Consider the following 50,983-nt stretch of genomic DNA (forward strand, 5'->3'; position numbering starts at 1 on the left):
ATGAGTAAAACAAAAAACATGCCAAATACATATGTGGGATTACTGGGAACCCAGCCCAGTAAAAATGATAACAAACAAATAGAGTTGTGAACCAGTAAGCGCACTGGTCAGCCATGACAACAGCTTTTAAATTGCAGTCAGCGTGGTGCTTTTTCGTGTTTTTCCAGTACAATCACTTTAACTTGCTGGCTGTGGGAGCCTTAGAGAAACCGAACATGTAAAGGTAGACTTCACAAGAGTAAAACGATACAATCTTTCACCCAGAAGCCTGAAAAGGTGTAACTTTGAGACAGTTTTGTAAGCTCACAGTGTCTCTCCAAACAGCTCAGATGGGTCAGGATGAGAAGGTTTAAAGGATGTTCATCTTAGCAGAAATGCTCTGGTCTTGGGTGGTGATGACGCTACACTGCTGGGCTCTTCATTGACTCCTGTCTTGTCTCCTGTTTCGCAGATAAGTCACATGGCTTTGGGGCCGAATAAAGAGACAAACAATCCCGGCGGTTGATGGAGATGTTTCGCAGACATTCGAAATTCTAGTATCCCGTATGACAGAGCATTTATAGATCAGTCAGTGAAGTAGTTGCTCTAATAACCTTTCTACAGATTAATGAAAATGAGTTTGCGTTTAAGTGAGATAGCAGGGGGCTAGAGATAAGCAGAGAAAGGACGCAGAAGAAACTGCATGTATGAGTGTCTAAGTGTTAACCTATCTGGGCTGCCTATAACGGTACAACATGTAAGAGTGCGTATTAAAAAATAAAATTAAAAAAAAAAAAAAAAAAAAAAAAAAAAGGAAGAAAAAAGACGAGTGCTTCAATCTGTCTACCAGCCCAATTAATGTCCACTGAGCAAGAGTGCTGTGGGTTTGAAGCCTCCCATAGCCCTGGTCTGCGCGGGCCTTTTCTGTGTATGCGTGTTAAGTGTACGCACGAGACGCCGTGGGATGAACTCAGGGAAGTGAACAGTCGTCAGGCCCGTCGCTGTTTGAGGCGGTGTCTGAACCCGCCGCGTCGGAGAGGACGCGACCTGAAGTGACGATGACTGCCCTTCGCTGCTCTTCCTCGCCGACACAACCCTTCCCCTGGGTGCCCTCAATGTGCTGGATTGCCTAAAGGAAGGAGGAGGGACATACGTGATGTGAGTGACGACAGCCCCCTCTAGTGTTCACATCTACCAACCTTTTCAACAAGAAATGGTTCATGACTCTGCTTTTGACATCCTTGTATTTGCGTCTTACTTGAACAATGGTGTCCAGGTTCTGTCGAGATGTGGACACTGTATTGATAACTGATGTCGGGCCCATGGTTACCACAGTGACGTGATGGGATTGAGCGGGCTGGACAGGTGCAGGGACGATGACCGTAGCATGGTGTGTAGGTGCAGGAGGGGTTGCCGGGGCCAACACCTAAGAGAAATAAATACTGATTATACATTCTGTTCATGTCACCATGTCACTCTGATAACAAGTGAAGTAAATGGACATATTATAAATCTGCACACAATTCAAAAATATATAATCTATACAAATAGAAACAAGTTAAGACAGTGCATATACATATACACTGTGCACTAATACACAAATAACTGGGAACACAGCTGGACAGCATACGTAATATTAACCAGGCCAGATGTTGGGAATCTCTCATCAAACTGAATTTCATCACCCTTCTGTTTGGGGAAAGGCTCTCACTGTGTGTTATGAGTTGCCTCTAAAAAAAAAACAAGGTTATTGGGCAAGTGGTTGTTTTTACCTGAAATGGCACAAGTAAGGGTCGTTCAGATTTCTCATGAACGTGCCACCAGACAACAACAGGTGGAGCTTCAGATCGGAATGAGCACGACCAAGATGGAGCACTCCACCCCATTGTGGTACACCCACGCAAAAAACAGGAACTCTAACCTTTTAATACCCTTAGCCCAAATCAAAAGGCCGCCCAATGATGCCCAGCTGGCTATATAAATCTAAATTAGTTCATTATTGTTTTGTGGCTAATATGATGCTTGTGTCCTTTATGTTCAGCAAAAGTTAAACCGTGATATTAAAGCAGATCATGTAAAACAGTCTGTTAGCTGTCATGGAGCCATAATGATAGTACAAAAGATGTATTTGAATGAGAGTTCATTTTATTTCCAGTAATTTGTTGTTTGTGGGGTGAATTCATCAGATTACACTGATATCGATTTGAGGTCGTATCACTCAGCTCTGCTTGGGGAGTGTCACATGCCTAAACCAGCGTGTATCAATCAGTGTTCACCACCAACGCCCAGCTGCCACCAGCTTGGGATGGACGGACAGCACACACCGATTGATTTGGCATCGTGTTCAGTTCGGGTTAGCCTGCAGAAACAGGATACTGTGGCTGTCAGGGTAGGAGACGGGCACAGGCAGAAAGATGTGCGAGCTGCTCATTTAACACACTGTAAATGTGCCTTAGCTGTCGACAGCTCTAATTCAGGACACGAAGGGGACTGTCATGTACAACTATGTCAGCGTGAAATCTATAGTACATTGTGAGATTGGATGGATGTGCATGCGTTTTAAAGACATGAGTTTAGGATAATAGAGCCTACAATAAACACTGGTTTTCCAAATATACTGGGCAAAAAATGCATGTGTGTTAAAAAAAAAAAAACACTCAAGCGGACACAAACCTTTAAACATACTTACTGTAGTCCAAAGCATATAGTCAATGAGGAATTAAATAAATTTGACAACTGCCCTTTAATGTAGCTCTAAAAAGATCCATTTTTCTTTAGGCATGAAATGTGTGAAGTTAACCAATTACACAAAAGTGAAATTCATCACCACAAGCATGATTCTCAAAAGGATTCTTCTGTTTATGCGTGAGTCAGACTCGTATGCAAATGTTTCAAACCTGTGGGCTATGAGCTGGAGTGAGGTCCCTCTCCAGCTGCTTGTGCTGCTGCAGACGAACAAGGCTCTGTGGCTGGGCCTGCTGCTCCTGGACCTGCTGTGCGATCGCTTTCAGTTTCTCTGGGTACAACTGCGCATCCAGGGAACGCATCTGACAAACAGAGCGAGAGATAAAAGTGTTAGTTGCATGTTAAAAAATTACTTGTAAATCGGGTTTGCCTGGACATAATTTCAGCCTAAAAAAAAAATTGTGCCACATGTTGTTCCTTACCTGATCTTCCAGCATCATCCTGACTGACCGCTCTTTCTCCAGCTGCTGCCTCAGCTCAATCATCTCCCTCCGCAAATCTTCGGTCTTCTCCTCCTCCAGGATGTCTGGCGAACCAATCCCTTCATCCTTCTCCTCTGCACGCCTCCTCTTTGGGGAGGAACCACTTAACTCCTAGGGAGAGCAAACAGAAATTGGAAATCTGGTTTAGATCAATACTAAAACGGATGACACAGAAAAACAAGAAAAACCTAATAACAGCTTTGTAAACAGTTTACGGTTTGGCACGGTGATGCCTTACTTGTATGATTCGTTTGAGCTGACTGTTCTGCTGCAATAGCCGCGTCTTCTCCTGCTCCAAAGTAAAAATGTACTCTGCGGTCTGTTGCAGGATGGCAGCCTGGGGAAAACAGAATAAGAATAATGTTAGAGGCCTGTTATGATGGTGAGTTAAAGCCACATCTAACTCATCAACCAGTTCAAATCTCTTTTGGTGACCCACCTTGCTGAGCTTTTCTCCATCACTGTGTGGGATGAGTGTTTTAAGTGACTGGAATCCAGCATTGATGCTCTGCATACGCCGACGCTCGTTGCTGTTGGCAATCTCTCTGCGGATTCGCCTCTCTTGGTCCCGGGCTGTTTCTGGGGTCAGAGGAATGTTGGCCAGACTGGCGGAGAAGGGAGAATAAGAAGGGGCCAAGGAGTTAGTCTGACATAAAGAGAAAATAATGATGGTGAATTTTGTTCTAATTAAAATTTATAAAGGAGTAATATTTTCCTACAGATGAACAATTCAATAAAATGGTATGTTGAAATGCATCCTCAAGTACTATTAAACCAAATCCATTTGTTGGGGAGGTTTTGGTTGATTGCATGTCTTCCTTTGCTTCTTTGGGTCGAGCCAAATTCCCTCAGTCTGCTTCTTCTTACTGCTACTTCAGTTAGCAGTTTCCTTCATTTCTCAGAATGACAACAGACAACCCCCAGTGGATGGGTGGAAAAGCGTTGCTTTCCACCAAAGCTGAGTATATAGAAATAAATATTAGAGGCTAAGTTAGCAAACAAATTCTAAGCACTGGCCTGCCTGTCAACATAATCCTCGCATTCTGAAAATGCACCGTCTGCAAGGCTACCGTCATTGGAGTTCTTAGCATTTCTGCCTTCCAGTTGGAAGTACTTTGTATCCAAGAAATAGTCCCAATAAAAACTATTGACGTCACACTGAGGTAACCAAGACAGAGAGACAGTTTCTAGTTGGGTTTCTATTCATTTCAGTTAGAGCTACATATCTCAAAACCTGAACACAAAAAAATGAAATTATCTGCATGGATAGACAAGTGAGATTTGGATGATCTATTTAATGTTACATCATCAACAAACAACAGAATACACCATGAAATAAGAAAAAAACACAATCAACAACAAGAATTCTGAGTGAATTTGTTCTTTAAATCCACCAATAACGTCTCCTCTGTATGTGTGCATCCTGCAGAGGTAAACACAGTGAGATATTGCAGGAATTAGAGAAAATATTCTTTAACACCAACACAAGAGTTTAAGCCCATGTTGGTCTGCTTGCACTCTGCTGAAGGGTCCTTTAGCAGATGCAGGATGTGGCTTTAGGACTGGACTGATTATGTCACACGACCTTTTAAAAGGGAACAACCTGAGAGAAATCCTTTACATGTGTTCAAGTGTAATATTACTGTGTATGCTCTTCAATCCCAGCTCTGATTTTGAAAAGGTTATGGGGAGTGAGCAAGTTTCCTCCTGTTAAAAGCAGTACATGCGCATTTTACAAGATGCCTTTTATGCACTGCCCATGTTAAAAAGATTTCTGGTGGTAGCTTTGCTATTAACTCCAGCTGACTGTTAAGCGCAGCTCAACATCTGTTCATATTTCCACCCTAAAACTGTGAGGAAAAGCCATTATATACCATTCACTGTAATTCAGCTGAAGGGAAATTCTAGGCAAACTTCCTCTAACATCCCCTGTATCAAGCTCAGTATCTGTGGGACCCTCTCTAGCCAAGCTCTTATCTGTACTGACTCAGCTGCCTCAGTGCAAACACTGGGAACAATTGTGCAGACACAGATGAGAAAAGGAGTGTGTGTGTGGACACACACAGTCACACAAACACACACAAGTACTAACACTGCGGCGGCACAGCCAGCAAACACATCCACTGCCAAAACATGACCAACTGGGCCTGGACTTCACCATATCACACAAACACAAACCACTATAGAGAAAGAGCCTGGGTCCCACTGAGAGTTGGATAAAGCTTAAAACAAGAGTTTAAGAACCAGGCAACTCAACAGAGCTGAACTTATTGGTTGATTAATTGATTAATGAATCAAATCAGATAATTATTTCCAGTATATTGATAATGATGGTCATTTTCAAGCCAAAATGTCAAACAATTAATGGGCCCAGATTCTCAAATATGAGAGGCTGCTTCCTCTTGCCTTAAATTCAACATATTACAAAAGAAGACACTTGGAGATGTAAAGTTGGAGATAATCATGTAGTAATTTTCACTATTTTCTGACATTTTACAGACCAAACTAAATCAGTGTATTAATAAATAATGGAAATATCCATTAGTTATGGGGCTACAAGAAAAATGTAAGCAGTTTTACTATATTCTTATTAATTCATTAGTCAATACAATATTAACACACCTGAAAATAAAGTTGATTTAAGTTTCTTAATTCTAAAATAGTATTAGATGAATTATACATTAGATTATAGATAAAACTGCAACACTTTCATGCACTTTCTGTCCCAGTTCCATTGCTTTTAAGTTTAGTAGCCATTTGAAGTCAGTGTGGGTGTAATAAGGGTTGATTTTAGATTTTCCTCTTGTAGCAATTCTCCGCAGGCTTACTCAGAGGATTTATTAAAAAAAAATTAAAATAAAGGGACTACATTTCCCAGATTGCCCGCGTCACTACGGGCAGCAGCAACAGCAGTAGATCCCTCCGCCTCCCTCTTCTAACAGGGCTGCGGGCAGCGGACGTACAGACGGGCCTTCCGCGACATACACACCCCCTTATTAATAACACCACTTTTAATCTCCCTGCCTCCCTCCCCGCGAACGCCAATTGTCCCTTTGCCGGACACACTGAAGGGAATGTAATTATAATAGCCCGAGAGAGCGCCCTCCGTCAGTCACCACAGTGCCAGACACCACCGCCGTGCTCCGAGCAGTCAGACTTTTCGTGTCCTCCGCCATTACAACAATGCGGCAGGCAGCATGGCAGAGGTGCGGGATAAAAAGACGCAGTGGAGGCGGCTCGATAGCGCGAACTAGACGCTCAGAAACACCAGTAAAACTATCCCCATGTCGAGTGGGGGCGATTTTGACAACAGCTGTACATTTTCACGTTGGTAACAAACCAAAACAAGGCGCCATACACAGGAAACAAACGCCAGACCCCCTCATCACTTTTAGCACAAGCCCTAAGCATGGCCGCACTACCCACAATAACTTCAGGTCGCTCTGAGCGAAATCGGCATCCCTTTTGATGTGTGCGGCAAAAATAGACCCTTTCACACTGTAAGATACCCGCTCGCATAACCTTTGTCTTTCTTATGCAAATCTCAGCATCTGTAGGTGACACTGGGAGATAATTTGAGGATAAATAGAGCGGGGATGCGCTCTGGAGCGGAGTAGCAGCGTGGTGTGCACGGAACCACGTGGTTTATGTTTGTTAGCCACAAAATACATCGATTTCGCAGCCAAATGTGCGAAATAACATTAGGGGGAGGGTGCTGTGGTCTGAGCCGGAGCCCCGACTTGGTCAGCCGCAAGACAATTTCAGGGTTTGATGATAATAAATGCCCGCAGCTCCCCGTGAGTGGGTCGTGTACACAATAACAGATCAGATCAAGCATGTTGCCTCGGCGCCGTCGCTAAGTGCGTGTACTCCAAACAGATGAGTTATAATAAAAATACACAGCATGCTGGGTGAAGTGTATGTATACACACCTACAAAGACCTCCAATCACTTCTTTCTCCGTTTTCCTGAAATGTTGCAAGGAGGGCACCTTCTGAGCTGGTACCATGAAATACTCCATGCTCGCCTCTCGCCAGTTTGGTCCCCCCCCCCTCTCAAAAAAGCAGCAAACAGTCTTGGTAGAATAAAAGAAGAATGATGACGTTAGAGAGCAAAAAATGAGTGATCCGGGTTAAATCCTCAGAGAAGATATGAATCCCTCGGCTGTGTAATGTAGTAGTTTCAGGCTGCTGAGAGTTGTAATGTTACTCGACTTCCAGCTGATGGGGTTCCCTCGTTGTGTGTGGTGCTCTACCTCTCTCTCTCTTTCTCTCTCCCTCCCCTTTGCTTTCTCCCTCTGCATGACCGTGTGCGTGTGTGTGTGTGTATGCAGCTGATCGGATGGCTTTCAAGGCGGGAAACAGCTGGTAGGAGTCACACACTGCACTACCAAAAGCCTCCTTCCGCAGAGACAGGGGACTGCATGTAAACAAAGGACTATTTACACCGACCAGAAAGCGCACATGTGGACTTTAATATGATTAACAGCAAAACATTGAAACCCAGTTTATGATTAAACCTGCATTATACTGTTGAATTAGAGAAATCCTCGGGTCTTCAAGTTAGTAATTATCATTTGAATATCAGTCAGGAATATTTTTCTCTTGCCTCATTAAAATTGATACTACTTCTTATAAGGAGCGCCTATAATTTTAACCCATAAACATTTAAAGTATTCATTTAAAAAATAAGGTTAACGCGTTAATTATATAACCATATAACGCCTGGAATCGATTTTAAACATTTTTATAGCAGTAACCCGAATGTGTATTGCACCTTGACATCACAAATAAAGAGCGGGACTACTACAGGGGCGGATACTCCAACATCTGCGATAAGCGAACAAGAGAGATCAGCTGACGAGTTGGCAGAGCTGCACAGCAACAGCGCACCAGGGAGGGCTTTCAGGGACAGACTGCTGGCTGACACACAACGCGGCTCGACGGGAATGCTGCTGCTCACCATTTTGGGTGTAACAGTGGTACAACAGGACAGGAGGATAAACTGTAGTAACGTCGTTTCATTGGTTCAACTGAAGCTGCCTCGCGTACATGCAGCGAAGCCATAAAACGGGAGCAGAGTTTGATCTTAAACCCGGAAATGGGGTTGGGGGGCGGGGGCGCTTTGTCACCGCGGATGTGCATGTTAGCTTTTATTAGTTAGTCTGCCTTACTGATGCAGCTCTTAAGTTGTCAGGCGTTTACATAATGACGTCTTTTACTGGTTCTCACACAGCTGTTTACATGACTACTTTGCAAGAAAACTTAGAGGACACTTTGTATTCTTAAAATGTAATAAATATTAGCCTATTCAATTTACAAATATAATGTTTAATCCTAATAGACACAAACACTGATACTGCCCATACTATTAAATAGGAAAATAAAATATATGATAGGACATAAAATAAAAAGAATCTCTATGTCGTTGACTACTTGTGGATATGATCTCACATTGGTATTAAATTATCTGTTGAAATGGCCAGATATGTGTACAGTTTACAATACATAGGAATACATTTCAGCCAATTAAAACTATGGATTATACTTTGATTTCATGATAGATAAAGTCTTATTATTATGCAGCCCAGACACTGATTCAAACTTCGGCCTGTAGCCAATAAAAAAGCACCTGAATCAAATCTAGAACACAGCATGAATAGCTTACCAAATGAGACACCAAAATGCATAGGCTGCATACATTAGTTTGCAAAAGTATAAAAGCAGAAAGCATGAGTGTTATAGTGTTACAGTGAGCCACTTGGCCCTGTCACCACTACTCATGTCATTTTCCATGTTCCACGTTTTCATGTATTTCATCATTAACTTGCAAAGCTTCCAAGTCAAATTAACTAAATATAATGCAAACCTGCAGGCAATTTATTTGAAATTAACGTGGGACTGAAATGCTACATATTGCATTACAGTGCATTAGGAAATCTTTATCTTTATAGAATGTAAATGTGAGCTGGTTCATCTTCCTTTTAGAAATACAGAATCGTTATATCTCTGTGGTTTCCCACAAAATGGAAATATAAGGCTTTGCAAATCAATTCTTACTGTTGAATAAAATCTCTGAGGATTCTGAGGTAATTAAATCCTCTCCCAGGCTGCTTCACGCCCTCTAGTGGTAGCATGGTGAAAAGGTGAGGAGGGGTGGGGGAGGGCACTGCTAAGTGCGACAGTACTCTGATGCACAGTTTGCACCCCAGCATCACAGACACACAAAACAGGAATATCTTACAACAAATATAATAGGTATGAGACTGATGCAACATCACATTATGAAAAGTGGTCACTGCACCTCAGGTTGTGTTATGTTGCCTTGAAAAATCATGTATGTAAGTGGTGGTGGTTTGTTTTAGAGGTTGGCACCTACTGCTTACATTGGTATATCACTCAGAACTGACTCACATGTGTGGATGCTTTTGAGTTCCACATTTACAGCAGTCGCTGCCTGAACTGATGGTGCATCAGTGTTAAACACTGAAAAAGTAACAATCATGACGTCATACACCAAACACAGGCATACCGTGTTAGAAAAGAACAACCTTTACACACTGAAAGAAGCGTTTAGGAATGTAGTGCAGATCTCACCACACACCAGACCTTTAGATGTTGTTCATGACACCTTGCAACAAAAAAAACAAATTGTGTGTGTAGCCAAGTTGATATTGTGTTATGATCTGTGATTTGGACTCAACACTTAATTGCTATTATTTAAAAAAAAAACAAGCTACATAATCACGTTTTCTGTTTGAATTTTAAAATCGAACAAATTGCCAGTGTACATACAACATTTTTTCCTGTTCCTACTTATCAGCTGATCATCTTATCGATCAATTGGCTAATTGCTTCAGCACTAATTGCATATTGTATTTGTATAGCACTTCATATCCTTTACATTTCAGAAATGATTTGGAAATGATTGTACTTTTGACTCAGTCGACGGCTGTTTACTTTTTAGATAGGCCTATTGTTGTATATCAAATTACCTCATAGCATGTAAAATTATCTACAACATTAAAGCATATGTAATAATAACCCACCAATAGCCTTGTAATCGAGTAGGCCTATTTTACAGTGCAGTATTGCTTGTATTTTAGTCAAAGCTCTGATAACCTCTTTGACAACTCACCCCTGACATTTCTAAAGAGTGCCGTCCCCAAAGATCAGGGAAGTGCAGTTTTTTCCAGCACATGAAAATATACACGTTCACCAGTGTGAGAGGAGCTACTGTAAGTGTTGTGAGTGAAGACAGATGTGTAGGCCTCATTTTATTTAAATAATTTTACTATTGTTGCATTTGTTTTTTTTTTGTTTTGTCTTTACTATCGCTGTCCTTGTAGGCCCTGTGTGTTTCTGGTAGCACATGGCTGCAAGTGTTGAGTTGACTGTAATGATTTATAGGGGGGAAGATACACATTGTTATTATAGTTAAATCATTGGCTGTCTGAACTTTGAATTATGTAACACTTGGATTTGTATGACAGCCTGCTGAGGCCGAGCTGGTGGCCAGCATGAGAACAGAGATGTCTACAAAGTCTGGAGGAGAAAAACACTGAGCAGGGCAACAAACAGAGGGGTGTTATCCTTCAGGACGGCCTGTTGATGGAAGGGAGTTGAGGCGGAGAGATGGCCATGAGGACAGACAGAGAGGGAGAGGGGGAGAGTTTGGAGAGGAGCCGGGGACTGCCCATGGTGGATGGGCGGAGCAGTAAGCATGCGCTGAGCTGGCAGACTCTGGGCTGGTCCTGACGGGCTGGCTGGGCTCCGGACGGTTGTCTGTGTGCTTCAGACGGTCGTGGGGGAGACTACCATCAACGCTCAGCGTCTCCTCGAGTGCTCAGAGGGAGAAAAAAAAAAAAAAAAAAGCTGAAGAGACACGGGGATAACTGCGAGAAAAGAACGCAAACAGCCCCACCTCGGCATCTGGAAAAGCACCGAAGGAGAAGGAGACGATCCTCCCCCTCTACCCCACACCCCGTCGCCAACCCGCCCTATCTACTCTACCCACCACTTCGTGCCATCCCTGTGGTCTGAACTGCCCTCCCACCCCCCCAGGAGAACCACGAGCACCCATAGGAAACCCCCCACTTGACCAGCGTTGCCATTGAGCGATGCGCTTTGCATTTAGGAAGAAATCACTTATGCGTTTTTGATGCAGAACCCAACCAGTGGTCTTCATTTCATTTCCTCAGCGGGAACAGTTAAGGCTACGGATCTGGGTGTTTACACTTTTTTGACGGGTTTCCAGTGGCATGATAACATGCAGCATATATCATCCCACGGCAACAGACAAGGCTGTCATTCCATAGATTAGTCTTTATTTACACGCGCAGCTGTCACATACGCTGCGTTTGAGCTTATGTTTGATTTTTCCATGCTTAGAAATAATCCCGACAATGGTCTGGGAACGGACCGCCTCTCCAGACACCTAATAATATATTTTTAAGACGTGTCAGATCCTATATTTCGAAGAAAAAGCGAAACATTGACGAGGAGTCACTTGACACCGACGCCGTTCGAGCCACGGGACTTTGCGTGCGAAGTTTGCACCGGGAAGAGAGGGACCAAGTCGGAGATATCTCGGCTGTATCCACGGCGTTTTTCCCTGTAAGGTAAGCCGGGAGCACCCCTGTCTTGCATGTCAGACCTGTACATTGTGTCTATTGTCATGTGTGTCCACGTTGGTCTGAGAGCGCTGCAACAATGTGAAAAATTGCTCGAGTTCAAACAGGGCAGTGACCTATTTTCAGAGACTCTCCAGCGGTTCGCCGACATCCTGCAGCCTGGACTGCCCACACTGTCATTCTAAAGCCCGGGTTTGGCGGACGTGCCGTTTGTGCCATTTACGCAGACACCGTGTCAGTACCTAATTCAACATGGGAGCGACCTTTTCCGCGTGTCTGCATCCTTTGTGAACGGGCATCCCCCCCTTCAACCCCGAGAGTGATTTTTAGAGCAGTACTGTCACAAATCCTGCCCTATATAGAGGCGTACATCACGGCTCAGCCAGCTGTTGTGCAAGATGCAGGCTTGCATTGGGCTCTCTGATGTTCTGTCACAACATCTGATAAAGAGTTCAACGTCTACAGACTACTGACGGTCACTTAAACCAGTGATGTAAATAGAAAGGTGGGTAAATTGAGACCTCCACATGACGTAAACATCCACTAAAAATCGTGTCAATTTTCGGATTTATGATATATTTTTCCACATGACAGACTAAGTGTTATTTCATGCCACTGAGTTGTATGTCAGAAAGTGTTGTTTTTGAGTTCAGGCTCAGTGAGTTTTTTTGAGTTCAGGCCCAACTATGTTTCTGGTCACAACAGCAGATACAAGAACGCAGCATACCATGAGTTATTTATGCTTAAAAACCTTTCAGTGTGTTTCACAAACTGGGTGATGGTTGAAACTGGTGACATCTCTGCCATTTTATCATTTTTGTTCAGACCAATTCTAACTTAGCTGAGGCCAAGCATGTAATGCAGGGGGCAAGGATGAACACGGGCAGAGAGGCCTAGATAAAGAGCTATTTTCCTCCAATTAAGCAATTCCACTGTCCCTAAGCCTAATTGTGTGCACACTGGGACTGGGATTGGGATGGACCTTCTCCCCATTGGCTGCCTCCCATGGGCCCATTGTTCCAGAAGATGCCAGGGGAAAGAGCCGAGCCCTGCCAAGGCAGACCTAACAAGCCCTGTGCTGGAGTGGAATAAGGCCTGATCATTAAAAAGCATTAGGCCACAATGCAGATCGAGGCACACTCAGGGGGTTTCAGTTTTATTTTGGATCAGAGTAGAATGGCTGTATATTTCCAAGGTGACTGTGAGGTAGTCTTTGAACAATATAATGTGTGGATGCATGAGAGAAGCTGTCACACAGATAGCACATGAGGACTGGAGGAGGTCTGGCTATGGGCCCGCTCGACCTCTCTCAAAGTATGCGGGGAAGAGGAGCAGTGAAAGAAGCTGCACAGGCTGCCGAGGAGGACTTTGACTCCCTCTTCTCCCTCCCTATTCCAGGCCCCTGCTATTTAATCCATAACCCCACTCTGAACTGTGAGCACAGGTGCTCCTCACATCCCTGGCCTGCTCGCTGCATTGTTTATCCAATCAGCTGATGATCGGTTCAGCCACAGGTCAAGCATAACATCCATCTGACAGAAAGACGGGGGCATCTATCACCATCGGCACACTGGTTATTTAGGCGACGCCTCTCTCACTTAGTCACTGCAGAGAAAAAGCTCGGCTCCACCATAAAGCCAGATGTCCACTGGGGTCCAGCTGTGTATCCCTGTGGTGGCATTCCACACTCACAGGATGTGTGTGTGTATGTGTGTGTTTGTGTTGGCAGGCTTTTTTTTTTTTTTTTTGCTGTACATTTTCTCATCCTGACTGCATGCTTGGCCAAATGTAGATACTTGGACAGCTGCTGGAGAGCAACAGCTTGCACAGAGCTTTGCTCAGAGTTACAAGTTTGACACCAACTGGCTTCATCTGCTGTAATTAGTGCAGCAGTGGATATACCAGAAAATCTTTCCACCATGCCAGTCCCTGAAATCAAATCATAGGTGTGGTTGTCATCCCCCTCCCCAGTTTTCCCGTTTTGAGATTTCACCCCCACACCGCAACAGTGTGACATCATACCCCTGAGGTCCCAAACTGTGAGGGAAAGGCAGCTGCTTTATGGTGGAAAAGGTGGACCCTAATGGCATATTCCTGCGTCAGAGAGCAACCACGAGGCATGTGGTAGAGGGATGGTGGGAACCCACACTGCACTTGTACTTAATGCTTTAAACCAGACCAATAAAAGTGTGCCTCATCTGATATAAGGAGAAGCGTGCTCAGTTTGGTTCTTGCATCGCGCAGTATGCTACCACAGAGAAACTCTCATCTGATATCGGCCTGTTGTGGTCCACTAAAATATGTAGCCACTGGGAAAATAAAACTCAGAGGACTAGCTCTGCTCCCAGTAAGTGGGTGGAATTTAAGTGGTACAAACTACACTGGGAGAGTGTTTGAATTAATATCACAGTAGGGTTCCATAGCTGCTGGGGATTACGGTCAAACTGAAAGGCAACTCAGCAGCAGGGGAGGGAGGATTACAGTGGTCAGTGAATGAGGCAACACGCAGCGAAAACAAGGCACCTGATACACACTTGCATTCATCTTCACAGGGATAAGAGCCACTTCATTTTAGATTCCCATGACAGATATATCCTTTTACACTTGGAGGTAATTAATGCTAATCAGATGAACAGATATGTGATTCATTGTTGAGGTGCTCAACAGCTGAAATACAGCCACTAGTAGGGTATGTCATTTCTCTGACATGTTTAATGGAGTTGCACATCCAAGCTCTTGACCTTTGTTCGGGCTGAAAATGCCACAGGAGATGCATGATGTACGCAGATGAAGCCATGTGGCCCTTCAGTGAAGCGAGGTGGAGAGAGGATGTTGTTTACAATGCGATGTCCATGATCAGTTTGAGAAAAAAAAAAAAAAAAGGTTGTCTTGGTGATGAGTTACAGTGTTCATGTTATTAAGTTATTATGAATGATATGAAATGAATGACCTGTTGTTGCTAACTTCACGGCTTAACTTTGTAATTAATTTTGGAGTTGCTGGCAAGCTCTTGGTTATTTTGCAGCCGATGTTGGCTGCACAGCGTAAATCATATGAGCCACAATGCTGAAGACATCAATGTGACTTAGTAAACTCTCAGTAGAAACGGAGCCGATTCAATAGCTGAACTTAAGTTAAACTTGAAAATGATAGTAAATGACTTTCTCAACTCTCGTATCATTACAGTCCGGCGCCGTACATTTTTTTTTCCCCACAAAATCGCTTTATCACTAATCATTGCCATGTGTGCAGCAGTGGAGGTGACACGGCCGTAGTGTGGAGCACTACAGTGTGACACCTCTGTGCGGGATGATGGCCAGGTTCCTGGACACTCACATCAAGAATAGACAAAGCGGATACAGAGCTTGACTCACACTAACTTGCAAACTGAAAGAGACTAGTGCATACCGCTTTGCTCCCTGGCTGGCTGGGCTCACGGACCGTGCATTTTTCTCCAGTTAAACTGTAACCACTAATCACCTCACGGCCTCACTGTTTCCTCCTGGAGCAGACCATTCCTGGATCCCCAGGGTGGTTTAAAATGGCCCCTCGGGGATATATGGTCTACTCTTTTTAAAGTCACCTGTGTGGGACATCCCAAATGAGCGCAAGACTCTTGCTCTTTCTGTGAGGATCTGCCATTGTGAAGTTTAGGGGTCAGTTCCTCTGCTGCAAGTCTGCAGGCCTGCATTTCCAAAGTAAACACAGACAATTCAGTGCCTCACTCCAGCCAGTACCCCACCCTACCTCTTCTCATTCTCTTTAATGTTCCTTCTGCGCTCCCTGCTCAGTATTTCTATCGTGAGAGAATTTCAGCTCGCAGAGCCCTTCAGACAATACGCAGACCATGTCTGGGGCAGGGCACACTTGATGAGGAAAAGTCAGAGAGAGAATATAGGAGTAAAGCCAAGACATGAAAGAATAACAGCAACGTAAAGGAGCTGGCAGAGAAGGGAGAGGGTGTGGGGGGGTGGAAGGGTGTGAGGGTTTGTTAGAGGAAAGCCTTTTCTTTTTTCTTTTTTTTTCCAAAGTCCATTTTGGATTAGTTTCCACCAACATACTTAATATTTTACTTATAGACGATAGTAAAAGTGGATCTAGCTGGAGCCCTTTCGATATGTGGGAGCTCAGTTCAGGGAGCTGTGAGTTGTACAGTAATATGCTCACAGCAATGCAGTTTAAGTGGAGACACAGCTGGTTTGTATTATTATTTACTTGCTTGGCCAACACCCTGGATTGTCTAGTATAACCTCAATCGCACTACAGCAGTTCAGTATGACTGAGGTATGTATGTGTGTGTTTGTTTGAAGAGAAAAGAAAGGGAGGAGTCAGGAGAAGAGGGGCTCTGCCTGTATGAACGGGTGAGGCATAACGTGCTGGGAAGGGAGAGACAGGGGAGAGGGATTGATGGTGGGTTTTTTTTCTTTAGAGAAGGGGATGAGGGAGAGACGGGTGAGGCATTTCTAAGACTCAAATAAGACTCTCAAGTCTGGGCCTGGGCCTGGCTCTCTGTCTGGGCATATCCAGTCCTGTCAGCTAGCTTCCAGACTTTGCCCCCTTCACCACCCCCCTCCCTCCATCCCCAACTCCCTGGGACTCCATCTCCTCCTTGCTTTAAACTCTGTTTCTGTTCCCTCTCTCCCTTCGTCCCTCCCTCGCATTTTTCGTCTCCCACTTTCCATGAGCCCCCAGCTTCATAAGCGACACATAAATTATATAAGAGATTCTCCATCTTATACATGCAGTAAAAGAGAGAGGGAGAGAGAAAAAATTTGGCCTCTAAGTGTTTACCTTCTCTGTGGTGTTGTGGAGATGTTGCCAGCACTAATTTAATTCATATGTACCGTGGCTGTTTTTTTTCTTATGATGGAGCCTTATGTAATTTGGAAATGTTTTAAGTTTGAGGTTGCTTTTTGAGAAATAAAGACTTATACAGACCTCAGCTGCTTCCATGAAGTACCCTCTCTGTTTTTATTTGGTCGCCAAAAGTTGTAATAATTGACTTTCAGTGGCCATCTTGAATAATATCCAGTCACTTTCCTAACACAGCCTGTCTCTCTCTTTTACTGCGTGCGATTGCTTCTAAGTGTTGTTGCCCCCTGTTTGCTCAGGTTTCAATAAATGGTGTTGTCAGTCATTGTGAGCTTGGCTATTCCTTAATTGATTCTAAATGTCAGTATCGATTCAGGACAGCAGAGTGTGTAAGAGCATGAATATCGCCCTGACCTTCAACACTAATTGAGATCCTCTCTTAGGCCCATTCTTTCCGAGGCTGCCGATACACTGTGTGATTGCATTTGTCCACAGCACGTTTATTAGCCCTCGCTCTTCGGTGTGTTTCGCCAAATGAAAAGAGGGATCAGCTCCAGATCTTTTCTGATGCTTGTTTCCAACAGATTGCGCAAATTGGATGTGCCAACAAATTCAAATCAAGAGTTTAGTGCTACTCCATTTTGCAGCATTATGCTCAACTCTGTCTGTTGCCATCTCAGTCGCCCTCCATCTGTCCCTTTGCATCTGTCTCTCTGCTCTCTTTTTCTCTTTCTCTCTTGGATAGAGCCGCAAAAGATGAAAGCTGTAGGGTGGAGCCTGTCACTTAGTTGAGCTAGAACACAGAAATACAGAGAGAAAATGAGAGGGAGGGAGATAAAGGCAAAGAGGAGAGAAATGACTGTCATATTGACCTTGTCTTATTGCCAGCCGTGGTGGGAGGGGACGCGGGGCGGAGGGTTACTCAGAGAGAACCGGCGCTCCATGTGAGGAAGGAGAACACAGGGCTGCCGTTAAGTTGGCACAGCCTCATAAGGAAAAGACAACACAAGCTTTGTGTGTACATGTATATGTGAGATCACTGCAGAGGGAGGCAGAAGGGGTTGAAATGGAGGTATAGCAGACATTAAAGAGGGGAGGTGGGGGTGGGGGGTACGCCCAAATTTAAAGAAGCAGGAGCTCCTTGATGGTCCTGCTTCTGTGTTTACCCCCCCCCCCCCCCCACCACACACACACACACACCCACACACACACACACACCCACACACACACACATCACGTCACTTCATCTGCTAATTGCTCTCTGCTGTTTTGTATTTCTCCCTCTTCCTGTTTTCTTCTCCTTTCAATATGCTTTGGTTTTGGAAGCTGAGCCCCTGCCCTGTTCCTCCTCTCTCTACATAAACACACTTGCACACACATATAGACTCACATGCTAACAAGCAGACACTAATGGAGGCACTTTCTGTCACAGAGCACATCTGGTTCTGGTGTGCCTTGTATGTCCTATGTAGCATGGCGGGTGCATAGGTGTCACCCGGCCTTCTCCAGGGACAGGGAGTGGCCTTCCAGCAATTCTGGCATTAAGAGCTAGAAAAGTTACGACATGGCAGACGTGTCCGACAGGCCTCAGCAACAACGCCACACAGCAATAAAGAGAGCACCCACCAGCCCACCCCACGCCTTACCCCCAGCCTGCCAGTGGCTGTGTTGCATAAAGCTGTTGTTGGGATCGTATTACCCTGGCTATTGAATAAGAAGACTTGCTTCCCAGGGAGTTCACTATGCGCTGTTGGCTTATTGAGTTGCAAGCAAATGCAAGTGGCTGGGGTCAGTGTGTAAAGGGGAAAGGGGTTTGTTTCTCATGCGTGTGGTGCCATAATATCCCCATCCAGGAAATGACTGTGAGACAGGCGCACCCCTCCCATAGCTGGAGCGGTACCACAACGCTCTGAACTGGTCTGAACTCCACAACACACAGCCAGCATGCTGTACACTAGTGTGTGTGTATGTGTGTGTGTGTGTGTGTGTGTTTGTACACGTATCCATGTCTGTATGGTTGTACACAAAGGCTGTACAGTCAGTGTGTTTATGTGTGCTTGTACTGTGTGGCCCCATACTTCTTACCCTGATCCTTGAGGCTGTCATTGGAAGGACAGACCACATTGGCCCAGCAAACCGGTGCTGAAATATAGCCTGGGTTTGCTGCTTATCGTACCACAGTTTCCATACGCATGTCACCCCTATTAATCTGCCCTCAGCCTGCTGTTAACTGTGTGGGAGAGAAGAAGAGAGAAAGAGAGATTTCTGGACCTCCTCCCATTCCCTCCTACCCAGTGGCTTAGAACTGGTGCTGGGTTTTCACCAGTGAGGGAATACAGAATACAGACACAGCTGCTTTATGCACTCAAAATGAGCTTGAAGCTGTGCTGCTTATTTAGTAATATACTTTGATGCGGACGCAAGTATTAGTGTACACACCTCTCTCTTTTGTTTTGAAATGAAGTCATTTCTCTTAAGTCTTAAACTCTGACCTGGACTTTGAGGAGTGGCCAGCAGTGGCCGTTAGTGTGTGTGCGTGTGTGTGTGTGTGTGTGTGTGTGTGTGTGTGTGTGTGTGTGTGTGTGTGTGTGTGTGAGAACCTGGTATTTTAAAGATTTAGGCAGGTGCCAGTGTTTTGCATTCCTAACCTGACCTTGTTCTCATTTCTGCTGCCTTTAGGGGAGGTCTGCCTCTGCAGAGAGGTGAAAGTGTGTGTGTGTGTGTGTGTGTGTGTGTGTGTGTGTGTGTGTGTGTGTGTGTGATTAGCATACCACCGCATATCCATTATACACATGCAGTGCTAACACATGTCATCTGCACTGCCCCAGCAAGGACACACGGAAAAAAAGGACGTTTTTGTTTGGAAGCGTACCTCCAGAGCGAGCGTTAACCTCCCAGTTCTGACAAAGTTACACCTCTTCAAATATCAGTAGAATTTCATACCTCAAGTCTAGCTGTGTGAGTCAGCTGGAATGACAGCATTTAGTGTGGGAGTAGCAAAGAGCCGTCACTTCCGAAACACAGACCCTATCCAGCAACCCCAGCAAAACAGACACAGCTGGTCAGTGGGCTGATGAGAGGACAGGGAGCCGGGCTGTTGTGCCGTTTGATCATCCACAATCAAATTCATTCAAAAGATCCTTAAAGACAAAATCACACCATACCACATGAACACAAAACAAAAAACATGTTTACTCCAAGTTTAATTGTGAATATGAACAAACTGTAAAACAGGGCTGTTAACTTTTATCGCAGTACTTTTTCCTCGCCCACCACCAACTCTGACAGCCTCAGACTGTTTTTCCTCCCTCTCTCTTTGGCTTAATTTCTTCTTTTCTCTCTCTCTCTCTCTCTCTCGCTCTCTCTCTTTCTCTTCCCCCCCACCTCCCTTCTTTCCTCTCCTGTTGCTTTCCTACTGAGCGTGGTGTGGTGACGCCCCTGCTTGGCTGGCAAGCCGACTCCAGACCCTGTGATTGCGCGCAGGAGTCGGAGGATTGCATCACTGCCTGTGGGGAGAGGCCACAGGAATGGACTGAAAAGCGGGTGGGGGGGGGGAGAGAACAGCAAAGAGAGAGAGACATGAGAGGGGTCGATGAAGGAGAGGAAGAGGAGAGAGTGATGACAGACGATGGGGATATAGCCTGAGGAAGTGAGGAGGAAGTCGAGAGGGAATAGAGCTGAGGGAGATCAGGCAAGCTCTTGTTTGTATGGAAGTATGGTAGAGAAAAGATGAGAGAGGAGGACTCAGTGGACTGCAGGAGGTAAAGAGGCCCAGCAGAGTTAGTGGGAGGCCAAAGTGAGCCAGGGTGGGGATGTCGATCAAATCTCCTGAGTGCATAGACAAACACATACTTCTCTTCTCTTCTCTTCTCTTCTCTTCTCTTCTCCTCTCTTCTCCTCTCTTCTCCTCTCCTCTCTTCTCTTCTCATCTCTTCTCCTCTCTTCTCTTCTCGGATGGTGGCAGGCCTCCTGCTGCGTTCATTGGTTCCTGCCGCCCCTTTGCTGCGCTATGAAACTGCTATGTTGTGAAATGCCCCACGTTATTGTAAGATTACTCACCACTCTTCAAAGCCCACAGTACTGTTGTGTGAAGAGCCTTACGCGTTAGTGTAGGGGAGGTTTACTGCTTAAACACTACTGAGTCATCGCCCCCAGGAGGATTATGTGTTTACTGCTGATTGCTGTCCTGATACTACAGTATAGATTAAAACTATTTTAGTTGATTGAAAGCGTATGTAGCGTGATTTTGAATGGGAGTAGGTGGGAGAAAAACTAACCAGTATCTCAAAACACATGTCGCTACACGTGGGCCTTCAATCATGTACTGTGTGTGTCATGTAGCAGCTACTAGGGATTGACATTGGGTTGGGGGGAAGTTTCCTAGCCTCATGCCAATGTGCAGCTTCTCACTCCCCCTGTACCTGCCTCTTCTCTTTTCATTTATTTTATTAGCCTTCATTGCAGAACTGATTTTCCAATGATATTCCCACCCTGAGGCACACTCAGTCCTCTTCTAATGTATTACAAGATGAAAAACAAATTTTGTTAGTTTTGCATACATTTGTTGTCTGTGTTCGATGTTGATACAAGTGTACACAAAAGGAAAGCATTTCATACTGATTGATAATGCATACCCCCCCCCCCCCCCGAAACCTGCCCTTTCATCCGTTCATCCACAACCATCCATCCATCATGAGTCAAGTCAGGTCACTGTGTCGTGCGATAATCCCGGGTTTAGCAGGACATAAGGCTTACTGACACAATGTGAAATCTCAGTCAGATGGCTTTTTATAGATCATTCGTGGCCTAATCTCACTATATGGCAGAATAAGTGGAATTGCTGTTCTGCTTGCAACATCCACACTAATAAGTTTTAGTTTTTGAACACATCGCTTTTGTTCCGTTTACACAGAGCGTCCATACTACTCTACACTATATGCTATACTATAAATGCTGCTGGCCCCATTTGAAAACTCCCTGATTGGGTTTTTATCAGTCACGATTTATCCTTCCCTGATTTGTCGCCCTCCCATCACATGACCTTTTTCCGGTTGAAAACGCCTTATAGCTCCACCTCGTCATCGGTGCAAGCAAAGAAAACTCCGGTCTTACTTTTCGGTGTTATTCTCTGCAACTAAGCAACCAATTGCAAAGTAGACAATCTGCTTCCTGTTTACAGTGGCACGCACATAAGCAGTGGACGTAAACGGTCATGCGATATGCGTTTTCAGGCGTGTTAGTGGAGCTAAAATGCTCGTCTACATGGAGATTCCTGTTTTCGTTTTAAAACACCGGTTGAAAATGAAAATGTTTAAGTGTGGACGTAGCCATAGAGTCTGGCATTTTGTTTCAAATTAAATATATGTAACACTGACAATGACCCCCTAATGTTCGATTCATTATAACATCACAATAAATTACTGATATGTTGCAGTAACTAATGTTTTTCATTAGGCTATTGATAAAACTGAAACATATTGTCTCACTTAATCCTTTTGTTTATAAAGTGTCAATATAAAGCTTCATATGCCTTATTTTAGCCAACAAACAGTCCAAAAGCTGAATAGATTGAACTTATAATGATGCAAAACACAGAAAATCAGCAAATCTTCACATTTGAGACACTTGAGTCATGTAATGTTTGGCATTTTTTGTTTGAAACCAGATCTAAATAATTACTTGATTATCAAAATAGTTGCCAGCTGACTTTCTGTAGACTGACTCATCAGTTAAACAGAGTAGTGTAGTGGCTGCTGGAAATCGGACTGTTCATCCCAAAGTTTTTCATCCTAACAAAAATGTTACGTTCGACCACAAAGAAGTATCGCTTTAAGCGTGTGCCCGTCCTTTCTCATGTAGCTGTCCCCTCTGACAACAAACCACAAGTGCGACCCGCCCTCCTGGTTCTGTGCCTCCCTCCCTGCCCTCTGCATGGAATTCCTCAGTGTCTGAACACTTTGGCTGGAGGCCATCAGTAGCTCGCTGAGAAGCTTCCTGTTGCACTCCTTCCCTCCATCTATTCCTCCCTTTTTTTCTTTGCTTCCTTCCTTCACTCACTCCTTTCTGCCCTGCTCCATGTGTCGTCTCAGATTTCTCCCTTTCCCTCCTCCATCTCTATCTCTTAATTTTGCACACTCACAGTCTCTTGAGTTTATTAGCGATACATTCCTGTTCTCTTTTTAATCTCCTGAATCTCCTTTTGCTTATTTTGCCCTGTTTTAGCATGTGAACGCACATGTCTTCGTATTGCAGCCGCTGACTCCATTCCAACAACTGTCTTTTTCCTCAATAGCCCTTCCCCAGTGGCACCATGCATGCTGCTATTACATAATCCTGTGAACGATCCTATGTGCCTTTTTTGCAACAGGGGGAGAAGGAAGGAGGGAGGTTTAGATTGACAATGAGAGAAAACTGAGTTATTCAAACTTTTCTTTAGCCTTATTATGTTAATGAATGTAAAAAAAAATGGTGTGAATACATGAAATAATTTGGCAAGTAATATACCATTGAAACAAGGAAGGGCTGCAGTAGTTGGTGGGAGAAGAATGAGATGGGAGAAGAAATGAGAGAAACGAGAATAATAAATTGAAAAAGGAAGCAGAGCAGTGACGGTGAGTGAAAACAAAAGCAAAGAACAGAGGGATAAAGAGAAAGAGGGAATGAGAGGCCCATAGGAGGAGGAGGAGTGGAAACTGAGGTTTCCTGTCTGAGGAGGCGGCTGGCTGAGGAGGACAGAGGCAGGAAAAAAAAAAAATCTCTCAGCTGTGTGTGTTGTTTGTGTGTTGAGTGATCCATCAGGGGGTGAGGGGTGGAGGGTGTACGTGGGGGCTGTGGCTCGGGTGTGGATGTGTCAGCGGAGGTGGGGTCACTTGCGGCTATTCCCTCAAGAAACGTCAGCAACAACAGAAGTGGGAGTAAAGGAGAGACCATTTTTAGGCCTGTTTTCTTGTGTCTCCTCCAATATCACCTAACAACATAGAAATAACTGGATACTAACCTGTCTAACCTTCGTCTAACTGTCTGTATAGTTTGGTGTGAAACTCTCTGCATCGCCTCCTTCTCTGACTAATCTCGTCTGACTTTGATATGAATCCATGTAAATCTGGCTGTTAAGGAAAAACTGCAAATGGGAATTGCTTTACTTTGAAGAGTGGAAATGCTTTGATCACCTAAATCCGATTATTCACAGAGTATTGTGTGCATAAACCTGCTCGAAACGTGCCAACTTTGTTTATACCTCCTTGGCCTCAATTGCAGATGTAGAACCCAAATGTCAGGGATCAGAGGTTGCACCACACCCTCACCTCATTCAGTCACCTTTGACCCTCTCCTTCCCACCTGGAGGATGGAAACACCAGCAGGTCTAGACATGACCTATGCTGCAGCTGTGGGTCTTTACACATCACTGCTAAACCGCAGAGTTACCAAACCTAGGAGAAACATATTTAACAAACAGAGTTGTTTATCTTTAGTTCATTAAATGTGGTCCCTGCAATGTTGCACTTGAGATTTAAAATGGCGTAAGGTGTACTTTAGGGGGTTTCTTGTGTTGCTTTAGTCACCTTTTGAAAAGCTGATTCAGTAACACTTGAATGAATCAACATCCATCTCTGAAATTGAGATGAGCTACAAGTACACGCCAATATCTCCAATAAGGTTTAACAACCCTATAATAACTCTATAGTAACAGTATATCAATTCTGGAACGGCACAGAAACCCTTTAATACTGCCCCTTTAAGAGTGTCACTGGCCTTTGGAGGATTTTTCTTTTGTTATGCATGTCGATATTTGATTGAATCATATGAAATTAAATTGCCTGATATACATTTTTAAACATAAACATACTGTATTACATAAATATTTTTGACAATGACCCTTTAAATTTGGTTATTAAAGAATAACCATGTACTGAGCAATACATTTTACAGTTGTTCTCTGGTGGATAAACTATGTAATAGAGACACCGTTCCTTTACTTCTTTACATTACTTATCACCCTATACATAAGATTTGTCATAAACTAGTATTGTCCAATAGGATTGAGCTGGCTGATTTAGTGGTTGGTTTATATTTCATACTTGTGCTCAACCCCTGACTGTCTGAACGGCCCTGAGGCCAGGTCAAGTAACACATGATGGCCTATTGAGACCACAAAATACAGATTTATAACTTGTCCAGTGTGTTGGTCTGAAAGCCATTAGTTAGTACCTACTTCCTCCCCTATACACCTGTGACTGATTATTTATTCTCTATAAAAGGTGGAGGATACCAGATGTGTCAGCATGAGGATATAAAATGGAAACAGGACACTGGCCACAGTTATATCAATGCGGGGATGACTTGGCATCCTCACTCACTAATTTCCAGTATCAAATCCATGCAATCCAAAGGACATCAAGTAGTATCACAGCAAGGTCTTCGGGAACCACTACCTCCTGCATGTATATTTTATTGCAGCAGTGTTTTAAAACAACACATTAAAGCCCTTCAGAATCCCGCCGATCAATGCCGCTAGTTGTTTGAAGCTGTCGTTCCCACCATGTTGTTTCTCTTTCTCCCTCTCTGTGAGTTGTGTGTGTGTGTGTTTGTGTGTGAGAAAGAAAAAAAAGAGAGAGCAAAGAGCCCCGGGGAGAGATGGCTTACCTCCTACAGACCACCTCCCAGGGTCACAGCAGGAGGGAGATTAAGTTACAGCCAATCTCAGAGGGGAGGGTCACACAAAATGTGTACACACACACACACGCACACACGCACGTACGCACACATGCACGCACGCACGCGCACACACACACACATGCACGCACACACTAACTCTCTGAAACCCTCACAGAAACCAAAATATTACAAAATACCATTTTATACCCTGGAATATAATCATCTTAAACCTCACAGTTTTGATATTCTCTGATGCTTTTTGTTGGCTCTCGTTCCTCCACCATCAGACCAAGCTGACTGAGCTGGAACATGAGCCTCCTCAGTGCAGATTTCCTCAGATCAGACTAAAGATCAGTTGGTTGAAGCATGGTTAAGGGTCAGTGCTGATCCTTGTGAGCCTAGCCTCGGAGCACATAGGTGCTGAAACACTGAAAACACGCCTTCCTTTGACCTCATGCCCCCCTGTGCTATCTCACTCATCGAATAACTCCCACCTCTCCCGCACCCTCCAGCATCTACCCATGATTCACCCTGGAACACATACACACCCATACCTCATCAAAGGGACTTGGAGCGATAATTTAGGACTTAGGTGGGGAAAGGTTATGCAGGGGAATAGGTGACGGGAGATGCTAAAGAGGACACACACACAAACCTCTCTTTCAGGACTCCTCTTCCTCCTCCACTTCCTCCTCACCCTCGTACATCCTCACTGTGGCCCCCTTGGTCATCCCTCCTCTCCGCTCTCTCTCTCTCTCTCTCCCGTTCAGCTGCTGTAGCCTGTGTTTACTCTGCTAGAGAGAGAGAGGAGAGGGCCCAGAGAAGGGACAATGCAGCCTTTCAGAAAGACTGTCGACCCCACGGCTGAGCAAGGAAGTCTGCATGGGGGCCAGCCAACACCCCTTCCCCAAACTTCACAGCCACCCGCCACTGAGCTTTACACACACACACACACTTGCATATCTTGCTGACGTGCACACACACAGACGACACCACGCTTTCTCCATCTCTGTATCACTCTTTCACTCGGTCGCCCTTTCTCTTTGTTCCACATTTCCCACAAACCCCCCCTCTCAGTGGCCGTGGCTGTTTGGAGGATGTAGTCGAGATCACGTAACTCCAGTCCAAGATCCACACACTGTGACTCACTTCCCAGCCAAGTCTCTACTATTTCTGCACTAAGAAATAATCATGAGGGTGGTCTGAGGTGAAATCCAGCAATGGGAACTGATTCACCAGGAGCTGCACTGGGATCACATCGGTCTGGTACAGACTGCGCTGGGTCTGTTGTATTTATTTTATGACCTGCTGATTTTCTCAGAAGTTCAACAGAATTTCAAGTGAATTTTGTTTGTCATGTCTGTTTTCTGTGCAAAAAGTGCACGTCCATCAAAACTAAAGCACACCACTCTTCTCCAGTACTGCTTGGTCTATATTTGACCTTATCACATCAATCCACAAACTGAATTTCCAGTTGTTTGTAAGATTTGTTATTTGGGAACAAATACAATCTGTAGAAGCTACAAGTCCTTATTTAACCATTTTACAGTAAGTGCCTAATTGATAAACTTTGCTATATTAACGGATATGTATTTAGTGATAAACAAAATCTTTTCTTTTAATTCTTAATTCCCTTATATTATTTCTTTGTAAAATGTTATTGGTACAAGTGTTAATATGTTGTAGGGCTGAAACTAATGATTATTTTCTTTATCAATTAATGTGTTTTTTGGCATTTTGTGCTTGATGAGTGGGTTGAATGATTAATTCATTATTAAAATTGGAGATTGATTTTCTGTCAGTTGACTAATGGATTCATCACTAATCCTTCAGATCAGCAGAAAGTGAATGTAACCTTATCAAGGAAAATGGACTAAAATAGAACATTTACACTTTATTTAACTTTATTTACTTGAAATTAAAAGGAAAAAAGATTTAATGCTAAAATAAATGACTTCCTAAGATGGATAGTTTACAGCAGCATGCTGCAAATTTAAAGTAGCTCCAACAAAATGCCACAAGCTGAGTGATTCCTACAATGCTCTTTACTATACAGAGGAAAGGACACATTTTTATGAGACTGGCTGTTGTTTGCATGGGATGGGATAGGTATGGAAGCCTGCATAATAAATTGGAAAGATGAGCTATAGCGTCTATTATGGAGGTATAGTAATGGTTTGCACGTGGAGCAGCCGTCTGAGAAGAGCTTTTGTGTGTGGAGACCCCTGTAGTGTCTCTCTGCCTATCTCACAGTGAGAGATGTAGGATCATATGATCTGAGCTGCCAAACTCATTTATATTCATATGGATCCAGCAGTCCCATATCTGTTTCTCATTGTGTTTTTATAGCATGCTTTATAACACTGATTGGAGGCCAGATTGCTGTTTGTCCCAGCAGTGGATGAGAGTAGGATTTGTAGAAAGGTTAAGCTGATCCCTGGTCTCCTGGTCTGCGTCTCAGGGTAAGGGCTTTTACTCGTTTAAAGTGGATGACAGGCGATTTTCTGCTACTTTAGCCAAACAATAGAGCCAAAACTCTTGGCAGCCTGTGTGGTAGGAGTTACAACAAGTTAGTCATATCCACCCAGTTCAGAGGAGACAGAGAGAGAGAGAGCTGCGGTATTAACCGCAGCTCATTCTAAATGAGGACCATATCCGCTCTGACAGATCTAAACATGTTTATTTTCACAGCTAATGACAGTGTTTGCCCACATAACAAACTCTCTACAGTCAAAATGATCATCAGAGCAACTACCAGCAATACGCCTACGTTATCATTACACACTTGACCTGGGTTTAACTGATAGTTAAATCTCTGTTTAACAGCCTGCGCAGGTGTAGCTGGATACATTTGGCAAAATCTGGGACAATGGGGACTATGACAGTATTAGTCAGTAAAACAATAGACAGATGTAAAATTATTGAAAGGATACATTCACATTTTGTCAAGTCTGTCTTAACTCATGCCCGTCTGTATATTTAAGAATTGTTAAGAGTTGTCTTTAGACGTGACCAAGTGATGTATTTGATTTTGTTACCGATTGAATGCAGCTTGTTGGAAATACCTTAATTCTGTAAACGGCCCTTCTCCTGGCACCTCACATGCCTCTGTGGTGTTTTCCTGCTTGTTGTGCTTTAAATGATCACTGACATTTCAGTGTCACTCTCAAGTTGCCATCATGGGAGACCTGTGGGTCATGTGCTTGTCAGTGATCTGTAATCAGATAAAAACCAAAGGTTATTTGTCCTAAGATGTTTCTCTACACACACACACACACACACACACACGTACATATATATATATATATATATATATATACTGTATGTATATACGTATGCATCAGCACAGCGAGATCTCTTTGATAAAGTCATAATGCTGCTCTGTGTGCATCTTCATACAGTATGTTCCTCTGTTTGTATCAGTACATGTGTTTATCATCATCCTCTTATCTATGCTTAATTGAGTCTGTACACTTCCCCCCTCCCACCCCCCCGGTTGTGTGTATACGAATGTGTGTGTGTGAGCTGGTGGCTGTCCCTCATTGGGCTGGTGAACCTGGTGACCTCTCTGCTCCGTGCCTCCCAGACACAAGGGCTTCTCATGTGGCCCCTGGCCAGTCGCTCTCAAAGCCCACCATTCACTACCAACCGTGGCTTCTATGTGTGTGTGTCGGCATGTATGTGAGGGAGAGGGAGGAAGGGTGAATTTGTTGAAATTACAGTTTGATTCATTACTTGTGTGTGTGTGTGTGTGTGTGTGTGTGTGTGTGTGTGTGTGTGTGTGTGTGTGCGTTTCTGTAAGTATGACTGTGTGTGCATCGGTGTATGGTGTACCCGTTACATGCACACTGGGAGCTGTTCTGCATGAACTCAGAAATATAGGACATACCGCAACTGTGCGTGTCTTTGGATGGAAAACGCTTTGAGGAGATTTGTGTGTGAGCCTGGTGAGAAGGAGCAATGAACCCTATCACATTGTGTTGAATGGAGAGCTTGGCTATAAACTAGCAGCACTGTACTAGCACCACCTGTACATGTGAAGCAGTTAATTTTAGATAAAATAGGCTCAGCATTTATTTACATTTGAGTTGAAAAGATCTGGCTCGTGTGAAAGCTTTTGCCGAATTATGGTTTCTGATATGATTTAAAAATTCCTCTGACCAACATGGTTCATCTAGGTGTGCGGCTGTGTATTTATATGCTAAATTCTTTGCATAGTACAACATGGTGATGTTGGGTCAGTCCGGTGACTGAGGAACTCAAAATGACAGCTAGATGAACCGTCCTGCCCACAACCCTCAGGCTGAGTCCAGAGGTCAGTGTGTTTAGTGAGGGGAGGAGGTGGACAGAGTGGGTGCAGCTGGAGTTGAAGGCCTGGGGGTGTTGCTGGTGGGTCTTAAAGGTCCATGGTGTCTGAAGGTGCACACTGTGGGGGTTGGGGGTGGGCTGGGGTAGCGGGTGATGTGACAGGGTGCAAGGGCCAGCGACTGGCCGAGGGGTAGGGTGAAGCAGGGCTCACTGAGGGTGACCATCTGGATTGGATTGTAGACATTCCTCAGGAAGAGTGTGTGAGTAAAGGTCAGTGTGGAAAAAGAGGAGGGGGTCACCCAGATCTCTACGTGTGTGTGTGTTTATTTTTCTTTGGCTTACTCAGTGTTTCAGTTTACAATTGTGGTCAGTTTACCATTGTGTGAGAGTATTTCTTGCCCAGTGGGGCCGTGGAATGTGAGAAACTTTCAGCAGCATTTCACGTGGGAAATATTGCAGGTGAGGGAATCTGTCTGCTGCAGTTTGCAGAAAGCAGAGTTTTATTGTTTCTGTTTTTATATGAAAAACAAGTTATCCTACATTTGCCCCACTTGATCTTACCTCTGACTCTCTGTTATTGGCTGTTTGTGCAGGTGGGAGGTCGGCGGGTTACGGTCATGCTGTCCCTGGACGAGCCCCTGGACCTTAAGCTCCCTCGGCGAGCCAATGGGCGGGACAGAGGGGCGCGCTCGCCCCCCCTCTCCCCGCTGCACCCCAAGCGAGCTCGCCAGCTCCGCATGGCAGACGATGGCACTGCAGTCATAGAGCCAGCTTCGCCAGCTTCTCCGCACACAGGTAGGTGACCTTGTAATGAAAACAAAAACACAAGTGTGTGCTTGAGAAAAAGGGAAAGAACAAGCGCAGTGCCCTTGTATCAGATCCCCCAGGTGAAAGGTCATCTTACCAGGTGTGTGTGTGTTTTGGGTTATACCAGGTGTGCAGGTGGTCCCACACGATCGAACAGACACCCCCACCCCTCCTGCTGTGGACCTGAGCATGTCTCCCTCCTCGCGCCACACCCCCAGCTCTCCAGAAATGACCAATGGCAACTACGTCCCCTCAGGGGTGAGTATGATGGAGGTCAAACACACATACCTACACACAGGAGTGGACAGTAACAAAGTACATTTACTTGAATACTGTAATTCAGCATATTTTTCGAGTATCTGTACTTTACTCGAGCATTATTTCTTTTTAGAAACGTACGACTTTTACTCCACTACATGCAAAAGATACATTTTGTAGGTGTCGTTGACTCCACTACCTTTATCTGAAGTACTCGTAGCTTTGAAGCAGAGTTTTAGTTAGTGGAATGAATTTTGAATTTTGAAAATGTGTCTGAACACACACTATGTTCCTCACAGGAGAAAAACCAATCACAGCCAACTCCTACACTGTCAGTCATGTTGTGTTTGCTGCATTTCTGAACAGCTCAGTTTGAACTTGGCAGTGTCCTAACGATGGCTACATTACATAAAGATGAGGCAGAAGATTCTTCACCACAGCGCTTTAGGCCTTCGCCCATGTTTGAAGTTTTAGCAATAAAGAAACATTCATTTTGTTTTAAATGTTTGCCATGTTTACCACGACCAAACTTCATCACTGCTGGAAATCTGACAGTGACAATGGCTCCTTTTGAATACTAATGCATTTTAAAAGCAAGTACTCTGGTACTTTAACTCAAGTAAAAATTTGACTGAACAAATTTCACTTGTATTGAAGTAATATTTGACCAGGAGTATCTATACTTTCACTCAAGTAATGAAGTTGTGTACTTTGTCCACCTCTGCCAACACACCAGAACAGGTGTTCCAGCTTAGTGTCTACCAGCTTTTATTTTGCCGCCCAATACCTCTATCATTTCCCGTTTTTTCCTCATACGTTCTCTTCGTTCACCTCCGAGTTGGAGAAAAAATAAACACTGTGTTTCGGTGCAGTACTGAGTGGCCAACACTTTTCTGTCTTCAGCGGAGAGTGACTCAGCCTGGTGGGGTGAACAAATCAAGGACAACATCGGGTTGTGTCATAGTCTCCATCAGGCTGTGCAAGGGGCGGGAGACCTGTGTGTGTGTGTGTGTGTGCGTGAGAGAGAGAGAGAGAGAGGGTGTTAGCTCTTATCAAACACCTCTTGTGTCCCCAACAAGTGCCTCTGTCTGTGCAACTTGCACTCAGTGGCCCCACTGGCATGACGTGTGTGTGCCTGTGTGTATGCATGCGTGTGTGAGTGTGTGTGTGTACATGTATAATCGGATTTAAGACAAGGTACGGCCATGCAGACCTCACGCTGCCTAATTCAATTCCCTCCCAATTGAATTGAGACACATTGGCTGGGACCATTGAGCCCACGTCCTACTGAGTCCTAGATGGCCCCCCGACCCCACCGCTACACACTCCACACTCCACTTTATCCCCCGTGGACACAGATAGGACACTTTCTCTCTCTCATATACACAATTAAGTGCTTCTTATAGAAAAAACAGCTGCACACACTCACACTCACATGTTCTCTCCCCTACAGCATCTCACAAAGCAGCTCACATAGTTCTGCATGCAGAGACAGAGCTCAGTGCAGGGAATTGGCCTAATTTTACGAAATTTGTCACATACACATTTCTGACATAGCTGAAGACGATGAGACAGCCGCAGGATTGTGATCCATTTGCACCCTTTCTCTCTCTCTCTCTCTGCTTCCCTACTCTCACACGACAGCTTGGACTTATGTGTCCCTTATTCTAAATTCTACATTTCATCCAGACACCTCTCTGTTTTCTGCTCAAGCTGGGTTACACTCTGTACGTCGTGCGTACGTCAGTGTGTGTGTGTGTGTGTGTGAGTGTGTGTGAGTGTGTCTGAGCCAGTGCATTAGCTCTTTGAGCCCTAGCTGAGATTCAGCGAATCTTACAGCTCCCATGCTGAGCTCAGGGATGTAGAGAGGTTTTGTAGTACGCAGTGGGTGACTACAAGAGAGAAAGTAGAGTGGATTTTTGAAGGAAAAAATGAAGATCAGCAGTTCTGTACTCCATTGACAAAAAGAGAGGTTTTGTCTTTAAACCAATGAGTATTTTCTCAAGCGACGTCATCAGGACCTACCCTTGTCTTCCTCTCTGCTGCTTTGCTCATCGTGGACTATTCACAATTATGCCACCTGTAAAGGGATTTCACAGCATCAGAGCTCATACTGGCAGCTACAAAGACAGTATTGTCTCGGTTGTGTTGTTTTGATGTTTTTGTTGTCTTTGTGAGGTCTTATAAAGCACCCATACATTTAGTTTTCAGGCGTTTCAGGTACACGTTACAGGGAACGTGATTTAAATCCATCGTTCTCAATGGTGCAGCAGACTGATGAATCCTATTTGCTCCTTTTTCTTTTTTTCTTTTTGTTTATCAGAATTCTCACATCTCACAGGCCTTTCAGTTTTTTGTGCCAATTGGAGCTGGGGCAGGACTTCACCTGCCATCCTCCATGTTCATTGGCCAAACGAGCGACACGAGGGCCTCTCCTGACCTCTCAGCAGATGAACAACTGGCCTGCCGCTGGAGGAAGGTAAGGCCCAGATAGTAAAGGAAAGCTGTTGAAGCCAAACTAGGATTGAATAAAAATAGCTTCATCATCACCATGAACTTGAAATGCTGAATGTCTTCCCTCCTCCAGTGCCATCTGCTCTTTGACTCTCTGCAAGACCTGGTTGACCATGTCAACGACTTCCATGTGAAGCCTGAAAAGGATTCTGGGTACTGCTGCCACTGGGAGGGCTGTGCTCGCAAAGGCAGAGGGTTCAATGCTAGGTAAGAAAATCATACAATTGGGTGATTATATAAAGTGTACAAATGAGGGGAGAATTCTAGAGGAAGATGATATAATGAACTTATTTTTGTGTGGCTGCAGGTACAAGATGCTCATCCACATCCGCACTCACACTAATGAGAAGCCCCACCGCTGTCCCACCTGCAACAAGAGCTTCTCACGTTTGGAGAACCTTAAGATACACAACCGCTCTCACACAGGTCAGTGGCAGCGAGTTACAAAACACAAAAATCTGGAAAGCATGCATTCACTCATTGAGGATCAAGTAAAATATTTCTAATTGTAGTTAAACATGGGTAGCTTTAAAATTAAGGCTCATTTAGAGCTTAAAATCTTTATGGAGTTGGGGGATCAGGGTCCTTGGACATGAGATGAGATGCCTAATTTATTTCCCCCTGCAGGTGAAAAACCCTACATTTGTCCTTATGAGGGTTGCAACAAGCGTTACTCCAACTCCAGCGACCGCTTCAAACATACACGCACACACTATGTGGACAAGCCCTACTACTGCAAGATGGTGGGCTGCCTGAAGCGCTACACAGACCCCAGCTCTCTCCGCAAGCACATCAAAGCCCATGGCCATTTTGTGGCACAGGAGCAGGGATCCCCAGGTGGGGTGGGCTCCCTGCTGAAGGGAAGTCAGAGTGGAGGGCTTGCAAGTGGAGGGGGGAAGGATTCTGAGCTGTCCTATGTGAGCGGAGCTCATATTATCATCCCAGGGGCAGCGGCTGCTCTTCTGGGAGGCCATGCTCTGCAGGGCCTGAGTGGTGCTGTGCCCCTGTCTCCCCTCAGTCCTCGGCCCCTGGACCTCAGCTCACTTGGTTGCCCCAACTCACCTCCAGGCAGCCTGGGAGGCACACCCATCCTGTCCTTCAACGGCTCCCCGCTGGGCCTGGCCAAGTCCCCTCTGCTCTCCCCGGCGTTCTCCTCCTCTGCCCTGGGCCTGCCAATGGTGCCCATGCTGGGGGCTGCGTGTGAGCGCAGAGCCCAGAGCCAACAAGCCAAGAAGGGCCAGGGGGAGGAGGCTGAGAATGAGGTGACTGGGGGGGTCCTGAACCTCTCCACAGGAGGGTCTCATGATCCCCTGTCCTGGGTGGTCATCCCTCCAGGCACCGTGGTGCTCAAGCCAGCTGTGGTCAACTGATACATACACACATACACACACATTCCAGAAGAGCTCAGGGGGTTGGGATGGGAGGGTGAACGCCATAGTGAGGGTACGGGCAGTCAAAGGTGATAGGGATTGACTCGCACAATCAAATCCAGGCAATGCATTTCAGAGAGAGGGTGGAAAAGGACAAAACTATAGAGAAACCTATCAAAATTTCAGTCAAGAAAACAATAGATAACACTACACCTCACAAGATTTAACAATACAACGCAAGCCTCTTTTATTGTTGGGAAACCAAGGGGCCCAAGAACTCTGTTCAGGAACATGTATGGTTTGGCTCCTCGTTGCTTATTTTATACTCTATTCATTCCTGTTTGCTGGTTCTGTGGACAGGGACCATGAACGTGACAGTCTTAGTGCTCTGTGTTCTCACAAAAGTCCTGATTCATTGCTAAGTATTTATATGACTGTACTTCATTGACAGTGTGCCTCCAGCTTAGCAGTGAGATAGATACACCATGAAACTGAATGACGCACTCACAGTTGGGCAAACTTGCACATAATAGGAAGATTCTCCACAGTTGATATTAAAGTGATGACCTATTTTTCACAGGCTGCTGTGATTAATATGATTCAGACAAGCTTGCCGTACCAAAGCAAGTGAACTCAAACTGTCTTGGATTTGTGCAGGAGAAGGCGAAGGCTACTGCTTCAGCTCTGAGACAGTTCAACTAAACACAGCACTTACTAGTGTCAACTGGTTATAGTATTGAAACCTCAAAACTGCTGCTAACTTCTACGCTTCCCCAGTGTAACACAAACTGGGAGGGAGCACTTTTGACAATCTGTCCCCAGTTTGGGGAGGGTGACCAACATGGACCAGCCTAGTCCACCGGAATGTGTGCCAGGCGTGCAGACTAGGAGCTTTTAGGGCACAGAGTGATCTGAGGACTTAACACAGACAAATGGTGTTACATCACCTGGCAATGACCAATTATTACTTCCTCGACTACACAAGTGAAATTCAAGCACTGATGTGTCTGGCTCCCCCCTCTGGTCGGACACGATACACAACATCCTGCTTTCCATTTACAGAACTAGCACTGTTTTGCTCCTGGATTGTCCAGCTGCTTTCCCGTAATTGAATCAACACAGCCAGTTTGTGTATGAAAGGGCCACTGTGGTGATAAACACTAGTGTCTTGTATTTTTTAAAAGTGACCCGACCCAAAACCAGCTGTGAAAAGCAGGTGGTCGTCCAGTCGAGGCCCAACTTAGTCTCGTCGGTTGAAGTTTTGACCCAAGTTCAACATCTCTCACGCTGTGCCAAAAATACCTGGAGAGGTTAAAGTGGGATGTACGTATTGTGCCACAGAGGGGGGTGTGATGCACTCAATGCCACATACAGCTGGACTGACTAGGAAGCCACACTGTTGCAAACTGCCTCATTTTACTCTGTCCAAAGGGGCAAAAAAAGAAAAAAAAAGACTCATTTGACTTCTGGGAAAACTTTTCTCATGGTTCGATTAAGCAGTCAACATGCACTTACCACAAACTATACTCCCTACATGTTTTATGAAATGTTACTGCTAAGTCATGGTTCTTTAAAAAAACTAGTTTGCTCTTATTCCATTTTGCTGTGGGGTCCTTCCAGGCTTGTGTTGCTTAGTGCTAATGCATGTATGATGTTGACTGCTGTCTCTACAGAGGAGAGGTAGGGGCGCAGGAGAGGATCATCACAACACAAGGAACATTCCTTCAAGAGACTGACACACTCAGCCCTCCTCTCCCCATATGCTTATGTTGGCGGTCTTACTTTTCCATCGCCCAGTCTTAGAACATCATTAGACATCAGTTATTGCTGTTTTGTATTTTTGTCATTATTTTTTGCTGTTGTTCAGACGAGACATTTTTTTCTGATGTTGACGTTGCTTCTTGTGTTCTGCGATGGCTGCTCTGCAATCAGCTTTCTGCTGTTGAGGGTGAGTCTTTTTAGGGGATGAAGAGAAGAAGAGAGGGAGAGGTATGGGTGGTCCTCCACAGGGCAGTGGTTACCAACCTGGGGGTCCTAAAATAAATCTGAAGGGTCACAAAATGAGTACATTTTCTGTGCCAAGAAATTTTCTACAGACATTCATGGTGCTCAAAGGATTAATCCTAATCGTACTTTGGTGATCCCTTGATTTTTCAGTCTCACCATGACGTTGGTATTTTTGGTGTTATGTCTCCACAACTATTCCATGAAGTTTTGATGAAATCCAATGCAGTCATTCTTGTCCCCCTCAGGACTAATTGTAATAACTTTACTGAGCCCTCAACTTTTCATCTAGTGCCATCACCAGGTCAAATGTTTAATTTGTCCAATGCTTTCAATTATGACCAAATAACTGCAAAACTAATGACATTCCCGTCAGCTGAGGCTGATGGGAACCTTTAAAATGAAACAATGTGGGAAGGTGAAAGTGTCACCATTTACTTGAACTGCTCACATCATGTATAAACTTAGGCCGTAAACTGTGATTATGGTTCACAAGTTCAGATGATATTGCAACATTTTTAGGGGTCACAGTCCTAAAAGGTTGGAAACCACTGCTCTAGGGAGGAAATACAGTCGACCAAGGGACATCACACTCCTTCAATGACAATCACATTGGTGTATCAAGGATAATTAAGATGGGATATTGGCATAAAATAGTGTCCCAACACCAAATTATCTTGGATTTGCAAACTCTGCTACCCTGGTACCTGACTTTAATTTCCAGTCAGATCAAGGGAAAGCATAGAGAAATAACATCTGACTGTGAAATGGCGGGCAGCACTGGGAGAGCGTGAGAGTGAAGAGAAAGGATTGGCTGAATGAATAAATGAACGGACAGGGGATAAGGAGAGATGAGGGGGAAGGCTGTGTGCCAGCCGAGGAAAAGAGGCAGAGGATAGCTGTGCTGTGCAGCCGCCCTCCATCTGGCCACCTACCCAGCAAACGGCCCTCTCGGCTCTGAAGTCACTGGCTGTGCTGTGCCCAATGTGGCAGCCACTCACAGGCGTACCAGCCTGCAGAAAACTAGGCCACTGAACTCTGTCTGCCCTCTGGGTTTTTTTTTTTTTTTTTTTTTTTACAGATTAAACCCAAAAGGCTCAGCTCCCCCACCTCCTGGTCACAAAGCTTTTTTTTTTTTTTTTTTTAACCAGAGATGGGGGGGAAACAGGCCAACTAACAAGCTGCATTCACAGTAAACAAAAACAAATAAAATCCGCCCTGTCTGAGGATGAGCTCTGTGTTGGGCTGCCCACAGGTCTACGAGTATTCACAGCAGAGATGAACTGCATACCTGTGTTTCTGCCTCAGTAATTCTTAGTCATCATTATCTCAGACACCCACTGCCCCCAACACACACACACACACACACCAGTGGCCTGTCTCTGGGCTGGTTATTGAAGTGAATCTCTCATTGTGAGTGGACAATCCTGGCATGTGATGTCATCAGAAACAGGTGTTAAGTAGGCTAGACATGGTTTCCGTGGCAACAGTGAAACCCACAGATGCGGCAACTCTCCTCCTCCTCCTCCTCCTCGTCTGTCTGTCTCTCCTCTGCTGGTCGAAGCCAGGGACAGAGACTCAGCACAGTGGCAGAAAGCTGAATAATATGACACGGACCCTCCCAGGGTCCACATCTTTTAAATATTAAATAAGCTGTATGATCCATTAACCCTTTGAGCTCAGTCTGTAATAAACTGCACTTTTGTACCCCTCATAGCGTGTGTAGATACGGGGATGCTGCCACATCCTTTCTCACTGCAGAGCGTTATTCATCAGTCGATTTGAGAACCAAGAATAATTGTAAAAATCCTCAGTCACTAAAATGTCTGAATTTAAAGTCTTATCTTTTGTTGACATTATAAAAGCGGTACTTGCTCCTGGAGATTTTAAAGTAACCCTTGTTTAATGCTATGAAAGTGGAACTGAAATCCAGGGCACAAAAATTGTGTTAGCTAGCTAGGTCAGTGTCATTGTAAAGGGGTGCCATTGACTGAAGTGCCACAGTGTTGCACAAAGGGTTAATGATAAGACTAAGGCCATGCAAGGCCTGTTCCAAGTTATGTTTTTTGCACATTTGTGAGATATTATGTCAGTATTTGAATTTTTCCAAGTGCCTTTTTATTATAGGTGAAAATATAGAAGTTATACGCTATATGAAAAAAAAATGATTATATGAAAATATATTTTTCCTGGCATCATGTTCTGTGGTTGAACATGCAGAATTTTAGAGTTGTAAAAGTCTCCAATTGGTACAACATAGCGGTGTTCTCCTGTTTTAGAGGAATTTTATTACGATATTGATAATAATGTCAATGAAAAAAGAAATGTTTAATAAAGTTGCATTTGATACAACTTGTGTTTTCATTTCCATCCCAAACACGCAATTAAAATTATAGAAATGTACACGACAATTAAAGCTTTCAGGAAAATGTGATTCAGCCCCTCTACACCGACATGTGAATACTTGATGCTGGCATCACACTTTATCTGAATAAAAACATCATCATATTACCCTGATTAATAGTCATCAACCTGCAGTTTCAGTAGCTGAAGACTGTGACATAAGTAAAAGCATCTTTTCATTGCAAACCATATATAACATTAGACATATGACCATAAAAAGAAAAAATAAACTCACCTTTTGGTCCTCCCTGTCTTAAAATGACATTCACTGCCCAAAAACTGGCAAACTCAAGACTAGAGAAAAGAAGAAGGCTTTTATTGGGTTATAATTTACAGAGGACAGGGAGAGGAAAGACAGAGTGAGCATCATTTCATACTTCATGTTTCCGTATTCTGCTGTGACTGCGGCTTTTGTTGTTCTGATTGAATACTTAGTTCCTCGTCTAGACGCTCTTTAGCCCGCACCACCTAGACACACAGAGAAAGGGAAGACACTTTTAGAATAACCAAATTACCCTATGCTTCTCTCAGAGCAGGGAGGATTTGGTGGGAGATAAAAAAAATAGTAACAATTTCATTTCAAACACGACTTAGTTCAAAGAGCGGATTTCACCTACACGCTCAGAGTCACATGAGTCATAATTTGATATTTAACGCAGACACAAAGGCAGACACTGGTCACTGTTTGGTTGTTATGAGCAAAACAAATAAACAGAGTGGCTAAGAGCAGTGCTGAGTATCATTGTTCCCAGCTGCACAAGCTCCAATAAATATATAATGTACCTACACTCTATCAATTCTGCTGCCACAAAAACATGAGATTCATTGTGAGGAGAAGGAGTTTTCTCATATGTTTTTATGGTTTCTTGGAATGTGATAATTGCAACTACTGACTTGTTGTAAAAAGCTTTTTGGTCCAGCCCTACACTGCCACTTGAGCTCACTAAAGTTATGTTCTCAAGAAATGCACACAGTAGTTTAATCTTCTTAGCAGACTCAACAGTCTCGGAGTGAGTCAGTCAAATTTAGAAATAGTTTACTAAACTGTCACTGAGAGTGTGCCAGAATTAAACTTCAAATCATGGTTTGGTCACTTGAACCGCAGGCTTAGAAGGAAACTTGTTAGCTTAGGTGGCATGGGCTGCAAGATAACTGAGTAACCAGGATGAAATCTGCCCTATAGTGCTTATACATATGCTTTGATGAACTTAAGACAATTTCCATTATGGTGGTTTATCAAAATCAAATAACTCTGCAACACATTTGAAAATCATAGTGTGAACAATCTAAGTGAAAACAACAAAATAACAACAAAATGAAATGTCTTTAGAGTTTGTCATTAGAGACAGAACACTTACTTTTGATTGTAAGTAAAACGAACCGCCCACTGACTTGTCATTGACTTTAAAAAGGTGCTCGTAGTTCTGGAAGAAAGAAATCCATTAGTGTTAGTGTTAAGATAATATCATTTAATCTTCAATCAAAACACAGCTTCTGTTCCAGCACAACAGCAAAGAAACACCGTGTTACATTTTCTGATTATTGTTACAGCAGAGGATGAAGAAAAATGTTGATAATGTTGATGAATGGTCAAATTAACTAACAAGATGAATGTGAAATTGTCTCTTCCTGATTTTAATTAATAGAGCTGCAAAATCTTGAAGTCTATGGAATTCACAGCTCTGTTAGACAGAGGGAGTGTATTTTAGCCATTACTTTGTAAAGACATGACAAACCTTAACAGTATTTCACAACCACACTGCCTCTTAAGTTCAAAGGATGTCACTGTTTCATCCAGGTTACCAGAAAGACACAGTTGGGACTAATGAGTTACACAGTTTGAGGAGTAAGTAATGACAAAAACCAGTATCCCCCTCTCATGCAGACAGAGAAAACATGTTATAGACATAGCGCATGGATGCATAGGCTACAGGCCACAATGTAAACTCAAGACGATTTTGATGAAGCTAGACAAATCTGGAATGACCCGGCAAACACTACATTATAAAAAGAGTTAAGGCTTCTTTGGTAAGAACAAGAGTGTGACTGCACCTTCTGAATCTCCTCCGGGGTGAGTGTGGAGATATTGAGGATTTGCTGCGCCTCTTGCAGGGTCATTCCGGTGATGCTGGAGGCTGCAGCTGACTGCTGACCTGTGGTGCTCCTTGCCCGCGCCGCTGCTTGGCTGGCTGTGAGGGAAAACACAACAACCACACACAAATGTTCTCAGGAATCCTGAATCAGGGCAGAGGAAAAAACTATTTTACAGCTAGGGCTAGGCCATACTATCACTTATCGAATTTCAGCAAAATCATACCTGATCTTATCACATTATTTCTACAAATTTCTGTTGTCCACATGAATAATTTTGAGCAGGATGTATTATTATTTTGAGTATATTAACAGTTTACTCTGATGCCATTGGAACACAGTTCATTACTTTGGTAATTAGTAACTGCTATTATTAAAAAAAACAAATTGCAGTTTAGAAACTGAAAACTGCAAATATTTACCATTTCTGCTTGAAAATTACCTCACCGATTGCACACGTAGCAAAGTTATAGTGATATTGATATGTTTCAGCACAAACTAGTTGTAGTGTTAAGATCATGATCATACCTGCATATTCTTGTTGTAAAGCACGAGCAAATGCTCGTCCCACCACCTGTGCTCCCATTACAATGATCTGTGCAAGATATTTCGCCTGCAGGAAATAATAAGAAACACACCATCAAGAACACCATCCATCAGACACTGATAATACACTGACCGCCATGGACACCAAAACAGTGCAGTACAGCGGATTTTAGCAAGAGACGTTGCAGAATACGAAAACAGTTAAACCAAAGACAACTGAGCTGAAGTCAGACTGAACCAGTGAAAGCCTCCAACCAGTTAAAATGACATCTTCATTTTGTCAACACTGCTGTCAACACTGCGACAGCGTTATCACTAGCTCCCCCGCCATGTTTGGACATGAATTTACTTACACTTTGGTACATTAGCTTCTGCTTAAATCAAAAGACATGTCTCTGAAAAAAGGACACAGCCACCTCCTTATGCAACAATGATGGAAAAGCAAACTGCGACAGAGACACACAACCGCTCCATAACGTCTCCTGCTAACGCTGCATGACATAACACGTCTCCACTGATTTACTAACGTTAGCTATGACTTTGTAAATATATGTGCGACGACTACTGAATGCGCTCTTACCATTGTATATTATTATACAGCTGCTACAAACGTTGCTCGGCGTCTGTGTGGCACATGTATACCGGTGAAGGTTACTTAAGGGTCAAAGTTCAAGGAAGGATCAATAATATACACAATTCAAGTTGAGTCTTGTGGACGGTGATATTTGTGACAGTGACACCCATCGGCGAGGAGGTGAAACAGCAGTCTCTGCTTAGTGGTGCAGGTATTCAGAGTAAAAGTATGCGAGTATGATCGGGAAAAATACTTAAAGTATCACAAGTAAAAGTACTCAATTCAGTAAAATGTCCTCTTTGACTGTTATACTATCATACATCATTATAATTATTATTATTATTATTATTATTATTACTAATGCATTAATGTCCAAACAGTAGTTACTTTTGTGGTTGGTTGAGGCAGAGAAAAAATTTAACTATTTTGTATAAAGTTAATTTTCCTCCTGGATTAATCTCCTGATTATTTTCTGGATTAACCGATTCATTCTTTGGTTTGACCAAATTCAAAAAATTTCCTTCACAAAGCCCAATGAAAAAAACCTCACAAATGATACCCAGTCCACACCTCAAAATGATTGAAAATAAATTAAAATTTTATAAATTATTAGAAGGAAAAGCAGAAAAAAATAGCACTTGAAAAGCTGGAACTGGGAAATGATTAGCATATTTACATGATTTCGCCAATCAGTTTTCCAATTAATCAAGTAATGGTTTCATCTCCTCTTTGTCTTTCCCATTTGTTTACTCACTGTGGCTGTTATGGTGACCTAATCACACAAACACAAGTAGTAATGGGTTCAAAAGGTGTTTATTGCAAGACAATATTGAAAATATCCACAAACCATTACTCAAGTATTACACTCCTGTACTCACTGTATAAAAAGGAAGTTCTTTTTAAACACAATGGAAGGCAAATTAATCCAATCCAAATATTACACAGTATGGCGTTTGAGAATCACAAGCACAAAGTATACAATGCACAAACACTGACGACACCTGCAGTTCATGTGTACAACAACATGATGTGCATGATCATGCATGGCTGAACTGGTTGGTTTATTTCAGTCCATCAGAGGTTGTAAACAAACTCGGTTGGATGAAGCCTGGATTATTCATATTGCTGTAGCCCTGATTAGAAATAACATGATGGCTGTCATGGCTGCATTGTAAGTTATCAATACTGTACTGTTGTTGTCTAGGTAACACCACGATCACTTACTACTAGTTAACATTAGACAAGAAAAGTAGCTCATTTAGTGAGGACTATATCCCCAAACAGTCTGAAAACCAAAGAAGATCATGATTTGATGAAAAGTTCAACTGTCCTGCGAAAAAGGGAAAAAAGCAAAGAAAAATCGAATTAAAGTTAACAAAAGGCTCCTCTAAAAACTCAAAAAAAAGGAGGTGGTTTGGCTTTCAATACAAAACAATATTAATTTTTATTGACCTTTAACTCCAAGACTATTTCTGAATGGCAAAAGAGTTCAATCTAACTGGCACAAATACAATAATACACATTCATGTTGAAATGGCATTTTATTCTAACATTGGCTAAAAAAGAAAAGTGAACTGTGAATGCTTTTGTCATTAGAAATTCCAGTTCATGGCCAAACATGAACACTGGTGACCCTGTTGTATCCTGTGTGGTTTTTGCTGCTGAAGGCTTGAACGTGTTACAGTAATTTTGTGTGTGTGTGTGTGTGTGTGTGTGTGTGTGTGTGTGTGTGTGTGTGTGTGTGTATGTATTACCTGACTAAACAGGAAGACAAGGTTTTTCAGATGCATGATGTTCAATTGTTATTTACTCATTAACATGACTTTTTTTTGTAACATTAAAATTCCTAAAGACACATTGTGACTAGAAAAGCAAGTGAGTGGTCCACTGTGGAGATAAATGTCCACACAGATAACATGATGAGGTATCCTGATATCAAAAAAAATATATATTACAGACTGAGCACAAGAGGAGGCCATTATTTTTTTATATCAGGACAACTCAGAGTATATTATCATGCTTAAACCATGGCCATTTACCACATACATAACCTGAAGTTCAGCTAAAATGCTCTTCCATTATTTTAAAGAAGTTGTTTGTAGTCAGTGTTAATTATGTCTGTTTAAGCCACTGAGTTAACTGGTAATGTAGCATAAAGCAGAAGTATTATTGCTATGATTGCCTGCAGTTTAATTCACCTTGCACTGACTTAGAAACCGTGGTTTACCAGAAATATGTTCGAGCTGTCCTAATATATGATTTTTATGTATTTACTGATCATTGCATATGGTGGGATGTTTTTTTCTAAATATCAACATTAGTGTGACATAATTTTGTAGTCTACATCAACATAAGAAAGCCATTACGAAGTCAAATTTGATCAGAATGATTTTTGAAATATTTAAGAATTCCAGCGGAAAACGATTTTCATATCAAATTTCATGCAGTTTGATATGATGAATATGAACGACACATCATGATATTTGATTTCCCAAACCTAAACAGATATTGTCATAAATACAGTACTAATATTAGAAGGTCCTTTAGATTGTGATTATTAGATAGTGATTTTTTTCCCACATTAGGCAGCTGGGGTATTTGTTGACTGTGTTGAAGATTTGTTCACATTGTACAGTATTCTTTGATTGTGCAGTAGGCTGAGACGTTAGCAGATATAGCTCAGGGGACGTCTGGATGGCACTGTAAAGACTGGTCTCTCCTGTCTGTTGTTGGCACCATGATTGAAGCAAAGGCAAAGCAAAGTCCTTTTTAGTCATCCTGAATGACAGAGAAGTCACAGTTAGATGATGAACTCCTATTGATTTTGCATTACCTCAATATCACATTGGTCCCTATATCTAAATATTTTGACACAAACTTTCTCCATAGTACACATGTTGAATTTTTTAAATATACATAAAAATATGCATAATAGTGGAGCACAGTTCTATGTTGCAATATTAATGTTAGCCATACCCCCCTCCCCATTAAAACCTATTCAATAATTTCACACATTTATCAGTCTTTATCAGTCAAAAAGGTTTGTGGACTCATGAATAAAGTCCAACAACACAGAATAAACTCCTTACAGTACAATCCAAACCTAAGCAAAACCAATGCAAACTGCATCCATGATAGATACAAAGAGTTCAAAACTGAAAACTGAATGTTATGATACTCGCAATCGACTGTGCACCACAGGTGTTCATAATGTACTAAACTGATACTGTGGCAGCAGAGTGTGTTTGAGTGTACTGTACTTCAAATCACAAACAGGATGTTTGTCATAATCATCACACTCATTACTTTAACATCAGTAACTGACAAACTGAAAACAGAAATCCGGAAGAACTCATGACTAATTTTCACCATCCTTTCCATCACATTCACTCACCCACTCGTCGTCGTCCACCCCCTCGAAGGACTCCTGTGGCAATGGGTCGTCCATGTTCCCCAACTTGGCCACCATGGCACTCAGCAGCTAAGTGAACACACGCGTGTTCAGTGTTAGAACGTACCAGAAAATCACAACAGCTTTTACTCAGCACCTACTACTGAGTTGGTTAATGTGCAAAACAGATGACTGACATGTTGGATGCAGGACAAACAGCGGAGAGACCTCGCACCAAGTCTAGATGGGATGTACTGGGTAACACAACACATACATTAGAAACACAATCACATTACGCTATTTTAGTTTGTCCTCACCTCCTCTTTCTTCTGTTCATCAGTCTTCTCCTCCAGGTAAACAGACGAGGGCAGGTACTTCCTAACTGGAGCCTCTTTGGGGGCCTCACTCACTGAGAAAAAACGAACACACACACACACACACACACACACACCCCTCATCAGAGGCAGAAACATACCAGGACATATCCAATACTGACAGGTAGACTGTGGAGGACTGACAGCTATGTTAGATAAGCACATATATAGTATGTATACATATTCAGACTCTCTGGTCCGTGTCTGCACCTGGTGTCATGTCTTTGGGCTTCAGGCTGATCTTTTTGTGTTGGCCGTTGATGCCGGACAGCCAGCCGGAGGCAGTCAGGATGGGTTCCCACCACACTGCTGTGTCCGTGTACACGTCGTCCTGGAAAAACTCTTTCTGAAGACCCAAAAGTGGACACACAGAGGAGATGGTTATGGTAAAGAATGAGAGGGGAACTCATTACAACCATTTCTTAGGAATAATGATCAGGAGGGAGGGAATGCAGTATTCCTATAAGTCTTCTGGGTGGTGTAGTTGGCTCACCTTGACCCGTGGCACTCTGAAGGCCACTGGCTCTATGGTTGTCTTGGTGAGCATTAGTCCCACAGCTATCTCCACATCGCGCACATTGCACTCTGTCTTGGGCAGAAAGGCCAAGCCCTGCAGATAAGGAAAGAAACAGTCAGAAAAGTGCTGGAGTTTAGCTAATACGAACAGCATCAGCCTCACAGAGAGACACGATTTGAAGTAGGGTATTGTAACCACTCTAGCACTTTGGCTGTCCATGTATGCAGAGGTATGGTAACTGATTGATGAATTAAAATATCAAAAAATGAATGGAAGTGAGAGGGAGGTCAGCTCAGTACCTTATGTGGCTCAGGAGAGTTAAAACTGCTGCATTCAATAAAGTAGGGCTCTTCAGGGAGGATCTCATAAATGTGAACTCTGGTATCACCCTGGAAAACACAGGTTACAACTAATTCTTATTTCGTTCTCGATTTTGGTTCAAATAAAACTTTAATTTCATTTGCTTACTTTTCCAGTGAGGATGATCACACTGGTGTCAGGGTCATAGAAAGGGATGAGGGTGGAGGGGGACACGTCTACTTGAGCGCTGGCGATGGCTCCAGAGGACAGGGAGTCTGCAGAGTACAGGTAGAGTCCTCTCTCACTGCGACTGCAGGCGAAAGACAGGAAGGGTCAGAGGTCAACCTTCCCGTTTTACTGCCGCTCTATGAAAATATATTTTTCATGCCACTCGAGCAAAAAAATCATATCGTGTTAAGTACCTATCGAATCCCGACACCAACAGGTACTTGCCCTCACACACCCACACTATACGAGCTCCCCTGGGGCCCTCGGGACCGGGGCCCTCCTACAAAAAACAAAAAAACAAAACAGTAATGTGGGAGTGGGAGAGATGAGTTAATGGAAGACAAAGAAGCATTGTAATGCAGTGTTTCGAGATTACTAATGTGGCTATTCTAATAAACTTTACATATGACATATGCGTTTGCTTGCTTTTACTTTTTTGGTTGTTTTTCCACCAATCAACATGGTTCCTAACAGTTGTGAAATGAAATCTTAGCATGTGTATGAGAGGAGCCTGCTGAGTCATTCATCAATATTTAACTGAGTTGAGTTGTAGCATGTGCAGACTGGAGACTGTGGCCTGGAGCTACGCCTGTGTTTCACCATTTTAACAACACACACCAAAAGACAAATCTCATCTATTTTCAAAGCGGTATCCCACCATATTATTCCTGTGTGTGTTGTACATACCTGCACGGGTGTTGTGGACTTGCGAGGATCATAGATTCGAACTTTACCATCTTTGCACACTGTGGCCAGGAGCTTGCCATCCGGGCTCCATGCCATCCCAAACACCTGAGCATGAACCAGAAGAGGGAGCAAGAAAGAAGAAGCAGCTCAGAGACTTGTACCATGAACAGCTGATGTAAAAATTTCAGTATGTTGTAAGCACACATATCCTCATGTCCAAACTGTTGTGCCAAAACAGTCTACACATATCTATGATGCTTCCTTGGCACCCTTTAGCTTCTCATTATGGCTAGACGTTTTTCCTCAGACTTAGCTTTCACTTATCTTTTTCCTGTATTTAGCCTCGTCTTGGTCACCCACCTGGTCCTGGTGTCCAGTGAGGAGTTTGACCTGCTCGCCGCTCTCCAGGTTCCACAGTCTGACTGTGAGATCGTAGGATGAAGACACCAGGAGTCCGCTGGCCAGAGGGTGAAACTTGATTGAGTAAATCTTCTCCGTGTGGCCTATGGGGGGGGGGGGGGGGGGGGGGGTCATATCAGCCGTCAGTCAACTTGACTTTTACTTTGTTGTGACTATCACTACCTTATCTTCCTTCTTATACATGAAATAATCCACATGGATCCACGGTAAACAATGAACTAAATATAGTTTATATAAGATTTTTGCCGCACCAACTGTTATATAACTCACTTAGTAGACAGACAAAACTACATTGAGGTAATTTTGGAAAGTGGGTCCTGTCCTACCTTGCAAGATGAGCTCAGGCTCAGTCAGAGTCTCTTTCAGCCCTCCCTCTGGTACCTGCCACACCCGGATCTTAGCATCATCACCAGCTGTCACAGTCAGACAGGGACACATGCATGTTAAATCACACTCATGCACTTAGCAAGATGGACAGCGAGAAGACAAAGGAGCATATGGCTGCACAGACTGCTTTATATACAGCGTGTGTATTTACTCACCCACAGCAAGCTGGCGTGCGTCAAAGGGGTCCCACGAGAAGTCGACCACATTTACAGAGTTTTGGATGGTGGGCAGGGATGTGTCTGGTAGCCTGCCAGGCTGAGAGCGCTGAGGAGGGGAATAAAATCAGTCACCAACACGCACTCACACAGCACACAGAAGTCTCCTTTTACAAAAACACTGAAGTACAAGGGAATTAAAAGACACTGAAAATGGAGATCAGCCACAGTTTTTCTAAATCAACATCCCATAAATCATTCAATTTCCATCTGCTGCTGTACCTCAAAGATGGCTATCTGCCCCCCAGAGATGGCAAGAGGCACTGCGACACGTTGGCGGTTGACACAGAAGCCGTCACACTCGCCTGGTGTGGTCAGGTTGAGGCCACGCATGTTAGTAATGTGTGTGTCCCGGTGCATCACTGCTCCCTGGATGTGACGGAACTTGGAGGTGGGCCCTGGATGAGAGATCATTTTCCATTAATGGGTTTCTCACTCAAGAAACATGATTATAAAATGACAGACACCATAAAGAAGAAGTGAGTGTGTCCATACCCAGCAGGCTCTGGATGGCCTTGGCGCTCTGGCTGGGGCTGGGGCTGGGGAGGAAGCCTGAGGAGAGGCCGGAGGTGGAGGAGGGAGAGCGGGATGGGACAGCGCTGCTGCTGGGAGTACTCAGAGGACTGCTGGAGGTGGAGCAGCCATGAGCTGGATCCTGTATGTATGTAACAGTATGATGTCAAGTTTTTACTACTGCCACAGCTACCATGATGGTGAAATGCTTCTGGAAAATCTAGCTCTTGACTGGTTTAAAGTTGAGACCATGTACTACAATAACACTTTCTTCAGGTGTTTCTCTCACCTCTTTGCTTCCCCTGCTGGTCACCTCCTTCTTTGCAGGCATCTGTTTTGCTGGCGGAACCTTTAGTTTGGGTCTTTTGTCTGGGTGGAGGCTGACTTTCTGCACCTGAGGACAAACGCAGTTACTCGTTTGAGGCGTCCGCACAGTGTATAGACTGGATAAACTTGTTGTGAGTGGAGAACCATTACCTGCTTGTTCCCTCCCTGCCACCACTCCTCAGCCGAGATGGCTGAAGTCGTGCCCACTGTGTCCGGGTAAAGATCTTCATGAAACTCCTGGCCTGAATGCTGGAGACCAAGACAGAACGTACACACATGCACATTACCTGTTATGAATGTGCGGTTTGAGGCAGTGTCAGCAGAGTGCAGTTACTGTACACACCTTGCGAGGGACTTGATAGCTGATTGGCACAATGCAGCTGTCTGTCAGCTGCAGCACGCGCATCACTTCGCAGGACATCACATCCAACGCCAGCTTGGGAACCATGGCAACCCCACGCGTTGAGATATCCGTAAGACAGTGACTCACTTCCCGGGTGAAATAGAGAGAAGAAAAGAGGAGAGCGAGTGAGGAGCCAGGAGGGAGGCTGTGATAATACGAGCAGACAGATAACAGATGACAAGCTCTTACCTTGAGAGAGGAAAGGCTCAGAGGAAGAGACTTCAAAGCAATCGACCACCTTGTCTCCCTGTGAGGAACAGAGCGTTACTAAATCAGACACTAACAGACAAAGTATGATTCTCTCAGTAATAAATCACAGATCCTTTAAAGTTCTTCTACATCTCAATCCTAGATTTGTGATGCAACTACATGAAACCTTACAGGCATAAATATCTAATCTTTTATGTCTTTGCTCATTTTTACCACCTGAGAGAATTCACAATAGAGGAGCATTAATCTAAATCTCACCATGCCAGCCAGTACGAGGAGACCAGTGTCTTCATCAAACAGAGGGATCACCATCCTGGAGGCAAAGGGACAAGAGAGGGAGATGGAGATTCAAATGATGCTCAGATATATTACATTTATGTAGAATACTTGCTATTACATAATCACTTAAATACATCACAGGCTCTATAGGTTGGAGTTTAGGAAAGACGCCACTAGATGGAGTAGTGCGCTCAGTTTTAGGGTAAAAGTGGTGAACAGAAAGAAATAATCATGACAAAGAAAAACTTCATTCAGCTTGGACATGCTATAGAGTTAGACTCAGTCACAAACACTTTGATTTCATCTCTATCTCCATTAAGACTAACAAGCTCACTATCAAAGTGATAACATTAAACCTACGAGGAATATGTTTCAAAATGGATATGTTGTCAAATGGACTTCAACACAAAAAACCTGACTCAATGTGACTTAGCAACATACTATTATTTTCATCATCTATTACCCTGCTGAAGATTTAAATAGATTCATTTTTTAGTCTATAAAACGTCAGAACATAGTGAAAAATAACGGCTATCATAGTTTCCAAAAGCC

At 43.7% G+C, this 50,983-nt stretch overlaps 4 protein-coding genes across 4 annotated transcripts in view; 1 reads left to right on the top strand and 3 right to left on the bottom strand.

Annotated features, from left to right (window-relative positions):
• Positions 1–833: 833 nt before the first annotated feature.
• On the bottom strand, positions 834–7,491 carry tfap4 (transcription factor AP-4). The gene is made up of 7 exons (XM_022752613.1): positions 7,139–7,491; positions 3,646–3,811; positions 3,445–3,543; positions 3,147–3,317; positions 2,877–3,026; positions 1,238–1,405; positions 834–1,108 (listed from the first exon to the last, which is right to left on the bottom strand). The coding sequence occupies exons 1-7, from the start codon at positions 7,225–7,227 to the stop codon at positions 950–952; spliced, it is 1,002 nt and encodes a 333-aa protein (XP_022608334.1). The 5' UTR covers positions 7,228–7,491; the 3' UTR covers positions 834–949.
• Positions 7,492–11,757: 4,266 nt separating this feature from the next.
• glis2 (GLIS family zinc finger 2) lies at positions 11,758–34,562 on the top strand. The gene is made up of 7 exons (XM_022752558.1): positions 11,758–11,826; positions 30,207–30,408; positions 30,548–30,678; positions 33,002–33,157; positions 33,266–33,399; positions 33,500–33,618; positions 33,820–34,562. The coding sequence occupies exons 2-7, from the start codon at positions 30,231–30,233 to the stop codon at positions 34,560–34,562; spliced, it is 1,461 nt and encodes a 486-aa protein (XP_022608279.1). The 5' UTR covers positions 11,758–11,826; positions 30,207–30,230.
• Positions 34,563–39,268: 4,706 nt separating this feature from the next.
• On the bottom strand, positions 39,269–42,274 carry pam16 (presequence translocase associated motor 16). Its single transcript, XM_022752330.1, has 5 exons — positions 42,187–42,274; positions 41,589–41,673; positions 41,022–41,158; positions 40,328–40,393; positions 39,269–39,437 (listed from the first exon to the last, which is right to left on the bottom strand). The coding sequence occupies exons 1-5, from the start codon at positions 42,187–42,189 to the stop codon at positions 39,348–39,350; spliced, it is 381 nt and encodes a 126-aa protein (XP_022608051.1). The 5' UTR covers positions 42,190–42,274; the 3' UTR covers positions 39,269–39,347.
• Positions 42,275–42,977: 703 nt separating this feature from the next.
• Positions 42,978–50,983, bottom strand: part of LOC111226991 (coronin-7-like) — a 107,478-nt gene continuing 99,472 nt past the window's right edge. The window contains exons 10-28 of the mRNA XM_022752327.1: positions 50,411–50,465; positions 50,132–50,189; positions 49,883–50,028; positions 49,690–49,788; positions 49,502–49,606; positions 49,195–49,354; positions 48,922–49,097; positions 48,640–48,748; positions 48,424–48,510; positions 48,038–48,180; positions 47,678–47,782; positions 47,185–47,270; positions 46,931–47,072; positions 46,762–46,851; positions 46,439–46,555; positions 46,156–46,291; positions 45,889–45,980; positions 45,575–45,661; positions 42,978–44,958 (exon numbers count right to left, since the gene is read on the bottom strand). Of these exons, the coding sequence (XP_022608048.1) occupies positions 44,950–44,958; positions 45,575–45,661; positions 45,889–45,980; positions 46,156–46,291; positions 46,439–46,555; positions 46,762–46,851; positions 46,931–47,072; positions 47,185–47,270; positions 47,678–47,782; positions 48,038–48,180; positions 48,424–48,510; positions 48,640–48,748; positions 48,922–49,097; positions 49,195–49,354; positions 49,502–49,606; positions 49,690–49,788; positions 49,883–50,028; positions 50,132–50,189; positions 50,411–50,465 (2,002 nt within the window). The 3' untranslated portion in view covers positions 42,978–44,949. The remainder of the gene's footprint in view (positions 44,959–45,574; positions 45,662–45,888; positions 45,981–46,155; positions 46,292–46,438; positions 46,556–46,761; positions 46,852–46,930; positions 47,073–47,184; positions 47,271–47,677; positions 47,783–48,037; positions 48,181–48,423; positions 48,511–48,639; positions 48,749–48,921; positions 49,098–49,194; positions 49,355–49,501; positions 49,607–49,689; positions 49,789–49,882; positions 50,029–50,131; positions 50,190–50,410; positions 50,466–50,983) is intronic.

Source organism: Seriola dumerili, unplaced genomic scaffold (assembly GCF_002260705.1).
Source record: "Seriola dumerili isolate Sdu_G_001 unplaced genomic scaffold, Sdu_1.0 BDQW01000169.1, whole genome shotgun sequence".
Classification (NCBI taxonomy): Eukaryota; Metazoa; Chordata; class Actinopteri; order Carangiformes; family Carangidae; genus Seriola; species Seriola dumerili.

Excerpts from the sequence above, each read along its gene's own strand:
- tfap4 (XM_022752613.1), bottom strand. The coding sequence starts at position 7,227 with ATGGAGTATTTCATGGTACCAGCTCAGAAGGTGCCCTCCTTGCAACAT. Across the intron at positions 3,318-3,444 it reads AGCTCAAACGAATCATACAA|GAGTTAAGTGGTTCCTCCCC; the intron begins GTAAGGCATCAC and ends TGCTCTCCCTAG. Across the intron at positions 1,109-1,237 it reads ACCTGGACACCATTGTTCAA|GCAATCCAGCACATTGAGGG; the intron begins GTAAGACGCAAA and ends TCCTTCCTTTAG.
- glis2 (XM_022752558.1), top strand. The coding sequence starts at position 30,231 with ATGCTGTCCCTGGACGAGCCCCTGGACCTTAAGCTCCCTCGGCGAGCC. Across the intron at positions 33,158-33,265 it reads TGGCCTGCCGCTGGAGGAAG|TGCCATCTGCTCTTTGACTC; the intron begins GTAAGGCCCAGA and ends TCCCTCCTCCAG. Across the intron at positions 33,400-33,499 it reads GGCAGAGGGTTCAATGCTAG|GTACAAGATGCTCATCCACA; the intron begins GTAAGAAAATCA and ends GTGTGGCTGCAG.
- pam16 (XM_022752330.1), bottom strand. Across the intron at positions 41,159-41,588 it reads TTTACAACAAGAATATGCAG|CCAGCCAAGCAGCGGCGCGG; the intron begins GTATGATCATGA and ends TTTCCCTCACAG. Across the intron at positions 39,438-40,327 it reads CGTTTTACTTACAATCAAAA|GTGGTGCGGGCTAAAGAGCG; the intron begins GTAAGTGTTCTG and ends CTGTGTGTCTAG.